Here is a 61,049-nt window from a genome sequence, read left to right as displayed (position 1 = left end):
CGCGCATGGAAAAAAGACTGGCTCTACTCACAACCAAGTTTGCATTGTGTAGCTGACAGAGGAAATAAATCACAATTAACAGATCAGTGCCGAGCCCAAGCAACGGGGCAGATGTCTGTGTAGCTGTGCTCAGGGAGGCATTGCTATCCTCCTGCAACCCAGGCCCATAAGCCGAGAAACCTTCCTTAAATGTATTGCTTGTTAATTTACCTATCCCTGGCCCGGGCATGCTCACTGTGGTTGATGGGAGTTGTAGTCCAATACATAGAAGGGCACTTGGCTAGGGACAGTTGCTTTTAAAAAGGGTTGGTTTATAACTCTCATCAGTCAGAGTAACCAGTGGTGAAGGATGATGGGCGGTGGCGGGGGGGGGAAATGCCAGCTAGCTTATTGGTTTAGGTCTCTGGCTGCAGAACCAGAGGTTAGGAGTTCGATTCCCCCACTGGGGCTCCTTGACAGGGGCCGGACTAGATGATCCCACAGGGTCCCTTCCATCTCAGCCGGTTGCAATCCTGGAACATCTGCAACACGGCAAGTTGTTTGCCATTGTTTGGGAGGATTATGAATCCGCTGCCTTTCGCTGGAAAGCCTTCCCAAGGAGATTTGAGACCGTAACAGCTTACGCAGTTTTCCAAGAAGCACCTCCGACTGTCAAAGCGAATCAGGAGCCTCATAAAACAACGTTAAACCAAACCCCCAACTTAGCCCAATGCGGAACAGTAGCAGGAATGTAAAACATTTTAAGATCCATTTGAACACTCGTAAAGCTGGGGGCCATGCGTGTCTTATTAGCATTCGTGTTCGCTTTAAGATGTAACAACAGTGAACGTAACCTCATCATGCTGTGTTCTTGTTTCGGGGGGGGGGGGATAGTAAGAAGCAAGAAGCCAGCTCCCTGCCCTCGTGATATAAAAGCGAAACATCTCCTGACCAAAAGGAACACATTTTCGATGTTGTTATGTGCCACCAATTATCTCTGACTTATGGGGACCCGGTGGATGTGTGACCTCCAGAATGTCTCCCCAACAGCCCCGCTCAGCTCCTGCAAACCCAAGCTTGTGGTTTCCTTTAGGGAGTTTGTTCATCTCGTATTGGGTCTTCCTCTTTTCCCGGCGGCTTCCCCACCATTCCCAATATCGTCGTCCTTTTCTGGAGAATCCTGACTTCCCACGATGTGCCCAAAGTAGGACCGGCTGAGTATCGACACTTTTCCCTCCAGAGAGAGAGAGTTCAGGCTTGCTTTGCTTTGGGACCCACAAATGTTCCTCCAGGGTAACCCTAAAGCTGTCCTCCACCACCACATTTCAAAAAAAAGCCTACGCGTGAAGGCCCTTGCTCTTCAAGGAGGGCCACAATGTGCCCCACAGGAAAAAAACAAACAAGCACGATCAATATGGTCCATCCAGAAATTGCCTCTGAGAAGAAAGACAGATGCTTCCGGTCAATTTGATTTCCAAGAGACAAGCATTTGCTTGAATCGTTTTTTCACTATAATAGAACGGACTTTATTTCTGGCTAGATTGTGTGTCAGGAGCTGTCAATCCAGGCACCCTTGGATCCTTCCATTAGCAAACAGGATGAAAAAAGCCAATGCACAGAACTATTTCCGGAAGTTCTCAACAGTTTTCCTTTTATTTGATGTTTCATGGGAGGGCCAGAGGAGGGTCCCACACTGGGTTTAATTATCAAACAAACAGTCCTGGATGTTTTGCAGGAGTAAAAAAATGACATGGGGGGGGTTGTTCTTTTTTTAAAAGGGGATCTCGGACGACCATAAGATCAGCTTCAATGGGATGCGTTTTGCAACACAGGCGTCGTACCGGGCTGAGAGTCTGCAAAATAAACTCTAGTTATCCTAACCCACTTTGTGGTACTGCAGAGGATGATGGGGAAGATCATGTGCTGCTTGGAGCCCCCCCCATCCCCAAATTATTCTGGTTGCCTGGGCTCTGCCTCTTGGGGAGACTTCCCTCCTTGCTGAGCATGAATGAATGGACTCTGTTCCGTCGTCAGCGATTATTCATTTAGATTTGGAAAGGCTGCTATTAACGAGACGTACTGCAGTTATTGTGATGATTGTTCTTTGAACAGTGGTGGTGCAGCGGCGATTGGCAGGTGCTCTCTTTTCCGGAGTGGGGTGTGTGTGAAAACACTGCATGGCCAAGCAGACCTTGGCCGATTGCTTTTAATCAGCCATTAGCGTCTAATTACCATGCATGCCGCACAATTAGACACGCGCAGTACCTCCAGCTCAGCAATCACCCAGATGTGTTTGCCAACTGCCTTTTCGAAGTCCTTTTTAGCACACACTCCTGCCAGGATCAGCTCAGAGCCCAGCCTTTGCCCCCCCATGGGACAAACGGTCACCTCTGCTGGCCACAGAGCATGACCATCAGGTCCGAGAAGCAGCCTCTGGCTTTTTTTCTCTGGCGTCCCTTCATCGTTGCCCAGCTGTTCCTGCCTGGCGCATGCTGGTGCAGTGGAGGTGACAGAGAAAAAGCCATTTTCTGTGTGCAAACCCTGGTGATGTGGGATTCCTCGGCATTTATTGGCAGAACTCATGGCATATTGCTCTTAGTGAGACTATTGACAAGAAAGATATGGAAGGGGAAGATAACAATTGCAAAGCACGACAATTAATTATGACAGTCCCTATAGCCAGCCCTCTTCCCATAAGGGGAGGCAGTCTGCTAGGTTGTTCTCTATTGACAAATGAGAGGCAGGTCTTTTATAAACTTAATGCCTCTTCATTACCTATTCAAGACTAAACTCCTCAAAAGATCTGGCTGGCTGTCACTGAAGCCCATGATTGTGTGTCCTGCACTCTGGGATGATCGAGGACCTGTTCTCCATCAACCCAGGGTGTAGGACAGGCAACAACGGGCTCACGTTACAGGAAAGCCCTTGGATGGGGTGGCCTCTGAGTTTGGCCTTCCAAAACAGACCCTCTTAGAGACCGCCCCTGCTCTCGTGGATGGGTTCTGAGCACCCCTTTGGGGCCTGGCATTTTCAAAAAGCAAGCTGCAGAGAGCGAGCCCTGAGGTTTTGCAAACCTCCCAACCAGCTCCTTTCCTCTCCGAGGTGGGAAAGGGGGGAAGCCATCCTTTAATAAATACTTGCTAGGATAGGAGTCCATGGTCTGGCTTCGGTGCGGGCACAGCCCTTTGCCTCAGGTGGTCGGCGAGCTTGGGAAACCTCCAGGCTTGAAGGCACAACCGTGTCTAAGCCGGTCATTCAGGGACACCATACGCCAGCTGCCTTTTTATCATCCAACTGGCTGTGCGCTGAGGCAATGTTGTTAAATGTGCTGGACGTGCAGCCTTTTTTTCGAAGAAGGACTGCCAGATCCACGGTGAGGTTCAACATTCCATTAAGCCCTTTCCTGTCTGTTTGTTTTGTTTTAGAAGGGACCGCAGGATGCTCGGCGATCACCCTGCGTTGCTCTCACTGTTGCAGGACAAAGTGAATTCACCCACGACCAAATGGGATCTGCAATAAAATGTTGCAGTGTAAGAGGGTTATCGCTTCCAGGCCTGGCCGCCTGCTCCCTCAGCCCTCTGCTTGCCGAACCCGCTGTGGTTAATTGCACTAATTGGCAGAGGTGCCAAGGCGCCTCCGAACAGCGTGCCTGGACGGCTTCCTCGGAGCAGCTGAGAGGTACCCCAGCGGCTGGGCAATTAGCCAGAATTAGCCAGAGTGCATTGGGAAATCTCATGCAAACATTGATGGGGCAGGAGCTGCGGTTTGTCGCAGGGAGGCCTCGGGAAGGGAGTGTGCGGTGAGTGCTTTTGGGTGTGCAGAGGGAGGAGAGGGGCCGGCAGTGGAACAGAGAAGCAGGAAACGGGAGAGAGAAGACCACCCGAGATCGTCGCCTCGATGTTTAGCAGAGAGTGGAAGATGGAGTTGAGCGCAGGTAGGACCATGGAGGGAGGAACAAGGAGTAGCAGAGGCAGGAGGCGAACCAGAAAGAAGTTCACCCATGGCCCCTTGCACATGCGGCCGTATAGACAGCTTGTTCATCGGCCCAACGTTGGCCACCCTCCTAATGTCTAATTTCAATCCCATTAACTTGCTTGTACTGCCTGATGCTCTGAGCCAGGCTCTCTAAGCCCCTCCACGCAGGGTTGGCCTTTCCATTAAGGCAGCGGAGTGTGTGGGGTTGTGGTGGTGGTAGAAAGCACTGATGACAAGCACACAGTGGCGAGGGCTCCGCAGCCCGCCCTGCGCATAGCAGGCTGGACTGTGGCAATTGGTGGCGGTGGTGGAGGAGGAGGAGTGTGGCCCATCGCCAGTGTGGCGGTAAGAGGCAACTCTTCGGCATGTTGAAAGTTGACCTCAGGCCGCAAAATATCTTGGGTCAGCTGTGCCTCCATCACAGTGACAACATGTCCACCTACCCAAAGCACTAGGGTGTCCGTCAAACGTTTGGGGATCTCCAAGTCCGTTGTAGCTGATGGGCGCCCTACAAGATCTTCTAGATCTAAAGTAGTGTCTCAGCCCCTCTTTCTGGGGGCACCCCAGGACCGCTGGGAAGCAGATCGAAGGCAGGCAAGGCACAAAAACCCATCAGCCACACAGGTGATCTCAGCCGGCTGGTCTTGGTGGGGATCTGAACCAACCCACTGAGCTGGAGACCTCAGATGTGGGCCCGGTGAGGGCAGCGGCTGAGCTCCTGGGGGGGAAGAAACTCCAGGCTGGCCCAGGTAGGGCAGAGACGCCAAGCATCTCTCTCTCTCTCTCTCTCTCTCTCTCTCTCTCTCTCTCTCTCTCTCTCTCACACACACACACACACACACACACACACACACACACACACACACACACACACACACACACACACACACACACACACACACACACACACACACACACACACACACACACACACACGGGGACCAGCTTTCCAAACCGCTCCCCGTTTAGCTCTCCTTTTCTTAAAACAAAAGCACTGAAACCTGGCGCGAAGACCTGGCACAGCCCCATGTTCGGTGTTTCTGTTTGAAGTGACCGTCCGTGGTGGGTGGGTGGTCTTTGGAAGAGAAAAAAAGAGTCTCTCTCCCTCTCTCTCTCTCTCTCTCTCTCTCTCTCTCTCTCTCTCTGTCTCTCTCTCTCTCTCTCTCTCTCTCTCTCTATCTATCTATCTATCTATCTATCTATCTGGTGACCTTCTCAGATGGTCGAAGAGGTCAACCACGCCGGGGCTTTCATTACTATTCCGAGTAGAGGGGCAGCTTTGCTATTCTTAATCAAGAGCTTTGCCATCTGAGAGCTGTGGAATCATCCTACTCCTTCTCCCCGAGGTGCGTCTCCCGGCCATGTCTCTGTGCCAGTTCTGCTCATGCCTAATTGGAAGGAAAGGCGAGCAGAGACTCGTCAAGAGAGGCAACAGGCGTACAACGGGCATCTAGGATTGATCTTGCTGAGCACCCGCCGGGGCCACACTCCCAGGCAGTGACTACCTGCCAACCCTGGTCACTTTCTGCCCGTTCTAGCTCTCCTGTCCTTGAGGTCTACTCTTTACTTTCTGGGAGGCCCCAGAAAGAAGGCAAGGCTGCTTCTTCTACCACCAAAACAGAGAGGTAGGTAGACAGGCAGAGGATTGTGGAACTTGTAGTCCAAAATATTTTTCTTTTCCAAGACCAGCTCTAATCACAGTGATACTAGGCAGAAAGGCATGTCCTTCCCCCCTTAATGGAGATTGTTCCGAAGGAGGAAAAGCTGACAGAAAAGCCCCATCCTCCTGGGGTACATTGGCCCAGAGTGCCCGGAGCTCACGACAGCCTTCAATTTTAAAAATTCATTTATTTCCTGGGCCAAACAACGGTGCCCTGGGGGGTGCATTAGAGCATTCCCCGAGCGCAGTTTGAGAATTACTGCAGCAGTAACTCGACTGTTTCCAAAGAAATAAAAATCTGGACAGGGAGTAGTATTTTCAAAAATTCTGTTGACGAACACAACACGCTGCGTTGCAAAGCTGAAGCGGCACAATGTGACGCCAGTGGAGCAAACGACAGCAATTAAATGTTCACAACAAATCTCAGCTTTCCTGGTGATTTACTGCATTTCCGGGTCTTTCTGGTGTACCAAAGGCAGACGATGCATGTTTCATAAAGAAAGTGTTCCTTATTCTTTTCTGCTGCTTCTCTCAGGCTTGGCACTGCATTATTAAAGTCCCAAGACTACTGATTAAGAGGGAATCGGTCTGCCTTCTGTACCTCCCTGGAAGGTATTTCTCAGTTGCCTCTATATGCCAAGCGAGCACTCTTGGGACACCAGTGCGTCTAGTCTTTGCATCATTTTCTATTGCTCGCTGATGGACCCTCCGTGGGGTTTTCTGGGGATTTTCTGGTGGTGGTGGGTCTCCCACTAAATGGCTTGTCTGCTTCAGTGCTGTAGATCTTCCATACTTGTGCTTCCCAGAATCCCACAGGCATGGACCATCCTGTGTTGAAATTCCAACTGAAATTACTCAAATTATGAAAATCCTTGCACTGCCAGTCTTATGAAGTGCCACAGCACTAAACGTTACCCCCTTCCTTCCTTCCTTCCTTCCTTCCTTCCTTCCTTCCTTCCTTCCTTCCTTCCTTCCTTCCTTCCTTCCTTCCTTCCTTCCTTCCTTCCTTCCTTCCTCCCATCATCAGCTCCTTCCTCCCATCATTAGCTCCTTCCTTCCTTCTTGTCACCCATCATCAGCTCCTTCCCTCCTTCCTTTTGATTTTTTTTTAACATTGTGCTCAGCTTCCTCTTGGAGCAAAACTCAGCAAATGACTAAAATCACAGATTTTGTGAATAAAACAAAATCAGCCAAACTGTGTCAAGTAGCAGATGGTAAAATACCACAATAAAGTTTTTTTTAAAAAAAAATGGGTGGGTGGGAATACAGAAGTACGTATACACCAGGGACCGGGACTAAGTCAACAGAAGAAGGAGGTCTTTGGCTGGCATCTAAATTTTTCCCTTTTGCTATTTCTCTGTTGTGACATTGTATGTGGGGGGTGGGAGGGTCCCCAAAGACAACTCTTTGAAGAAGACCTCAGGAATCATTGAGAACCTTTCCTCGGACACTCCTTTGAGAAGACTGGGTTTTAAAGTTTTGCACCAACCCTTTGAATGGGGCTTAAAAGCTGACTGTTGACAAGTAGAGCAGACAAGAGATGGGCATGAACCGGTTCGTCACAGTTCACCCTAGTTCGTCAAGGCAGGTGCTTCTGCTCTTCTCCCCGCCTCCTCAGCCGAACCAGCCACTCACCAGGCCCAGCTTGCTGGCTTTCGTCACCAACTGGGCTGATCTCCCAGTCCCGGGCAAGAGCTCAGACTTCTCAGCCCCGCCCTTTTTGTCTGAGTGGCAGATCAGCTGAGAGGGCGGGGCAGAGAAGCCTGTGCTCTTGCTTGGGGCTGGAAGATCTATCGAAGAGGTGGGAAAAACAAGCCAGCTGGGCCTGGCGAGGGGGCGGAGGGAGCCAAAGGAGGCGGGGAAGAAGAGTAGCAGCACCTGTGCTCCAGCACTGACGAACTGGGACGAACCAGTTCGTGCCCATCTCTTTAAAATGATTCAGCGCTTGGGCAATGTGTTCAAAACAATCAATTCCAGTGAGCAGACCTGCTACTCTACTCTGCTTTAATGGAACTTTCTACGATGAATATAGTGCATTTTAATGATTCATGCTGGGTAACCAGGTGATCTTGGTTCGGCTGAGGTCATCAAGCTGATAAAGGGCACCACATGCCGCTGACCCCCCCCCCCCCCATCAGGCCACCTGGAATGCTCATCTGATTTCAGAAGCTAAGCAGGGATCAACCTGGTTACTACTGGGATGGGAGACCAACCAAGAATAGCAGTGTACACCCAGCCATTACCAATGGCCTCTCTCAGAATGAGGCCATTTCCTATACAGTATTTCTTTCGTTTCCAGCCTCAGAACTGCAAACTTACTCCTTCCTGGAGGTTGCAGCTCCCTCTAAGGCAGTTGGAAGACTCAGAAGCTGAGCAGATGAATCCTATTTGCTGTAGCTATTAGGCACCTCTTCTCTCATCCATCCCCAGGCCTCTTTCACAGAATCATAGAAATGTGAAGTTCGAAGGGGCCTACAAGGGCATCAAGTCCAACCCCCTGCTCAATGCAGGAATACAATTCAAAGCATATCTGCCAGGTGCTTATCGAAGTTTCTCTTGAAAGCCTCCAGTGTTGGAGCGCTCATCACCTTTCGAGGAAACTGGTTCCATTGTCGTACTGCTCTAACAGTTAGGAAGTTTTTGATGACATTCAGCCGAAATCTGGCTTCCTTTAACTTCAGCCCACTGTTGCGTGTCCTGCACTCTGGAATGATCAAGAACAGATCCTGCCCCTCCTCTGGATGACAACCTTTCAAATACCCTGTTTCCCCAAAAATAAGACCTACATAAGCCCTAGTATGATTTTTCACGATGCTTGTTAATATAAGCCCTACCCCCAAAATAAGCCCCAGTTAAATGAAACCCTGCCCTCCACCCTTGTGCAGCAACAAAAGAAGATGACGTGACTGTATTTGAAGAAATATAGATGGTTGTACATACAAAAATTAAAACATCCCCTGGAAATAAGCCCTAATGCGTGTGTGGTTTTTTTTTTTTTTTTGAGCAAAAAAATAATTATTTTCAGGGAAACATGGTATTTGAACCCACCAAGAAGCCATCCAAGGTTCCACCATCCCTGAAATAAAAAATGGGTACCAATGCACTTCTGGTCCAAAAAAGGACAGGACACTGAAAGGAATAATGAGAGCTCCCAAATGCTTCTAGCGGTGAAGGTTTCCCTTCTGGGTTGTGTGATTTCTGAGATCACACAACCTGGACATTACACTCTGAGTGAGAACTCCCAAAAAGCCTCATCCACCATGTAATAGTAGGAGATGTGAACTTCTGAGCATACACAAAAGTTCTCTCAGCCCTAATCTAGGAGCAGGCTCACAGTCACCATATACCAGAAATACTGTATGTGATATAAACACATTGTTGTTGTTTAGTCGTTAAGTCGTGTCCAACTCTTTGTGACCCCATGGACCAGAGCACGCCAGGCCCTCCTGTCTTCCACTGCCTCCCGGAGTTGGATCAAAGTCATGTTGTTAGCTTCAAAGACACTGTCCATCCATCTCGTCCTCTGTCGTCCCCTTCTCCTCTCGCCTTCACACTTTCCCAGCATCAGGGTCTTTTCCAGGGAGTCTTCTCTTCTCATGAGATGGCCAAAGTACTGGAGCCTCAGCTTCAGGATCTGTCCTTCCAGTGAACACTCAGGGTTGATTTCCTTTAGAATTGATGGGTTTGTTCTCCTTGCAGTCCAGGGGACTCTCAAGAACCTCCTCCAGCACCACAATTCAAAAGCATCAATTCTCCGGCAGTCAGCCTTCTTTATGGTCCCGCTCTCACTTTTATGGCCCAGCTCTCTGAGTCAAAAGCAAAACCTGACCTTTTTCATGCAGCCCTTTACTAAGATGGGCTTGGGATTTTTAAAGTTGTTCCATTGGTTATTTTTTTTAAAATCTAAAGCCAAGTTAGCATGTGGCAGAGGTTTGACTGTGGTTATACGAATTGTAAGTTTGCTTGATATAATGTATTATTAGCTGCATTTTATTGTAAAAAATGCTAAAAAAATAATGATTTGTCTGAAATGTGTTGCTGCAGGAGAGCTTTAGGGATACCCTGGAGGAACACGTGGGTCCTGTCGGAAGTCAAGCCTGAACCATCTCTGGAGGTCAAAAATGTTGACACTGAGTTTGTCTTGTTTTGGGCACCTCCTGAGTGGTCAGGTTTCTCTGGAAAAGACAATAATGCTGGGAAAAGTGGAAGGAAGCAGGAAAAGAGGAAGACACAATACGAGAGGCTCTGATGCCCTAAAGGAAGCTACTGATCTGAGGTTTCAAGAGCTGAGCAGGGCAATCGATGACGGGACATTTTGGAGATCCACTTATTTGTAACCACAAGTCACGGGCGACTTGATGGCGCATAACGACAAGAACAATTTGATTGTTGCAAATTGCCCAGAGAGTGCTGTGCACTATAGGGTGAGATACAAACTGAATGAATGAATGAATGAATGAACAAACGAACGAATGAATGAATGAATGAATGAATGAATGAATGAATGAATGAATGAATGAATGAAAAGGTACCCCGGAATGTTTCTGAGACCTGGTTGCTTCTGGATCCCGACCTTTTCTCCCTTGATCTCTCACACATTCTCTTTTTTTAAAATCCATGTATTGTAGGGCTTATGGGGTGTACACCTCATTCTCATTTCTCACACAAGTTGCTCCCAGCTTCTGTTGCCCCCAAAGCCTTGTTAACAGCAAATCTCCCCAATATGTGTGTCCTCACCCCCTGAACAAAGTGTGCCTGGCAGGAAAATGGAAGCAGGAGAGAAACATTCCTTTATAAATGCTGGTATTTATGGGTCAGATAAGGGTAGCTGCAAAAATATAAAACAAAACGCCAGCCACAAAACCCTTAAGGCTGGGTGATCAGAGGAGCCCATGAAGTATGCCACTTAGAAGCATGTCTAGGCAGTAGTCCTGTCGTATGATGTTCACGTTTTCTAGCAGGGGCAGCCAAATCCCCTCCCCTCTCAATCATCATCATCATCATCACCATCATCATCATCATCATCATCATCATCATCATCATCATCATCATCATCATCATCATCATCATCATCATCATCATCATCATCATGATGTTGGAAGCTGCCCAGAGTAGTCAATTGACTAGATGGGTGGGGTATAAATGCAATAAAAAAATAAAATCATTATCGTCGCCATCATCATCTTGAGCTGGAAGGGACCCTCTGGATTGAGCTCCTATCAAGGAGGCACAGTGGGGGGAACCGAACTTCCAGCCCAAACCACTGACCTACCCAGCAGTTCATGGTCTGTGTTTTAAAAATACGAGGGTTCCACATTTTCAAGACTCCAAGGCAAATAGAAAAACAACAACCACAGAAATGGCCTCATGCAGTCGCAAGAGTAAAATCGCCACTCCTGGTGTCTTTTAGGAGCGATGGGTCACCAAGAACTGCAGGGCGGCTCAGCAGTTTACTAGGTCTCTGGCTGTAGAGCCAGAGGTTGGGAGTTTGATTCACCCCCGCCCTGAGCTTCCTCAACAGGGGCTGGACTAGATGATCCCATAGGGTCCCTTCTAACTCTGAAGTTCTAAGATGATGAAGATGATATCCAGCATTCTCTCCACGTTGTCTCAGTACCCACAAGCGAAGACGGAGTACAACATAAAAGTCAACTGAACGATGTAACGTTTTCCCTTTGCCATTTACCGACACAATGGCCTCGTTAACAGCAAAACGAAGGAAAAGCTGGTTATAACGCAAAAGGAATGAAATTTCCTCCTCATTAAGTTAACAATTTTAATATAAAGCCATGATACCTTTGCTATTAGGAAAAAAAAGGAACGAATTACGTAAATGCGGAACGTGTCGTTGATAACGGCCCTGAGACGTAACAGCCTTAGGTGGCTTTCTGTTTGGCCTCTGCGCAACAGGAAAAGGTATTGTAAGCAGCAGGCGAGTAGACAGCAGAAATGGAACCCACACATTACAGCAGATTAAGGGAGCAAAGCTGCTAGACTGAGATGTTCAGAACTGCAACCAAAAATAAATGAGAAATACAACTGAGATGGAGTAGTGACAAGTTAGGAAACACAGAAACACACACTGAAAGGAAAATGCGCAGGAAATGTGAAGCCAGCTCAGCATGTAAGGAATGCCAATGTCTGAGAAGCCAGAGCCCCCTCGGATGTTTGGTGATGTTTTGGCCCTGTTCCTGCAGCTAAATATGAGATTCTCAACAGAGAAGGCGTTAAGGTGACGAGCAGGTTATATCAGTCGTGATGATGCTCCCTGGTCACGGGAAGAAGTGAGCCGTGACCATCTCGAGCGCCTCAGTGGTGATGACACAAGATGTCACTATGAAACTACCAAACAGGATCTAATCACCCATCTCCAGGTGAAATGTTGTATCCTGCAGACCCTCGTCCCAAGAAGTACCTCTCAGCCATTCCCTTTCTCCTCCTCCTCCTCCTCCTCATCATCAAAAAAACATAGAAAAATAGAAAATCGTCTTAATGGCTTATGGTGAAGAAATTGGGGGAGATAGCCCCAAAAGAGGAATATTCTAAGTGGATTCTTTGTCACCGCTGTTATTCAACATTTCACTAATCCCCGTATAAATAACTTTAAATAAAACCGGATTGGGCTACCATATTTCAGAACAGGTAGGAAAAGTTATCTGTTATATATGGATGACCTAAAACTATATGCAAAAAGTTCCACGGCGATAGAATCACTGCTAAACACAACGCAAATATTTAGTGAAGGTATTCAAATTAAATTTGGAATTGACAAATGTCTATAGACCATTGCAAGATTTAAAAGAACTAGATGGAATAGAGTTTTTAAATGGTGATATAAAATCACTGTGAAGTTATGAAAATTATTGAAACTTTGGAATACTAGAAACAGATAACATCCTGCACAAAAAGTTAAAGAACTGACAGAAAGGGAATATATCAAAAAAAAAAAAAAAACCCTACAGAAAATCTTAAAATCAAAACTGAATGGTGGAAATACTGTACAATCCAAGCCATAAACACATGGACAGTTTCAGTAATTAGATACCCAGCTGGAATAATAGATAGGACCAAAAATGAATTAGAATTGGGTGGAAAAACACGGAAACTAATGAACATGCATCACACACTACATCCAAAAAGTGATGTGGACAGATTATATTTACCACAAAAAATTGGAAGCTGTGGATTTCTACAAATACAGCAGATAGTAGAGGAGGGGAAAAGAAGCCTAAATGATTATATCAGTACAAACAGAGAAAAATTACTGAAAGCAGTGAAAATGGAGAATATTTTGAAAACAATAGAAGCAAAGGCCCAATATAAGAAACAATACAGTGGTACCTCGCATAGCAATCGCTCCGTTTAGCGAAGAAATCGCTTTTCGACGATGTTTTTGCGATTGCAAAAGCGATTGCTTTGCGATGGTCCCTATGGGGAAATTTCGCTTTGCGATGATCGCAGGGAAGCGATCATCGCAAAGCCCCCATTTTCGGCCAGCTTCATGGACAACCCCTGAGAAATATTGATGGAAAGCGTGATCCTAATTCAACATGGGCATGTCTAAAACTAGAGACCCTTAAGAAAAAAACCAAAGGCTTGATTTTTGTTGCACAAGAACAAGCACTCCAAACCAACGTGATGAAAGCCAAGATACAAGGAGTTAGTGCTAACAGCCAATGTTGACTCTGCCAAGAAAAAGATGAAACTGTGGCACACCTCATCTTTGAATGTCCAAAGATGGCACAAACAGATTACAATGTTAGACATGATAGAATGGCAAAGGGAGTGCACTGTATGGAAAAATTATAACTTGCCATCCTCCAAAAACCCATAGGAACATCAGGTAGAAAAGGTGTCAGAAAATGACCATGTCAAGATCTTGTGGGATTTCTGGTTCCAAATGGACAGACACCTTGAACTTAACACATCAGACATAGTAGAAATAGAACGAAGAAAGGTCCAGATCATTGACATGGCCATTCCAGGGGATGCCAGAGTTGAAAACAAAGAATTGGAAAATACAGAGACTCAGCCATCAAAACATCTCACCTCTGGAAGAAACACACTTCAGTGGTCCCCGTAGTCATCGGGGCTTTGTGAACAATATCAAGAAGTTTCACACAGTACTATAAGCACTTGCAGATCTCAGAAATCACACCATCAGAGCTACACAAAAACAGCAATATGAGGAAAAGCATATCTATTGCTCCGATACTTAACAGATACTTAGATTTTTTGCTTAAAACTTGTGTCTGTTATATAATGCCAGTCAATGGCTTTATAGTTTTAATTGACTGTGCCTATTGTTTTTGGACAATAATAATAACAACCACCGCAGAACTACAGAGCCGGAAGGGACTCTATGATTTTTTTAAAGTAACTAAAAAGGGACACTTTTCATTACTTTTCGGAACAGTGAAAATAATGAGTGGGTTTTCAAAAATCATAACTATAATCAATTCCTTTTAATTAATAATGTCCTAGTGACTTTTTGTAAGTGATTGTAAGTGATTATCCAAGTAATTTTCCAAGCCCAGGTATGTCTTCAGGTTCTCTCCTCCAAAGTAGGATGTCCTAATTTTAAAAAAAGACACGAGGACACCCGACCCCACCTTTCCTGCCTCTCAAGGAACCACCACCAGGGCAGAGTTTCAGACAAGCCCAGGCATGGTTGAAGCTGCCGGAAATAATTGTTTATGCACATGGCATATATTTGGAAAGAAAACTAGGGTTTTGTAAGAGAAAGTTGAATCATCTTGAGCTCTATTTTCTGGCTGCATCTAAGGCAAGGCAGCTGCTCACTGTGTACAGCTGAAGGTCGAGGGACCCTTTTGGAACCCCTTGAAAGAGGAAATATGCCACCCAGAAAGAAGGGAGAGGAAGACATACCTTCACACATCTTTTGCGTGGACTAATTTATAGGCAGAAATACAAATTCAGAAATGATTCCCATTGTTCAAAGGTGAATGCTATATAACTACTTAAAATTTACATTTCCAACAACACTCAGACTATCTCAAGGTAGCCAGTGCTGCAGGCTCAGTCTAGTTCAAACACCTGACTCACCAACAAACAAACAAACAAATGAACCAACCAACCAACCAACCAACCAACCAGCCAGCCAGCCAGCCAGCCAGCCAGCCAGCCAGCCAGCCAGCCAGCCAGCCAGCCAGCCAGCCAGCCAGCCAGCCAGCCAGCCAGCCAGCCAGCCAGCCAATGGACGAACGAAGCAAGCAAGCAAGCAAGCAAGCAAGCAAGCAAGCAAGCAAGCAAGCAACCAACCAACCAACCAACCAACCAACCAACCAACCAACCAACCAACCAACCAACCAACCAACCAACCAACCAACCAACCAACCAACTCAAAGTTCTCAGGGTAGGACTTTGGACAAGACGTTCAGGGCTTCACCTCTGCAGAATGATCTCCAAATGCAGAAGGACCACCAGGGTGTAAAAACTAGCCTTTGGAAAAAGTGGCCGTGCTGGGTTTTGCTAGGTTCTGTCACTTTTTTAAAAAGGAATTTTAATTTATTTACAGTATCTTTGCTCCTCCTTTCTCCTTAATAAATTATTTGCCATCTTAGGACTGCAGAGCTGGAGGGGACCCTAAGTAGGTCATTACATCTAGCTGCTGTCAAGGAGGCCCCGTGCGGGAACTGAACTCCCGAACCTCTGGCTCTGCAGCCAGAGAGACCTAAACCACCGAGCTAGCCAGCAGTTCTCTTAGAAAGACCTAAGACGCTTTACATTATTAAAGGTCTTTGCCTGCTTGTGAAAGGACAGCAAGGATGGGGCCAGTGGGAGGGAGTTCCACAGTCTGGGAGGAAATACCGCAAACGTTTCCAGATTTTGCTCACCGCTTTCATGCTTGGTGGGGAAACAGGGAGGGAGAGGAAGAACTAGAAAGAGGAGTGGGCCTAAAGTGTTCAGTGGGATTGGCGTCGCCTCTTGAGGAATTGTGGGGCTCCACAGTTGCCCTTGGAGTGGCCCCGATCCTGGGGAAAAGAATGTTGAAAACCAGCTGCCTTTAGCTTGCACCAACCATTTCATCCTCTCTGTGACACTCAAATATGCTCCTTGGTGGAGGAAAAGACTCCGAAGGCGATTCAGAGCCAGGGAGGAGGCCGGCCGCCTACTTTCCTGCACTCGCTTCCCATTTTGTGACAGAGTGGTTTGGCCAGGTGCTTCCCCCCCCCTTGCTGGAAAAGCTCTGGGTTCAAAGCTGAGTCACCGGGCCCCATCTCCAAAGGCTTGGTGGCCAGGCAGGCAGCTGTGCCAAACAGCTGGGAGGATCAGAGGGAAAAACTTCTTCCTCCCCCCCTTTCTCTCTCTTCCTCACTAAGGACAAAAGCAAACAAACAGAGAGGGTGGGGGAAGCGGATTTTCTTCAAAAGAGGATTTCTGGCTCAGCAGGGGCCGAACTAAGAAGCAGGAGGTGGTGGTGGGGACCCCTTTCCCTTCACAGCTGCATCGAAGCTGCCAAATGGACCTTCTGGCGGCCAAAAGAACATTCCACAGAAGATGATACCGAGAAGCCGCTGGACAAAGTTGGAACATCTCCGTCAGAGGTCCTGAAAAAGGCAAATTCCCCTTTTCCTTGAACTACACCATAAAACGTTTTCATGCATCTGGATAAAAGCCTGGAGTTTGGAGAGAAAGAGTTCCTTTTCCGGACCACATACAAGTACATCAGCCACGTAAGCTGCAGGATCCTCGCTCCTGTGATTTTTCTAGGTTTTGTGGAAACTCCAGTCTGCTCCGTGGCTGGAGCGAGATCAAGAGTGGGATCCCAGGTCTGCCCAAGATTTTGGCTTCCGCGTACAGTCCGTGGTGGTGCAAGAGAGCCCTCTGGATGTTTCAGATGCCAGATAATCCCATACTGTTGGCCAAGCTGGGCTGGGATCATGGGAATAGGAGTCCAGAAACAGCTGGAGTCTCGTTTGTCACCTTGCACACTGTCTAGTTTGTGTTTGTGAGAGTGAAATTTCTACCTCCACCCCTTGTTCCTTCCAGCCTTTGGTTTCAAAGAGAGCCCACCTCGGCAGAGTGCTCTTTCCCTCTTTCATCTGTTGGAGGCAGTTGTTTGCTTGCTGTTGACCTGTTTGGTTGGTTGCTAATCATGAGGGCCATAACAAAAGCAGCATAACACAATACAATTTCAAGCAACTGCAAGTCAAGACATGTTTTTCATTTCTCCGACAAATGTCTGAGAATGAGTTACTGAGACTTTAAGTGCCAGTTAATGAGAAAGGGTTGGAGTCTGGGGAACTGGTAGCGATTCTCCTCGGTGGATCTCTGTACTTCTGCTGTCTAGGAAAGACAGAATTTTACCAGAAATTCAAAACACTGTGACAGAAATGCCAGAAGGACTTCTCATTGTATTTAACTGTGTTTAATATTTTAAATTTAAAACCCCTAAAAGACAGAAACAGCCATCTTCTCTGCACTTGCCTCGCCTTCTTTACTCGTTTTTAAGCCTTCCCTACCTTCAAATTGTTTCCCCAATGCTTTCTGATTTCAATAACAATAATAAAACTTTCCCACTTTTGTGCTATGGTGCATAAGTGGTAATACAGAAAGACTCCTGTGGATTATAGCAAATACAGTACTATTTTAATAGCGAATGCTGTGGTCTCTAGCTCCCTCTAGTGACCAGTTCTGGTAACCTCACCTTTAGAAATACTGTACATATTTCTAGAATTTTTCTTTTAATATTTTCAGGCCTTGGATAAGTAAATCAGCAGATACTGATCCTCCAGATAAGGGGGTCCAATTGTAGCTATTTTGTAAAAAATCAGGATGCAATGACTGCTGTTAATCTAAAAAAATCAGAAAGGCATGACAGTAAGAAATGGAGGGGGCATGGAGACACGCCAGCAGAAAAATGTCCATATCTCTCTTTCTCTCTCCCTCTTTCCCTTTTTCCTATCCATCCATCCATCCATCCATCTTTCTGTCTATCCATTCAGCCATATCTCCCCTCCCTCCATCCCTCTTTTCCTCCCTCCATCCATCCATTTGTCTATCTGTCCATCTCTCTCCCTCCCTCCTTCCCTCTCTCCTATCCATCCATCCATCCATCCATCCATCCATCCATCCATCCATCCATCCATCCATCTGTTTGTCTATCTGTCCATCTCTCTCTCTCTCCCTCCCTCCCTCCTTCCCTCTCTCCTATCCATCCATCCATCCATCCATCCATCCATCCATCCATCCATCCATCCATCCATCCATCCATCCATCCATCCATCCATCCATCCATCCATCTGTTTGTCTATCTGTCCATCTCTCTCTCTCTCTCTCCCTCCCTCCTTCCCTCTCTCCTATCCATCCATCCATCCATCCATCCATCCATCCATCCATCCATCCATCCATCCATCCATCCATCCATCCATCCATCCATCCATCCATCCATCCATCCATCTATCCGTTTATTCTGCTTTGTCTCTACTGACACCTGTTTCAGCCTCGTGTTGCACAGACCCCATGATGTGCTACCAGCAACACGGGTGTAAGGAAAGGTGAACAAATGCACAGTGCGCCCAAGCCCTGAGAAGTGTGCATCAAAGCTGTAGTCAACACAAACCTTTCTGTCCTTCCCCTTGGTTGGCAAAGAGCTGTCTGGGACTGCATGGAAAAGCAAAGGTGGACAGAAGAATTGCTGAGATACCATTCCGCCCAATTTCTCCCAGGTAGTTCCTAGGGTATAGGAGTCCTCATTAAGGGTGGGATTAGAATATCCCAAGTCTCCAACATAGCATGGATACGATTAGGGTAAGGGTGGGGATAAAATACAAGGTACGACCAAAGAAAGGGACGTGGTGGCGCTGCGAGCCAAACTGCAGAAGCCTGTGCTGCAGGGTCAGAAGACCAAGCAGTCGTAAGATCGAATCCACGCGACGGAGTGAGCTCCCGTTGCCTGTCCCAGCTCCCGCCAACCTAGCGGTTCGAAAGCATGCAAATGCAAGTAGATAAATAGGGACCACTTCGGTGGGAAGGTAACAGCGTTCCGTGTCTAAGTCGCACTGGCCATGTGACCACGGAAGATTGTCTTCAGACAAAACGCTGGCTCTACGGCTTGGAAACGGGGATGAGCACTGCCCCCTAGAGTCGAACATGACTGGACAAAAATTGTCAAGGGGAACCTTTACCTTTACCTTTTACGACCAAAGAAGTCAAAGGACATTCTGGAATGTGGGCCTCTTTTGTGATGTGTGCAGAAGACGGCAGCTTAAAAGGAAAGTCATAATTTTTTCTCAGAACAATGTCATGCGAGGAATGTCTCCTGAGCTCTTTCTCTTGCTGTGAAGGTATGTCTGGATGACTAACTCCAACTGTGTCCCTAAATGCCAGTTATTTTCCTTTGTTGGTCTCTAAGGCTTCCCCCAGTCTTTCTTTTCCCAAACCTCAGACACCTCAAACTGGAGAAATGTAGCTAAGATTCCAGTATGTTGAAACTGGGGGCTCAGTCTCTTGCGGGGCGGGGCGGGGACAGCTTTTCTCATCAGTTCACATAGTCCGTGTGTTTCCCCTGTGTCACAATCAAGTTCGGGATGCAAATAACATTTTGACATACAATAATTAAGATTTGGCCATGATCCAGTGCAGAGGCGGCCCATCCGAACCCTTATTAATATCTGCGGGCTTGGGCTTCGGTGTTTAAAAAAAAATAGCTGGACCGTAAAGAAGGCAGGCCGCCGAAGAATGGATGCTTTTGAATTGTGGTGCTGGAGGAGGCTCGTGAGAGTCCCCTGGACCACAAAAGAGAACAAACCTATCCATTCTGAAGGAAATCAACCCTGAGTGGTCACTGGAAGGACAGATCCTGAAGCTGAGGCTCCAATCCTTTGGCCATCTCATGAGAAGACTCCCTGGAAAAGACCCTAATGTTGGGAAAGAGTGAAGGCAAGAGGAGAAGGGGACGACAGAGGATGATATGGATGGACAGTGTCATCAAAGCGACCAACATGAATTTGACCCAACTCCGGGAGGCAGTGGAAGACAGGAGGGCCTGGCGTGCTCTGGTCCATGGGGTCACGAAGAGTCGGACATGACTTAACGACTAAACAACAACAACAACTTCAGAATGTCAGAACATTCCTGCTTTGAGACAGGAAAAATGGAGAGTTTGGGGAAGTTACTTCTTTGGTTGATAAGTTCCTGAGTTCCCCGAGCCAGCAAGGCCACTGGTGAATTCAGATTTGGTGTGAGGGGGTAAAGAACCTGGTCCATTCCAGGTTGAGTACCTTGGATAACTGCTTCAAAGTTCAAACCAAAACCCAGAGTGCCATCACCACCCCTCCCAGCGCTGGAGTTGCTCGTCTCCTCTACATTAAAATATGACTTTCAAAAAATCTCTCTGTGGCATTCAGATATAAAAGCCACCATCCTGTTCTGCATTTACACTTGCAACGGGTTCCAACTGCACCAAAGCTGCCATGGGGATCTGAGGACATGCCAGTCACCGGTGCCTGCGAGACACATAAAATGTCACCTTACAAAGTTGCTACAGCAGCTTCTAGAGCTGGAGTTCCATGTATTTAAATTCAGTTCTTCTCCCCAAAACCCAACATCCTCCAGTTATATTGTGTTCCTGTATCCACAACTCAGGAAGCCAGGAAATGGCCTCTAATACTCCTCTACCATATTGTGTCCATCTTGCCAGCAAGAAAAAAGGATGCCAAACCTTACATAGCCAAGGGCAGCCTGAATGTTGACCACTCAACAATTGACAACAATTGACTCCTCATTCATGGAGAGACTGCAAATTCTGAGAAGTCTACACCCCACCAGGCTGGGATCTGGCCGTGACAATGAGCAATCTCCCACCTTGCCTAGAAAACGAGGAATGTGCCCTGAGAGATGGGCAGAGTTAGATACTTTTGGGACAGACCCAAGGATCATAATGGAGGATATGGCTACTTGGGCTGGTCCCCAGAAGTCTACACCCTACAAAATGGCCTCCACATGCATGCTGAAGACCCCCAGCCCAACAAGCTGAGGAGACTCAAGTGTCACCCTCAAGACCATATCAGGTATCTTAGGAGAAGGAGATCTTGTGCAGCAGAGCCGTGATACACCCACACCATTCCCATTTCCCTCCTAGATTCCTGCATTCAATAGTTCAATAAACCTCCAGTTTATGAATGTAGGATATTGCATTTCTGTATTCATGATTCAAAATGCCAGGAAATGTACAACATCATACCCATGTTGCCAGCAGGAAAAAGGATGCCAAGCTTTCCATAGCCAAGGGGGATCCTGAATGTTGACGACACCCATGGCAGCAGTCAAGAGGGTCTACAGGATCCCCTCTTGTGCGCACAACCATTCACAATGGGACACCATGCAAGGCAAAGCCCCAGAATCTGAGTCCCTTTTCAGCTTCATTTCTCACCCAAAACACAAAGCAATGGTCAAGGCTGTTTTTCAAGTGTGAAAGCTTCAAAGTTATAATTTTTTGTTTGGGGCACCCCCCGTTTTTTTTACGGAATGTTGAATTTTGGTGTTGCACAATGTCTACAGATGCACTCCCGTGCACCAATAATGTTGATCAGGATACTGGCTAATAGAAGGGCCAACAAATAAATACATGGGAATTTGAGGACCGGTTTTCTCAGTCAGCCCTTTTGGTTTGGGTAAGGACTGAAAATACTCCAGAAGAATATAACTGCTTCAGTGACTAGCATTATCACTGTAAGTTTTGTGCTGTTCACTCTGTTCTCACCATGTATGTTTGCGTGCTTAGGTATCAGAAAACTAACAGAGGTTTCCTAGCGCTCTTCAGATCTAGGAAAAGTTCCATTTTTTTCCCAACTGCTCTTCTCAGAATGCCTTAGGTAGCATGGCCAGTGGCTGTCAGCCAAGAAGTTTGATTTTTTTTCTCATTTCTGCTCTCCTTAATGGAAATCAAGACCTCCCAGTGGCTTCTCTTGAAATGCCAAGAGACAGAGGTCCTCGTGAGAACCATGTCAGAGGTGTGGAGATTTGAAAGGGTGTGGAAGTGCTAGATTTAGGGACGCTTTCAGGCCTCCTTCAGAAGTCCTGACAAAAAAAGCTAGGTGTGGTAATTGTTAAGAGTGGAGTGTAAACGGGAGGTTAGCACTCTTTAATTTTTAAACAGAGAACAAATGGAAGATTTGGGTTGGGTGCAACCGACCTTGGTTGAGAGACCGGGAGCCAGACAAGATCTTACAATAACTCATCACTGAAACGGAGATGAGAACGGGGTTTCAGAATCGATTCTCCTTTTGCCTGAGATGTCGGACTTCCACACAAATCCCACATTTATCTCCCGAAGACCGATCCAAAATCACAACGTGAGCTAAACGGCAGACTATGGTAAATGTGAAAAAACACCTGTTGTGACCATCAGACACACTTAACACCTTACCTTGAGGTATTTGGTCCCCCTCTACTCAACACTGGTTAGGCCTCATCTGGAATCCTGTGTCCATTTCTGGACACCCCATTTCAAGAAGGATGCCGACACATTGGAACAAGTTCAAAGAAGAGCAACAGGGGGGTGGAAACCAAGCTATGTAAGAACAGGTTGAAAGAACTGGGAAAACATTTGATCATCCCACAATGCAGGGCACGCAATAATAGGCTCAAGCCACAGGTAGCCAGATTTTGGCAGAATATCAGGAAAAACTTCTTTACTGTAAGAGCAATACGATGATGGAACAAATAACCTCGGGAGGTGGTGAGCGCTCCAACGCTGGAGGCTTTCAAGAGAAATTCAGACACACACACACACCTGGCAGATATCCTTTGATTTGTATTCCTGAATTGAGCAGGAGGGTGGACGTGATGGCCTTAGGGGCCCCCTTCCAACTCCATTATTCTAATGATGTTCCCTCTGTAACAGGTAGCTCGATCCAAGATACAAATGTGGGTGAGTCTCTGTCTCTTGGGATGCTGACCGAAAAAGCCTCAGCCCACGAGGACATCTATGAATCGAAACCTGTTAGCCTATGAAATAAAATCTGCCAGAAAAAAACTTTTTTCTTCTTTTTGCTGCAAGAGATTAACCAACACCGCCACACCTTTGAAAATGAGACCACCAAAGCTATTTGTTCACAACAAGTCCACTTCTGTCTTTCTGAAAGTTGCCCATGCTGATTGGCTGGGACCAAGTTTAAATGGGATCCAGTCAACTTCCAGTTCGCATTCTGCTCCCTTGGCTATTTCGATGGAGGACATCTTTATTTACCACTGACAACGAGGGACACGGGGTATTCACAAGGCTCCCCCATGCTGTGAAATTTAGGGTAGCCCCAAAACACCCTTGGAAACCAGATTCCTGGATTTCATTTACTTTCCTGCCCTCAAAACCATGCATGGCCAGCCTCTGTTTGAGAAGGAGCATCATTCAAGGTCCTGGTGGTGGAACAGCCGGGCCTCTCCCAGCTGAGATCTCCTCCTACTCTAGGGTGGTGCCAAAATGCACATTTCCAAGGCAAATATGGGATAAGGCCAAGTGGTTGGGGCTTCCTCCTTAAGCTCCTGCTTCGGATTGGAATCCCGTTGCTTCCTTCCTGCTTCTCTGCTCACCAACTGGAGATGAAGAGGCACCACGTTCTCCACCTCTTTCCAGCTCCGAGGCTCTGCCACCAGAGGCAGCATCCTGTGGCTTGGGCTGGGTGCACTTCTGAGGCCCACCCTTCCTTCTTAATAAGGTGGAGCCGCTCCATGCCATATTAAGATAAAAGAAACTGAACTTGTTTCCTCTCCAACCAACATGGCAGGTTATGAAAACGCAAGTCCAGAAGAAAAGTACTTCTGGATGGAGTCTGGAGCTGGGAATGAATGCCAGAAAGACAGGCTGGGAGAGGCCCTCCGAGGCGGTCTGGCTATTTCAGATTCTGACACCTAGAGTGTTTCTCTCAAGGGGATCTGTGTCGGCCGGCTCTTACCCTCCTGTTCTTTCTTCTCAGCCTTCTAAATCTTCGTTTTCGGATTTTTTCTTTTTTCTTTTCATCCAATGACTTCGACTCAACTCATGACTCTGAATCCACCCATCCCTCCTTTTTTTCTGGGGAAAAGAGCTTGTTTGAAATCAGGATTCAGACTTGGGGCTTGGGACCAAAGACTCAGCTTCGAACTCGGACCCAAAGATTGGCTGACGTCCCTGAAAAATGCAGAGTGGTTGCCCCAATTCAGTAGTGAGGTTGACTGCTAAATCTTAGTATGGTACACATTTTAACTTAATTCATCATGCTCTAGTCGATTCCACGTTGGGGTGGTCCTTCCCTACTCCCTGAGGTTTCAGACCCTAAGACTTGAGGAGAAGTGCTTGTCATGCCTTCGGGGCCAGACTTTTGCAGAATCCCTAGGACAGACCTTTTAACTGCAATTCCATAAAGCTAGGTGCCTCTGAACATGTCCTGATGCTGTGCAAATGAGTCCCTGAATCGAGGCTGCCCAGCTTGGCAAGAATGGAGTTTGGATGCAAAGCCTGGTTGCTGGAGCCAGGGTGCCAAAACGTGAGTCTCAGAACCAAAATGTGAGACATGACAACGTTTCTCTGTCTTGTATTCTCAAAGGCTTTCACAGCCGGGATCCGATGGTGGCTGTAGGTTTTTCGGGCTCTTTGGCCATGTTTCGAAGAGGTCGTTCTTCCGAACGTTTTGCCAGTCTCTGTGGCTGGCATCTTCAGAGGATAGGAGTTAGTGTTCTGGTTTAGTGTGTGGGGCAGTTGAGTATTTGTAGCTGTGGGATCCGCTTTTTGTCCTTTTCAGGAGATTGGGTGATTACGGTGATCAGCGTGTTTTGTGGGTGCATTGTTGCGATAAGGGGGAGAGATGATCTGTCACTGTGATTGATGGGTGTCATTAGCTGGTCTTTTGTGTGCAGCGATAACTGATCCTTGTGTCTGACGATGCCGGCCACAGAGACCAGTGAAACTTTAGGAAGAAAAACCTCAAGGACACGGCCAGACAGCCCGAAAAACCTACAACAACCATATTTCTCTGTCTTCTTCTTCATCATCAAAAAGCATGCCTTTTATCATCATCTTAGAACTGCAGAGTTGGAAGGGGCCCTATGGATCACCAAGTCCGGTCCCTGTCAAAGAGGCACCATGGGGGAATTGAACTCCAGATGCCTAAGTGACTGAGCTGTCTCGCCAGCTTTGTTTTGCTCCACCTCAGGACAGGCAAAGGGGTGGTGGCCTTCGCTGATGACAGCTCTGCCTCTGTTTTCAGATTGTGGGACCTGATCCTCCCCATCAAGCAGGAGCTCCCTCCCTTGTTGTCTTCCGCCGGGTGGTTAAGCAGGCGTAAGGCGAGGCACCGGCCCATTCTTGAGACACCTGTGGGCTGGGTAGGACTTCCGTCTCAATGCCTGCCCTGCAAGCAAAGTGTGCTTCGGGAGGCACCCAGCCTCCTACCTTACAAAAGCAGGAAAGCGTACTGATATGAATGTAGAAATCCGTTTAGGAACAGAGCAGAGGAGTTGAGATGTCTAAACTTGGTTACAGAAGCCCCTACAGTCCGCTTCTCCGTGTGCAGATAGCCCCCCCCCCAGTCTTATTCCAGGAAGCACGGACCCCCATTTGAAGGAGGGGGAGAAAGCCTTTCCTTTGAACCCTCCTTTTGAAGGATGGGGAAGCGGCTTCCTTCTTGTCCTGAAACCATGGAGAGTGGCTGCTCAGAGTCACCAGCAATGGGATGCCCAGGAATTGGCCAGAATCCCAAGGCTGGTCTGAGCAGGACAACAGATGGGAAGCCGCTCGGGGGGGGGGCTGCATTCCCTGGGCCCGCCCTACTGTTTGATTGACGCTTCTGAGCCCTCCTGTCTGCCCTGTGACCTCCAAAAGGACCCCTTTGGTGCAGTGGTTAAACTGCAGCGCTGCAGTCGAGACTGTGCTCACAACCTGAGTTTGATCCCGACAAGTTCAGGTCGCCAGATAGAGGCTGACTCAGCCTTCCATCCTTCTGAGATTGGTAAATTGAGGACCCAGTTGGCTGGGAGGGGGGCAGTGCGTAGCCTGTATAATTAAATTGTAAACCATCCAGAGAGTGGTTTAAGCACTATGAGCAGTATATAAGTGGAATGCTTTGCTTTTGCTTTGAACTAGCCTACCATCCTTGCATACCTCAGTCTGGGCTTCACCAAATGAGCAGCTTCCCATTCCCGGTCATTTGAGGGTCAAAAAACCTCCGGCCGGGTGAGGGGGAGGGAGTGTCCTTGTGCAGCAAGTGCAAGAGACACCGAGACAGAAAAATGGAGACAGTACTCATTTCCTAACCACATATCAGGGGCATGGCATGCGCACACAAACCTTTGCAATGACTCTATTGCCCAGACTGCAACTGGGAGTCGGGGGGGGGGAGAGGGGGTTCCAAGCCTTAAAGAGAGAGAGAGAGAGAGAGAGAGAGAGAGAGAGAGAGAGAATTCACAGCCACCATGACCAAAAGGAAAGCTAGACCTGTGGAAATGATGCCTTCTCTGACATTCCCTTGAAGCCGGGGAACACAGATCCTGGCCCTATAGGCTTGAGGTGTCCTCTGGGGCCACCAACGTGGCAATCAGCACCCTTTCAACACTTCCGCAGAAAAAGTGCTCTCTGCCCTTACCCCTAAGTCGCTTTTAGGGGGACTTTCCCCAAAAATATGGAAATAACCCCTGATTTACCACCAGCCTTTTCCTGTCCACACACAGGTAGCCACCATCCAGAATCTGAGAAGCTCATTGACTGCCTGAGACCCCCCCCCCCACCGAAACCCCGAACCCAGGCCTGCCAGATAGATTCTGGCTTTTGCCCACTCTCTCTGCCTAGGAAAGGAAACTTATTTTTATCTGATTTCCCCCCCCCCCCGCTGCCCCATAATTGTCTTCATTAGAACAATCTGCAAGGAATTAAACTTCACCGCTGTCCTCCGGGAAAGGCTGCTTAGTGAGTTGCAAATGATCCGGCCGGCCCCCTTGGCTGAGAACAACTGGATGATTCCTCTTGCGAGGCACTCCTTCCGGCTGAAGAAGCCAGATTAACCTACTTATTAGAGAAGGATGATGACACAGCTCTTTGAACAGCCCACTCACAACTCGTGGGAGGAAGAGTTGCCGCCCATCCCAAGGAGGGCTCCTAACAGAGCATCATTCCTGACGGGAATGTCCCAGAAATCATAGTCAACAACGACATCGGGCAACACAGCGGCTACCACGGCAGTAACAGACCCTGCAGTTGCAGAGTAACAAAGTTAGCCCGCCTTGCTCTTTTTGAAAGCAATCCTCTGTCTGCAGAGGCCCCACATCTGAACCCAGATCAGCCCTCCACATTCAGTGAGAGGTATCATAGTTCAACTTGCACGGTTGGAATGACTTGAAAATTTGCATCGCTCTATTTAAATTACAGTGGCGCCTCGCATAGCGATCGCTCCACATAGCGATGAAATCGCTTTGCGATGGACCTTTTTGCCATCGCAAAAGCGATTGCTTTGTGATGGTCCCTATGGGGAAATTTCGCTGCGATCATCGCAAAGTGCCCATTTTCGCACAGCTGATTGGCGGTTTCAAAATGGCCACTGGGTAAACAAAATGGCCACCCGCTGTTTTCAGGGACGGATTCCTCACTTAACAGGCACCAAAAATGGCGGCGCTATGGAGGATCTTCGCTTAAAGGTGAGTTTTCAGCCCATAGGAACGCATTAATCAGATTTTAATGCATTTTCTGGGCTTTTTAATATCGCTTAGCGATGTTATCGCTTAGCAGCGATTTTTTGTGCACGGATTAACATTGCTAAGCGAGGCACCACTGTATCAGGAATTTGTGTTCTCTTCTGAGGAACGTGCAAATATACTTGGCTCAGGAATACTACGAGTGAGAAGGATCTTGGAATCATTGTAGACCAAAAGCTCAATGTGAGCCGACAGATCTAAGCTAAACATCAGGAAAAGCTTCTTGACTGTTAGAGCAGTACGACAATGGAACGCATGACCTCAGGGGGAGGTCCAACGCTGGAGACCTTCAAGAGAAACTTGGACAACCCTCTCTCAGATCTGCTTTGATTTGGATTCCTGCCTTGAGCAGGAGGTTGGACTTGAGGGCTTTATAGACCCCTTTCCAACTCCATTATTCTATGAAACGGATCAAATTAAATATATTGATGGGGCAGCCATGCAGAAAGGCTGGAGCCTTTAATGGGGCAAAGTATCATCCTCTCCCTCCTCCGCAGCCTTATTCTCAAGGCCTGGAACCCAAGTCTTACGCAGGAGTAGGGTACGATTAGCCTAGAGAGGATGGGAAAAGGGGATATGATAGCTATCTCCAGCCGCTACTTCCTGAAATGCTGTGCTCAAAATACAAGAAGGGACATTATGGCAAGACTTTAGGAAGGCATTTGTGGCAGTAAGAGCTCTTTGGCAGTGGAATGGACCCTTTCAGAAGGTGGTGGACTCTCCTCTCCTAAACTTTAAAAGACCAGCTGGGTTGCCTTCTGTCAAGGATGCTTTACCCACCGGCTGGATGAGATAATTCATGAGATCCTTTTCGACTCTCACCTTTGACGCTTAGATGAATTAATACTTTTTTGGGAGCTGATGGATATAAAGCATCACTTGACTATGGAGGAAATTCCTTGGCCGCTCTCCTAATCCACCACCAGCAGTTTGGGTGGAGGACATAACCTGCTGCCTCCCCCCAATATAACGCTCCCCCGTTTTCTCCATTGGCAGTCGAGAGCCTGGAACTCGAAGGAAGGAAGGAAGGAAGGAAAGAAGGAAGGAAGGAAGGAAGGAAGGAAGGAAGGAAGGAAGGAAGGAAGGAAGGAAGGAAGAAAAAATGAAGCAAAGAAAGAAGGAAAGAAAGAAAGAAGGAAGGAAAGAAAGAAGGAAAGAAAGAAAGAAAGAAAGAAAGAAAGAAAGAAAGAAAGAAAGAAAGAAAGAAAGAAAGAAAGAGATAGAAATGATGGAAGGAAGGAAGGAAGGAAGGAAGGAAGGAAGGAAGGAAGGAAGGAAGGAAGGAAGGAAGGAAGAAAAAATGAAGCAAAGAAAGAAGGAAAGAAAGAAAGAAAGAAGGAAGGAAGGAAAGAAAGAAAGAAAGAAAGAAAGAAAGAAAGAAAGAAAGAAAGAAAGAAAGAAAGAAAGAAAGAAAGAAAGAAAGAAAGAAAGAAAGAAAGAAAGAAAGAAAGAAAGAGATAGAAATGATGGAAGGAAGGAAGGAGGGATTGAAGGAAGGAAGGAAGGAAGGAAGGAAGGAAGGAAGGAAGGAAGGAAGGAAGGAAGGAAGGAAGGAAGGAAGGAAGGAAGGAAGGAAGGAAGAAAGAAAGAAAGAAAGAAAGAAAGAAAGAAAGAAAGAAAGAAAGAAAGAAAGAAAGAAAGAATGAATGAATGATATGATGGAAGGAAGGAAGGAAGGAAATAAGAAAAGGAAAGAAATAAAGAAAAAAAGAAAAGAAAAGAAAAGAAAAGAAAAAGAAAAAAATAGCTTTTCTTAGCTTTGGTCTTTGTCCTTTTCCCACCAGGGCCACCGACCGTTGGACTTGATGGCTCCTTCCAACTTCCGTATTCTATGGAGACCCGGGTTCCAGTTGGGGCCCAGCCATGACACTCACCGACTGATATGGCCCAGATTTTTCCATACCATGCCTCTTTGGAAAACCTCACAGGGCCAAACACTGCATTACAGATAACTTGTCATTAAAAGAGGGTTCATTCTTTAACTGCTGGAAATGTCTGATCATCACGGCAGGAGCGTTTTATATCTCTGGCCATTTTCCAGTTCAGTTTGCTTTTTGTTTAACTGGCCACTGAAATGGACATTTACTCTATTGCAAATTGGAGCACCAGGATGACGTTTCTGAAACAAGAACAATTCCCACCCCAATTGTTTAATTCACCTGCACGCCACTGTGGCTCCATTTTGCAAAGAACCAGCAGACACTTGGATGAATAATAAAATAAAATAAAATAAAAATCCGGGTCTCTTGCTGTTAACGATGGAAGGAAAGGTTGCCGGTCTAGTTGGCAGGCGGAACGGAAAATATATCTTCTCCTCCAGGGAATGAGGAACCAGGTGAGAGCACAGCCAGGTGACTTTGCAGGAAGGAAGGTGAAAACTCCCGCATGCACCGTAAGATCCTGGCATTGCTGGGGGCTGAGTAATGCCATTTGTGTTTCTCATCTCACTCTTGGGCCTTGCAAGGATTTTTTTTTCTTTCCTGTGCCACGCACTGGGGTTGACTCAAAGGGGACGGGTAAAAGCCAGAGGATCCACTTTCACCCCGAAGTTGGCTGCGGGTGCGTTTCTGGTTGGGAAATTCCCCTCTGCTGCAGCCAACCCTCTGAGTCATTCCAGAATGGGATGCAAACATGGAAACGTTCCACACAACAAGGCTACAGCCAGGAAACAGTGTCTGGCGTGAAATAATGCCTGCTTTTCTGTACCGGTGTCTATATACGATTCATCATGTGTCATCAAGTTAATTCCAACTTCTTGGTGATTGGGGACCCTTTCCTGGGTGCTCCAGGTAGGGAATACTCTGAAGTGCTTTACCCTTTGTTTCCTATAGGGGGTGCTGTGGGACTGTGCAGCTGGCCCAAGGCTACCCAGGCTGGCTCTTCTCCCAGGAGGCCCCGTGGGCGAATCGAACTCCCAACTTCTGGCACCACAGCCAGATAATCTCAACCACTGAGCTATCTGGCCAGCTTTTGGGTGGCCCTACAGCATCCTTGAGTACAGTGCTGCCTTGCATAGCGATGATAATCGGTGCAGCAAAAATCGCTGCAAAGCGATTTTGTCGCTATGTGATATTAAAAAGCCCACAGGAATGCATTGAAACCCCTTCAATGTGTTCCTATGGGCTTCAGACTCACCTTTAAATGAAAATCCTCCATACGGCGGCCATTTTCGCTGCCCGGTGTGACAAACCCAGACCTACTGGGATCTGTCACACGTTACACTAAGCTGCCACCAACCATTCCCTGTAAGAAGTCACACAGACCAGGGATGGATTTTTAACCAATAAAAGAATAAGGTTTATTTAAAACAACACACAGGGAAAATAAAATGATCAGGTGAATAAGATTTAGTAACGTGGCTTAGTTTCACTCATACATACACACAGTTTGGTTCACACAGAACCCTTAACTTGAAGCACAGACCCTGAACCTATCAGTTCTGGCTAACCAACAGACACCTGAACCTATCAGGTTGGTACTCTGACACACAGTAGTACCCTGTCTGACACACAGACTCCCACACCAGCTTCTTCTTCCCAGCTGCTGCTTCGTCACATCCCAGCGTCTCCTAACTCTCCACACACGCTTCACATATATATACAGTACAGCCCCTCCTCCTGATGTCCCGCCTTCCACTCCCCATAGGATGGAACTTTCCCTCCAAACCCATGACAGACAGGTAACATCAGTGCTGTATGTAACACCCGGTAAGCGAGGAATCCGTCCCAGAAAACAGCGGGCGGACATTTTTTTTACCCGGTGGCCATTTTGGAACCACCGATCAGCTGTTAAAAAATCATCGCTTTGCGATGATCGGTAAGCGAAACAGGGTACCGATCATCGCAAAGCGATTTTTCCCTATTTAAAACTTTGCAATGCGATTTCATCATTAAACAGGGCACCCGTTAAGCGAGGCACCACTGTATTTCTTTTGCTGGGAGCCCCCCCCCCCCCAAGCCAGCTAACCTGGTCCTTTTCCTGCATCACCCAGGCTGGCCACTTTTGCATTGCCACCTCAAAAAAAGGAAACACATCTCCGAAAACATAAAAAGGACAAAAGAGAATCCTATTTTCATCTGCTAATTTATGCAGACAGGTGCAAAATTTGGGAATAAGTACTATAATTAAAATGGAAATGCAACTTCATAGCTCACTGTAATGAGGAAGACAGTGACCGGGGGACCTGCACACCTTATACTCAGCTTGGAGTGTAAATGGCAGCTCTTAATGGGAACATCAAGGTCTGTTCTATCTTTTTTTGTTGTTGTTCCTTAAATTGCAAGGTTTCAAACAGGCGGCCCTAAAACAGAGGACTGTTCTCTTCCAATGGAGAGCGGTCTTTGGTATAAGAGGAGACACTGCCTCCCCTTGCATAACATGAACCACTAAATCCTCCTAATTGCCAGGGTGGCACCAAGTGAGCAAACCAGTTGGTGTGCTGTCTATTGTGTGGCTAGGCGTGCAACTGTTTACATGTCTAGTGGATGCCAAGGAGCATTTCAGTCTGCTGGCTTCAGAGGGAGAAACCCCTGAGTGGCTGAAAAAGGCAGGCAGATTCTGGCCGGACCTGATTTTTTTTCCCCCGCCTACAAAAATTAAAATAAAACAAGCAGGTTTCTAGTCCTCAGGTCTGAAGAGATGAGCTGGAAAATCTGTAGACAAAAGGATGGATTCTGTAAAAGCAGGCGAGTGTGGAACAAGGGCCAGCCCAACGAGAAAGTTATGGCTTACATGCCAATGTTAAGAAAAGGAATATAATTTTTCCCTTCAAGTAATGCTGTGCTTATCTATTCAGCAGCAAAAGCCTCACTCTCCCTTAGAAAGGGAGCAATCGTCATATTTAAGGGACTTGCCCCCTGCCAAAATTCTTATGGATTTGTAAACTGAAAATGAACTTAAAAAATGGAAAACCCCAACAAAGCCATATGCTCAGGAATTCCCAGGACGTAAAGGTAAGACGGGAGGCTACCTGCTTAAGCCCTCAGCATCTGACACTATGGTGTCAAGGGGCAGATACAAATGTCATAATTGTTGAAAGCAAATCAGTAACGAGAGCTAGGATTCAGGTAGCCTTTCATACTTGAGAAATCAAACTTCAGAGGAATTGTGTGCTCCCGAACCCCTGAAGACCAATCAACAAACAAACTCCTCCTGGCTTGCAAATTACATGAAGTGGGGAAAAAAAACTTCTGCTGTGCACTCAAATGCTCTCAGCAGTTAAGGAATTCTCTCTTCTGATCACTGGATATCTATAATGTTCTGTTCTGTTTCTTTCCAAGAGCAAAGATGTGCTGTAATCTTAACAAAACTATGATCTCATGTCGTATCCATGGGGTGGCTAGGAAAAAAGGGGGAGAACCCAGGGGTTTGGAATACTATGACTCCCAGAACCCTTTAGCTAGGTTGACCAGTGGCCATGCTTACCAGGAAATTCTGGAAATCACAGTCCCCCCAACTCCCCCACCTTTTCCAGCCTCTTGATTGCCAATGGAGAAAATATAGACTTCCCCAACAGAACGCCTTCATTGCATAGTTCTCGGGTTTGGGAGCGGCTGCTTCGCTGGAGAAATATTCTGATTTTTTAAAATATTCTGATTTTTTAAATACCCTAACATGAGGAGTCCCAGATTCCCATGGATGTCCTATGGGTTGTCCGAAAACCAGAATCGGCTGCCAGTTACAGTAGGCAGCACTGGTGGATCAAGGATCTGAGCCAGCAGAAGAATCTACTGCAATCTTAGATACCATGGGTTCCTCTGTCTCTTGAAAAGAAGCCACAGGGATCTATGCTTTTTCTAATTTATTTCTGAATGCAAGCCTTCCCCTGCAGTTAGCTGAGATGATTCAAGGTCTTTCCAAAGAAGACAGCAGAAAACATCTAGTCCGTTCTGACTTAACAGAAAAGACAAGCTAGGAAAAGAGGAAGGGAGGAGGAGAAGAGGAAGACCAAACCTAAGATAGATTTACTCGATAAAGGAAGCCACGACCTTGAGATTGCATGACCCGAGCAGAGTTTTTCATGCCTCTGGGCCTTTTGGCATCGCTTAGCGTCGTCATACCTTGGAACTGCCTTGAGGGCACAGGAGGAGAATCAATTCTGCTTGGTTCACATGAAGGAATGGAAAGTTGTTCGTTATGTTGGCAAGGAAATCCTTAACCAGGAGGGAGGTTTTGGGGGGATGTGGTGGGGGTGACGGTGGGGCAATGAGGTAAGGCATGAGACTCCGAAACAGCAGCCGGATGAAAAGGTAAGTGGCAGAGTTCTGTGAGACAGGTAAGACTTAAGAGAGGTGTCAAGTTTGATCAGTTCACGGCACGGCTGATGTGTCACATCTGGCAGCTCTAGAACTCAGCCAAGATGGGCAGCCTGAGGGCATCCAGGTACAGATTTGGCCCCGCTCGTCAAAAACTCTCCGTTGGCTTTGGTTGCATGCTTAATTCAGAAATGAGCTTCCCCCGGGTGTAAAATCTGATGGTTGCAAGAGATGGTTTTGTCGGAGTGTACCTGCTCTGCGTCTGGAGTTGCCTCACGAAGGAACTTTTTAAGATTCAGGTGGCCGATCGAACTGCGCCAGGAGATGACTTTCAGACTGCAAGGATGTGTAAATGGGGTGCTGTGGCCATTGGGATGAGCATGAACTAAAAAGTCACTCCTTTAAAATAACCCTTGGAATGAGATCCTACGGCCTCTGTAGAAGCAACAGCAGGCCCACCGTAGCTCAAAAACAAAGCCTGGACAAGTTCTGATTTGGGATCAAAACGGCCAGAATCTCCATGCCAGAAACCCACCAGCCTCGATCTCTTTGGTTGTTTTTTTTTTTTTAATGGATAGTTGTGCCTTAGGGCATTGAAGATGTTTTGGTATTGCTAATGCTTTCTGGAATTAGAATCATAGAATCATGAAGTTGGAAGGGGCTTCTAAGGCCATCCAGTCCAACCTCCCTGCTCATCGCCAGGTGGTCGTCTAAATTTCTCTCGAACGCCTCCAGTGTTGGAGCACTCCTCACCTCTCGAGGTCATGGGTTCCATTGTCATACCGCTCTAACAGTTAGGAAGATCTTCCTGATGTTCCACCAAAACTGGATATTAGCTTATAAACAGATTTTTCATTGTTGTAAACTGCTTCGGGTCCTTTTCAAGCAGAAAAGTAGGATAAAAATATTTTAAATGAATTAAATGCAAACAGTGGATGAATTACTGTATTTTTCCATGTATAAGACAATACTTTTGTCTAAAATCTTTAGACTAAAAATTGAGGGTCGTCTTATACACGGAAGTAAGCTGATGAGAGAACAAAAACAAGTGTGTGGGGGGGAAGCAGGGATCAAAGCGATCCTGCAGCACTTTGATCCCTTTCCCCCTACACTTGCTAACCCCCACTTAGATTTCTTAATTTTGGATTAGAAAAGTGGGTGCATCTTATACATGAAAAATATAGTACTTTTGTGATCTTCATTCCCATCATCCTGCCCTGCACCTAGGCTTGCTGAGAGATTCTGGGTTGCTGCAATCTAAAAAAAAAAGTAACTTGTCCACATTCTGGTGTTCTGATCTCAAAATGTGGGAAATGCAAGAATCACTGTATGATGTGGCAGAAAGTCTTGGCCCATCCCGATGCTAGACTACAACTCCCATAATCCCCAGACACCATGGCCCACAGACTATGGGTACTGCTGTCCAGAGAAACCTGGAGTGCCAAAAATTCTTTGGCCACACGATCTAAGGATGGCCATCTGAACCCTCCTCTTGAGCACAGAATCACAGAAGATCTGAAGGGACCTTGGAGATCATCTAATCCAACCCCCTGACAACGAAGGATCAACCCAAGAAGCTACAAGAACGTGCTGGAGATGAGACACTGTAAATATTGGGCATGGGCTGCTGAGGAATGCGCGTCAGACAAGCTCTCTGCATCCTGACCCACCCAACTTTGAAGCATGCTGTTAAAAAAAAAACCCCTAAAAAACCTGACTCTCTAGGCTTGTAGTCATTAAAATGGACAAGTTTGTTTTTGTTTTGAAAGGCTCGGGTGAGGCAAGGCAGCACTCTTACACCATTAGCTGCTTGGCAGGAATTTTAACAGGCATGGGAGCAAGTCCACACAGGCTGGAAGAGGTGGGGTGGCTCCCTCGGGCCCCCTCCTCTTTGGGAGTTCTTGACGCCTTTGCTACCCCATCAAGATGGGTGGGTTGAGATGTTCTTTGGGCGGCCAAAGGGCTCAGAAATGGGACTGTGTTGGACTACGACACCCAAAATCCTCTAGCCAGCCAGCCAGCAGCCATGTTAGTCAGGGATTCTGAGCCTTGTAGTCTGAAGTCTGAACGTAATTTGTAATCCCAACTGGAGAAGCTTCCATGACTAATGGAGGTTTACTTCTTCATTCAGCAAGTACTTCAAGGGGTCTAATTAGGTTAGCAACTGGATTTAAGTGCCCCGAAGTAACCTTTTCAAGCAGCGGCCAGAAAGGTTCAAACGAGGGCTGTTCCTAAATCTTCCAATTACATTTTAATTTTTTTTATAAAAAGGATTCCCTTTGCAATATGCATATTTCTCTCTCTTTTTCCAACATCCTCAAACATTATTAGGAATGGCAGCCCCCTGCTGACATCATCCTAGAGATGATGGCTGTGTTGAACATAAACAAGATTTGACCAATAAGCCTTTCGTGTCACATTAAAATGCCATTTTACTTCCGGTTGCTACATTTTAGCCGGAATCCTCTTGGTGTTCGCATAAGGTCTCCTTAAGAGGGCTAATTGCAGCTAACTGATGAAGTGCTTTGGCATATCTTGCTTGCAAAACCCTGACACCTTATCAATTAGCCACGATAAGCTGTAGCAGGTTGCCCGGACCTCAGACGAACACTAATAGGATTCTGGCTGATAATGTGACCATCAAGAGCATGGGCCCCTATCTGCCCATTCAAAGACACCATCACTGAAAAGAGAAAAGCCACACTGAGAGATTGACCCCACTTTGGAAGAGGCAAACCTGACGTTCTACATAACTTGGGCATCCTCAAGCCGAGCGCCTATTGATGTGAACGCTGCAACCTGTAAGCATTTGGCGCCATGAAAACGGTGCCCTGTCCAGGATTTTGGCACCCGCAATGCAGGCAGAGTTATGCCAGTCGGGCATTCTGAGGGCAAACATCTACACTTCCAGTCCTGTGGGCGAAAAACTCGTGTTCCTTCTGAAAAGCATTGTTATTGGCTTGAAAGTGAAAAGTCGCTCGGAACTCTCCCGTAAAGATTTCGCAGTTATTTTAAAAATAGTTCCTAGTTATTTTAAAAAATGTCTTCTTGCCTGCCTGCCAATTTTCCTGGCGTCATAAGCGCTCTACTTGATGGTACGTCCCCTGTCAATGGTGGTCCAGCTTCATGCCATCAAATGCTTTCTCCTTTCATCATTGGGAAGGCAGTATGAAGATCTTTTATGGCCTCAGTTGTAAAAAAAATCAAACCTGGGTGTGGGTGGGGATTTCCCCACATCCTGGGGGTGCTTAAGGGCCCTTATGTGCACGGAGAGGAGAGACAGGTAAATGTTTACATCCGTATGGAGAATAACTGGAACAGAGCTGGAAATGGATGCTATGACGGAAACACACAGGTCTCTATATAATGCCCCTCATGTGCCCTCTGCAGTCATTGTATCAGCAGAAGAGGACACCCTGTTGTTTAGTCGTTAAGTCGTGTCCGACTCTTTGTGACCCCATGGACCAGAGCACACCAGGCCCTCCTGTCCTCCACTGCCTCCCGGAGCTGGGTGAAAGTCATGTTGGTCACTTCGATGACACTGTCCAACCATCTTGTCCTCTGTCGTCCCCTTCTCCTCCTCTTGCCTTCACACTTTGCCAACATTAGGGGCTTTTCCAGGGAGTCTTCTCTTCTCATGAGATGGCCAAAGGATTGGAGCCTCAGCTTCAGGATCTGTCCTTCCAGTGAGCACTCAGGGTTGATTTCCTTTAGAATGGATAGGTTTGTTCTCTTTGCAATCCAGGGGACTCTCAAGAGTCTCCTCCAGCACCACAATTCAAAAGCATCCATTCTTCGGCGGTCAGCCTTCTTTACGGTCCAGCTCTCACTTCCATACATCGCTACTGGAAAAACGATAGCTTTGACTATGCGGACCTTTGTTGGCAAGGTGAGGTCTCTGCTTTTTAAGATGCTGTTGAGGTTTGTCATCGCTTTCCTCCCAAGAAGCAGGTGTCTTTTAATTTTGTGGCTGCTGTCACCCTCTGCAGTGATCATGGAGTCCAGGAAAATAAGTTCTGCCACTGCCTCCACATCTTCCCCTCCTCTCATGCGGCTCATCCTGAGATTTCCTCCCTGCCTGTCAACATGGGGATGCAGAGCACTTCCCTGAGACATCACCAAGAGCCCTGAGACAGGGCCACCCACTCGAGCAGCAGGTGCTGAAAGCAGGCTGGTGATCCTTGTGGAAGGGAGCCAGATCTTGCCACATGAAAGCAGGAGAGGAGTTCCGTGTTGTCAGCAGTGTTGAAATAAGATTCAGCAGCTGCCACTCTGCTTAATTTGTATACCTTCCATGGTGTGTGTATGTGCTACCTGTCATTTGCTTCACACAGCAATGTGTCTTGGGCTGGTTAAGAGGTAGCATGATGTCTCTGGAAAGGCACACACACAAGAACTCTGTCCAGCTATACACTTGCCCATGGTTGAACAAAAAAACCATTGGTTTCACATCAGGAATCTTGTAAGGATGGATTAGGCCTTCTTCAGTCTCGAGAGACAATGGAAATGTGTTCTGAATAGAGGACTTGGAACAGTGTCTCATGGGGCTGAGAATGCCAATTCAAGAGTGACCATCCCTTCCACCCTGAAGACAAATCCAATCTGTCCCGTCCAGCTCCTTGGTTTTGCTGGTTTCGGGACTGCCTCTTGGCCTCGGCCTGCTGGACAAGGGTCTCTTCAAATTGGGAGAGGCCATGCTGCACCGCCTGCCTCCAGACTGAACGCTCAGAGGTCAAGGTTTCCCATCTGTTGAGGTCCATTCCTAAGTCCTTCAGATCCCGCTTGCAGATCTCCTTGTATCGCACCTTTGGTCTCCCTCTGGGGAGATTTCCCTATACTCGTTCTCCATCCAGGAGATCTTTTGGTATCCAACCATCAGCTGTTCTCACGACATGCCCGAGCCAATGTAGACGTCACTGTTTCAGTCATGTATACATACTAAAAATTCCAGCTCATTCTAGGACTACTCTATGTGGAACTTTGTCCTGCCATGTGATCCCAAAAATGCATCGGAGACAATGCATCTGGAACATGTGAGGATCGCCATGGGACAAAACTCTTCTCACATTTCTGCACATTTCCGATACTCGTGATGACCTTTTGCAAGGAAAGAAAATGACTCACAAAGCATGTCTACCTTTCAAAAAATGCACCCCACTAATTCTAAGAAACAGTTTTTCACATCTTCAGTCAGTTTTATCTGGACAGCAGAATGTCACCTTCTCTCAGCTTTGCTTCAGTCTGGAGGCTGGCAGTTGGAAACAATATATTGCAAGTAACAATAGCCCAAACCCTATAAGTTATGCCCACTGCTGTAATGCAACTGATGTAAATCATTAAGTTAGTACAGGCACTAGCTGTTCCGTGCTGCAGCACACAACAGTAAATGCCTATGCTGACTTTTTAACTTGTGGCAAAACTCTGAGCCAACAGTGTGATGCAGTTGCAAAAAAAAAAAAAAAGCCAATTAGATTTTAGAATGTAAAGCATGGCAATAAACTAGAGCAAGGGACGTGGTGGCACTGCGGGCGAAACCGCAGAAGCCTCTGTGCTGCAGGGTCAGAAAACCAGCAGTTGTAAGATCGAATCCATGTGACGGAGACAGTTTCCGTTGCTTGTCCCAGCTCCTGCCAACCTAGCCGTTCGAAAGCAGGCAAATGCACGTAGATAAATAGGTACCACCTTGGTGGGAAGGTCATGGCATTCCTTGTCTAGTCGCGCTGGCCACGTGACTACGGAAACTGTCTACGGACAAAATGCTGGCTGTATGGCTTTGAAACGGGGATGAGCACTGCCCCCTAGAGTTGGACATGACTGGGCTAAATGTCAAGGGGAACTTTTATGTTTATTTTAAACTGGAGCAAGTTCAGAGGAGGGCAACAAGGAGGATCAGGGGGCTGGAAACCGAGCCCTATGAAGAGAAACAGAAAAAACTAGGCATGTTTAGTCTTGAGAAAAGAAGCCTGAGGGGAGATAGAAGAAGACTTTCAAATACTTGAAAGGTAGTCATGCAGAAGAGGGTCAAGATCTGTTCTCGATCATCCCAAAGTGCAGGACGTATAAAAATGGGCTCAAGCTACAGGAAGCCAGATTTTGGCTGAAAATCAGGAAAAAACTCCTAAGTGTTAGAGCAGTACGACAACGGAATCCATGACCTCAGGAGGTGGGGAAGAGAAAACTGGACAATCATCTCTCAAATATTCTTTGGCTTGGATTCCTGCCTTGAGCAGTGGGTTGGACTGGATGACCTCACAGGCCCCTTCCGACTCTATTATTCTGGGATTCTCTGCCAGGGTTTGTACCAATTGTGTTATGCCCTCCACATAAACTGAGGAGGATTTTGGCCGGCGTCGGTGTGATCTCAGTAAGGAGAACTGTACAGTTTCTTTTCTATACAACTCTACGACTGGCATCACTCCCTCTCTCACACACACACATCTAATGTTTACTTCCTGTTTTCACTCTGGAGAAATGAATTAGGGGATGTTTAAACGCCAACCTGAGAAGCAGTTATTTCGAGAACTTTAAAACAACAACAACACCCCAGATAGAGGTTTCCTCACCCCCAAAATTAAAAAAAGGCCTGGAATGGAAAAACGTGTTTCTCTCGCTTCCAGTGGCTTTCTCCGCAGAGCGCCGCGATTGCATCACACACAGGGAGGAAACAACACAAGTGGATTTCCCAGCCTTCTTATAAACAGACAAGACGGGGGGGAAATGTAATTTACAGGGCGGATTGCCATGCTCACAGACTGCTGTGCTGGCTTTTGTGGCTTTTGGTTTTTCTCCATTTCATATTCTGTGTCAGAGCGCCGATGTCTTCAAGACCACATTTGGGGTGGGAAAAGCATCAGGATGTAAACAAGCCGCTTATCTGTATAAATTAAGGGAGACACGGACTGGCACAATCATGGGTCTGATCAGAAAAAAACGCCACGTCAAAGGAGATGAAGAGGTTTCCAAACAGACCGCCTGCAACGCACACCTTCCCCTTGTGTGTGAATCTAATGTGCAGTGAAAACAAGAGCCCACGACGGCTGTCAGAATGAACAAGAAAAGGAAAAAGACTGAAACAGCCAGCGTTTTAACCCCAAAATGGTGGGGAAGGATGATCTTGCGTGAAAAAGCGGAAGCAGTGGTGGGATGGGATACAATGGAATTGAGTGATGTAAATCCATGTGCGGAAAACTGCGAGATACAATACTGCTGAGCTAAGCGGTTCACATCGGCTGGTCCTACAAAACCGAGGGCCTCCCAAATGCAGGGCATGAACACCCCCCATGTTTATTGTGTGGGCCACTTGAACTGTCAGCGCTGGTGTGGACAGGGAGAGGCAGGCTGTTCACCTGTGCAGGTGAACGGTAGGGAGCAAAAAGGTACACAACTGTTCCACGCCTGCTCCTTATCATTCCCAGCCAATGTCCTGAACGTGGGTCCTGTTCTCACTGCATCTGCTGTGTTCTGGATTTTCACTGCTCTGAGGACTGCTTGAGGAGGGTCTTACTTACTTCTCCCCATGCTGCTTTGATCCATTGACCTGCTTCTTTTTTTTTTAAAGTCTGTCTTTACTCTGATTATGAATTCTCCTGAGAATCAGGCTACAGGATGGGGTAAACATGCCTAGAATGAACGAACGAACGAACGAACGAACGAACGAACGAACGAACGAATGAATGAATGAAAAAGCAAAGCATGCTGCTTATCCCCATGGTGTTTAAAGCACTCTTTGGATGGTTTACAATTTCGGACATGACTAAACGACTAAACAACAACAACAGATCTATAGCCAGTATGCTGTGACTCAAGACATCTGGAGGGCAGCAGGTAGGGAAAACAGGTAGAGGGGAGCCTGAGACATAAGATACGGAACAGACTTGCACTAAAGAGACCAAAGGGTAGAAAACAGAAACGAGACAAAATCACAGGAGTACAGGGGGGGAAAAGTTTTCTATTGGCCGAATATGTTTCAAAGTACATGCCGTATTTTGCAATCATGATTCTCGGAAATGTAGTCAAGAAGATTAACTTCCCCAAGCTCTGTTAAAGACCTCTCGCGGTGTTCTCCTGGGAATGGCAACAGACGGAGCGCATTTCCCAGGGAACCGGTACATTCCCAAGGGTTGCCATGTATTGTGGAGGGGATCATGCGCCACCAGACACATGTGCATTTGGAAAATGTCCACAAACACATGTTCTGTGGAGCACAAAAAGCCGACGCCTTAGAAAATCGGTAACAAGGATGTGTCCCTTTTGGAGAAAAACTATGCATGCGTTATGTGCCAAATTTTCTAGAAAACGGAGGGGTGGGGGAAGTAAAATGTCACAACTTCACAGAGAACTGGAGGGAATGAGAGGAAGAGTTGTGCTGTGAGAAAGAGGCTCATAGATTTTTCCCAATCTTGTCCTTCCAACATCCTGGGAGGTAGATTGAATGAGAGTGACTGAGATGATAAGAGAGAAGGAAAATGATTCATCGTGCACCACCTAATGAAAAACGTGGGTGGGCCAAGTTGGGGATTCTCAACATTCAGAACCGGTGTTTTAAGCCAGGAACTATGCCGTGTTGGGGTAGACCAACCATCGATTCACACAACCACTCTATGGCTAGAGGTGGCAAGCTGATGATGGGTGCAGTCACACTGGTCATAAGAATCACAGTTATATCAATTCAAGCATCCTTTAAATCAATGTATACATTTCTGGCCACACAACGCAAAGAGGAAATTGATTTATTTTGGCTGCAAAAGGGAGTTTTTCTCTCTTTTTTTTCAGCTGGCCGACAAGGATTTTTAAAAAAATACTTTGCTTCTAAATCGATTCAATTCAACGCCGTTGTGTGGGTGTGAATGCAGCTGCCATTTTAATTTGTGCCTATGTGGAATGGACCTCAGCAGAAGGGAAACCTTGACCTCTGAGCGTTCAGCCTGGAGGCAGGCAGTGCATCACGGCCTCTCCCAATTTGAAGAGACCCTTGTACAGCAGGCCGAGGCAAAGAGGCAGTTACGAAAGCAGCAAAATCCGGGATCTGGACAGGGGACAGATTGGATTTGTCTTCAGTGTGGAAGGGACGGTCCCTCTCGAATTGGCCTTCTCAGCCACACTAAACACTGTTCCAAGCCCTCCATATAGAGCATGTTACCATAGTCTCTTGAGATTGAAGGATGCCTAATCTGAAATCTGATGGGGATTTTGGGTTGACTGGGGACTGCCTTTTTCCCTTTCATTTTTCAAAGATCCTTTCTGGAAATGTTTATCACTACATCACTTCATTAATACGTTTGGCATCACAACCACCTACTCCATTTTCTACATGCTGCTGATGAAGGAGCCAGTGGATCAGCAGAAGACTAGCAGGTGAAGAGTGAGCACAGAGTGGCCACAGAACATCCTCCGTGTCATGGCGTGCCCTCTCTGCACACCACAGCGTGCCAGGACTTGGAGGATGGTGGACATGACAGGAACAGCACTAGGAGACACTCAATTTAGCGATGTATCACTTATGCTTTTCTTTCAAAAAAAATTCAACCAAAGTGCGCGCTCTAAACCAAGGAATGACAGAATCACAAAGTAAGTTGGAAATATAAACATGCCCATCAAGTTATATACCACAAGACTTTGCAGTGATTTCCAGCAAAGTTGGAACTGGAATTAATGTAAATGGACTGTGTGACCAACCCCTATACTAAACCAACACCACATGTGGAGTTCGGTTTGCTGTGAGCTTTGATAAACAGAGCCGGCAGGGCAGGGGAGTTAGATGGGCAAAGCATCACAATTCCCAGAATCCAACATGAGCAGCTGGAGGAGGATAGGCTCAAAACGTAACTTTTCAAAGCCCTCCTCTAGAGGAGGCCCACTGGTTCTCCAACTGTGGGGCCTTAGGAAGTGATCTTCCCGTGGACAAGGGTACCCACACACCAGGGTGACACTCATAGTCTGTGTTTCCGTTTTGAAGCAGCACCATGGCTACGAATCTCAGCAGCATGGTTTCAGAGGAATTTAATTTATTCATGGTGACACGGAGGCGGATGCCTCGAGCTGAAAAACCCTCCTTCCTGCATCAAGCCGTTCCAGGAACACCAGTTTGGCTGGTTCCTCTTGCCAAAATACGCAACAGACACACACGTTGGGAGGAAAGATGGAGACAGCCATCCACACACACACTTTTCATCATTTTATTGGTCCCCCCAACAGTCTTCCTACAAGGAACAGCATCCTCAGATCGTCCACCTAGATCAGTTTTTTTCTAACAAGATGCCATGTGGATATTTTGGACTACACGTCCCCAGCCAGGGGTGGCCATTGAGACATGCCCCAAATTGAAGAAGGCTGGACTAAGCCGTCTCTCAAATTTGGATCGTGTCAGAACAACTTAGGCAGGCTGGAGATGATGGCGGCTGAGCGCTAAGACTTCTGGAGGATGAGGGGGGGAAAGGCTGGTGTCAGCCGCTCCTTTATAGCAAAGCATGAGGGAATATATGGATTCAGACAACTCAAATTCTACACCAGGAAAGCTTAAGACTGCACAAGTGACATCAGTTGCACGCAAATTAACCATTGATCCACCTTCATCACTTTCCCCACATCATTTATAGTGGCTTTGCTGGTTGCACAGAAGGGCCAGATGTGCTGACCCTTCCTTCTGAGGATTAGCCACCTTGACTTGTTGAGGCAGAAAGAAAGATTAACCAGTCTTACTTAGCATAAATAAATCCATGGATGGGTCAGCTGCACTGAGCTGTAGTCTAGGAACCCTTCTGCCATTTGAACTTGTTGGTTTTTAAAGAGCCACAAGAGTCTTTGTTCTTTGGACAAACTGTTCCTCTTCCTGAGATGTTAGCAGACGTTACTGCTGGATAGCTCAGCATTGAGATCACCAGAGATGGGAAGTTCGATTCCCCATGGGGCCTCCTTGACCTGGGCTCCTTGACTGGATGATCCAGAGAGTCCCTTCCAGTTCTGCAGTTGTAAGATTATTCTTACACCCCCGCCCCACTTCTAAACACACGCCCATTGTCATGAGGACTAGAAACTTGCATACTGTACAAGCGAAAAGACTGCAAAGTGAATTTATCTTCTGAGAGCTGACTTCTCTTTTGCAGTGGCACATGGTGCTGAATCCTGAAGCCAGTTCCATCTTTCCCCCAATTGGTCCCATGTGTCTCCTGCCACCTCCTCTACCACTACGTCTGCTGGATGCTTATTCCCTTGGGTCCTTTTTTGAACAAGGTAAAGATAAAGGTTCCCCTTGACAATTTTTGTCCAGTCGTGTCCGACTCTAGGGGGCGGTGCTCATTCCCGTTTCCAAGCCATAGAGTCAGCGTTTGTCCGAAGACAGTTTCCGTGGTCACGTGGCCAGCACGACTAGACACAGAACGCTGTGACCTCTCCACCAAGGTGGTCCCTATTTATTGACTCGCTTTTCCCCCTTGCTTTCAAACAGCTAGGTTGGCGGGAGATGGGACAAGCAACGGCAGCTCCCTTCGTCACATGGATTTGATCGTACGATGGCTGGTCTTCCGACCTTGCAGCCCAGAGGCTTCTGCGGTTTAACCCGCAGCGCCATCCCTGTCCCTTTTTAACAAGGAAGGCAGGGTAAAAACATTTAAAATAAATAATTAAACTAAATGAAATACTACAACCTGCAAACATTTCTTTCTTTAGCTTCAGGCTAGAGATGTAAAGACTAATAACTTTTATTGGACATGAGCCTTCATGGACTGCAGCCCACTTCGTCAGGTTACAGGTTAAGACAGAGTTATACCAGCCCAACTGGAAAAGGCACACTTCTACAGGATGAGGCAGAATCTTGTGCAAATTTGATAGATGATTTCCAAGGTGTGTGTGTGGAACCATCACATCAGGCACTGACCAGACCAGATGCATCAGGGATAGGGACCCCGGTGCGTTCTAAAACTACAACTCCCATAAATCCCAGCTATCAATGGTAATGGATTTATGAGAGTTTCCATCTACAACATTGGGAGGACAGCAGGAGGAATCCCCCCAAAATGCACAGCTTGGAAAAGTTACCTTTTCCGGGTTATATCTAGAATATCACATCCAATTTCCAAGCCCTGCCCCCTAGACTTGCCTGCCTCCAGTTGGCTTGATTGTGCCGCTCTGTAAGTGGCTTTCAGCTCTAAATTAAAGACATTTGCTGGAGCCAGACTCTACATTATAGAGTCATTTGCACATAATGACAAGCCCAGTTCTGGTCAGACAGCCTAGGGGACCTATGCTGTTGATGTCTCCCCATCCTTCCTAGCAGGGCCCTGACAAGAGAGGTTAATCTGGACTGCAGATGCTTTTATCAAGGGTGTTGACAAACTGGAGGTGGTTGTAGACCAGAAGGGAATCAGAGATGATTAAGGGGTTGGGATGTTTTCCTGCTACCGAGGCTTCTCCCAAGCTGGTAATTAGGGGGTTGCTCCAGCATGCCACTTATACCGTGATGTACGGCAGTCACTGGCACCAGATATTTGGCAAGCCCCAAGCGTTCCTCCAGATCCTTCCCCAGGAGAAGTTTAAATGGGAGATGGTGGATTTGCATGAGGAAAGACTGTACTAAGAATGCACCGCCAGCAAGATTTTTTGAGTAGGGTGCCTACAAGACAGTAGAACTTCCCTTCCTTCCTTTCTTTGTAAGTGGACTTGCAATGAAGAATGTTCTGGTGGATAGGGCCCTTTGTGATTCAACCCTGGGCTGTCTGACAGTGACAAAACCCCATCCGTGTCAATCGCCAGGCTGTCCTCCATCTATGGGGGAAATTAAATTTTTTTTGGACTACATTTCCCAGATGCTTTCAACCAGCCAGGCCAGTGACCATGTAGGCTAGGTGATTCTTGAAGGTGTGATCCAGAAATGTAACGTTTTCCCATTTCCACCATTCCGTAGCTTGGAGGTTCATTGTCTCCAACAACAGCGCAATTTGAGCTGGTAAAACATCTGTTTTGTGTCTCATAAACAGATGAACGGGATCCAGTCCCATTTGTGATTCTAAGATCCTGTCCCAAAGTGATGCCTCAGCAGCTCCATGGATCAGGCCTGATTCTAGATTCTCTCCACCGTCACCAGCTGCCAACGTGGAGCCAAAACTGCTGTCTAGATCACATGAAGGCCACATGATGTATGGAAGATACACCACAGGGAACATGAGTCCCTCCAAAGCATTACCTCCACCCTTCCTCCATGAGACCCTCCTATGCATCCTATTTCCACAGTAAAGGTTAGCAGTCTGCAAAGTTCTCATACAATGGAACGTCCTTAAAAAATGTAATCAAATGATGCAGCACTCAATTTTTTTAAAGAAAATTAAAAACAAAAAAACCAAAGTTTATAGACCTCAGTGCCACCACCATCCCAAATCACGAAACCTTGCACAGAGGCACAATTTTCGCCAACAACGGCATCCACATTGGCCAAACGGATGGGAAGAGCATTGATTTAAACAACAGTGTATTTTCAAAACCTCTTGCCTGCCTCTCTGAAAAAACCCCCCAACAAAAAACAAAAACAAACCTCACATTAAGGGAGAGGGAACCCAAAAAAGCCTAGGCTTCTTTGTGCGTCGTGTTGCTAGGACTTTAAAAACTGATTTTATTTAGGCAAAACCCAATTCAACAGTGAGTGGTTCTTCATGTCGGTGTAGCCGCGCCCTAGGCTGAGCAATGCTAACATCCTGAGCCAGAGAGATGCGCAGGACGGCTACTATGTCACTTCCAAAACTAAGGCCGGCTTGCGTTGAGTGGTGCGGGTGTTTATTTCCATTTTCTTCCCACTTATTTCCTTTCTCGCCTCCTATGCTTAATTCCCACACTGGCACATTTTTCTCCCTGTTGATTCTAAACTTTGTTGTTCTGTTTATGTATCCTTGGAATAAATACTCCACTCGTGGCCTGTTTAGAAGCCAGGGGTATTGGAAGCTGTCTTCTCCTGACCTTTTCTCCATCGAGCCCCACATGGCCAACTTTGATTGACAGCCGTGGCTTTCCAGGGATTCAGGCAGGCTGTCCCTCTGAGCCTTACCAGGCCTTAACTAGATCGAGTGATAGGCGATGAGAACCAAACATCCATGTTTGACCTCTCCATCATCATAGCATGGAGTTTTCCAGCCTCATGGCTTCCTGGCCTGGGCCCTACAGAGTAAACCAACAGCATCTTCTGGACTTTCAGCTACACTTTGTGGGAGTTTACGACTGACTTAGGAAAGTGTCTAATTATTTAAAACACCACTTGATACAGGACAGAATCCAATGGGATAATTAAATGTTGGTGTAAGCACATCAGTGAAATCTCAGCAGTGAATTGCTAGTATAGTTTCCTGTCACACACCCAGGTATGTGGCTACTGCACAACAGGAAATACAGCCACAACTACCTGACTGGTAGCAATGGGCTGCTCATATTTACACGAGTGGATGGACACCCATATATTGTGTTGACAGCAGGATTCACCATTCCATAAGCCAACTCAAAAAACCGTGCCCCAAACAAAAAACCGTGCCCCAAACAAAAAAATTATAACTATAAAACTGGACCTCAGATCAGCACCAAGGTCTGATCTTGAGTAGAAGAGGGTGTCCTGTAGATTAGCGGTCCCCAACCTTTTTGGACTGTGGAATGGTTGGGGGGTGTGGGGTCCATGCACGGGGGAGGTGGAGGGGGCACCCCTGCACTTGTGGGGTGGGCGTGTTGTGCTCATGGAGGGTCGTGTTGACTTGTGGAGGGGTGTGTCATGCTTGCATACATGTGCGTGAGCACAACACGCCCTCTGCAAGCATGACACACCCCTCCGCAAGTGTGCAGGCGTGCGGGGGAGGGGGGCAGAGATCCGTATCCGTGGCCCAGTTCCAGGAAGCCCACGGACCCCTGCTGTAGACCCTCTTGACTGCTGCCATCGGTGTTATCAACATTCAGGCTGTCCTCTACTATGTAAAGCTTGGCCGCAATATTGGGCCACTTCCTGGCTTCTGGAATAGTGGGCACAGAGGCACAGTATCTCAAGTTAATAAACCAGAGGGGTTTTTTTTGGGGGAAGAATTTAATTTCATTTTGGCTGCAGGGTGCAATCTCAAAGTGTCCCCTCAAGAATTCTGAAGCAAGGGTCTTTTTATTTCAACAAGAGGCAAGTTGAACATCTAAAAGCTAGAAAGGGAGTGAGAAATAATGACTTGTTGAAAGAGACACAGATCAGAGAGACCGTGCGGGGTGGTAGCTAGAAAGACTGGACTGGGTCAAAGGACATCCAAGTTCCAGTCTTCTCTGAACTATGAAACTCATTGGGGGGCCTTGGGATTTGTCCCACAGTCCCTCAGTTTGACCTGCCCCCCCCCCCAGGGTTTATCTATTTTAAGAGAAATGTCACAGCCAGCGTGGCTTCAGGATAACAGCAATAATTTGGATTCAGCACTGCCATCTTTGCTCCCCGTGTGTGTGTGTGTGTGTGTGTGTGTGTGTGTGAGCGAGAGAGAGAGAGAGAGAGAGAGTTGGAGCAAATTGTATTTTGAGTTGTGAGCTCCCACCTTTTCCACCAAGAGTGGCCTCAGTAGCCAAATGGGCAGTATAGAAGTTGAATGAATCAATGAATGTCTGTATGAATGGATGGATGGACAAATAAATAAATAATGAATGGCTGGATGGCTGGATGGCTGGATGGAGGGACGGATGGACGGACGGACAAATAAATAATAGTGAATGAATGAATGAATGAATGAATGAATGTATGTATGTATGTATGTATGTATGTATGTATGTATGTATGTATGTATGTATGTATGTATGTATGTATGAATGAATGAATGAATGAATGAATGAATGAATGAATGAATGAATGAATGAATGGTTTTGTGTGCCATCTGGTCACTCCTGACTTATGTTGGCCAGTAGGGTTTTTGAGGCATGTCTGATGTTCAAGAAATGGTTCGCCATTTCAACCCCTCCCTCCTTGCTGTGTATTTCCATGAGCAGGCAGCCATTTGAAGCAGGTCTCCTGAGTTCTAGTCTGACACTCTAATCCCTGCATCATGCTGGATGATCCCCTGTTCTAAGTGCTCGGAAAAACAGTACTTAGATATCATGAGTTCTGTCCAGAAGGTTGGACGAGACAGAGGGTGGAGAATCTGCTCCTCTGGAGGAAGTGGAGGGCATCCGGATGGAGTACAGAGTTGAATATTCACCTCCAAATATAAAACAATCATTGGGAAACAATGGCAACATGGCCTTCTGACGCATGTCCCTATTTAAAAACCTACAGTTCAGGACCCAGTGAACGATCCGTGTCCCCAGCCTCTTGGCTGGATTGGAGCCCTCATCAAATAAATTGCACATCTAATTAAACCAAAGCTCACTTCTCCAATAGCAGTTCCAACAATCGCAAAGCCTGTCTTTTTTCCAGGAACTATCACTGCATCCAGTGGAGTTTGTACCTAATCAACCATGCACAATTGCCTTATTAAATACATTTACATTTCTAGAACAAAAACACCATGTGTGCTGGCTTTGTGCAGCTCTCCACGGTCTCGCTCCGTTCGGCTTCGCGGGCCATGCCCTCTTCACATCTCATTTACCATAAATGAATATCTCTCCATATTTTTTAATGGGAAGCAAATAAACCACACAATCTCAGCATAGCTCGGACATGAAGGCCACCGTGTTTCGGTTGCCCTACCAAAAGGAGACACGCTTCTCAAAATGGGCGAAATGTTTCCTACCTGCTGCCAGAGACGTTTAGGTTGCTGATCCTCGCCCCATGCTTAACTTCCCGATCAACTGCACTGGAAGACAGCGGCCACGGAAAGATCATACAATCTCTTGCCTTCTTGACTGGTCACATTCCTTTACAGGAGATGGAGCAGGAATGGCTGGAACAGAGAGGAGGGAAGTGATGAGAACCACCTCTTCTCACCTGTCCTGCAAACAAAGCATCACAAGCAGGGTGTTACTCGCTGGAAATTACTGTACTGTACTATTAAGAGAAGACCTACCCTTTCTGGTTGGCTTCCAGGTTCTCACCGGGCACGTCCATACCTGCTGGCGCAGAAGCAATTTGTGCTGAAAGAGAAGATGGTAAGAAACGTTCAGATAGAGTTGATACCAGCAGAGCTTGTTTTCCAAAGGAGAATACCCCGATCCGTCTGGAAGTCTTCCATTTTCCTGAGAGTGTAAAATATAAATATATATATACAGTATGTTGCCAAGGGTTGCATGCTTGATCAAGACTTGTAGAGCAGAGTGATACCAGAGGTTCGTTAAGGATTTCGCTTCTTGGCAAAGACAACCAGCATTAGAATAAGCAGCCTGCCATCAAGTTACAACTCGTTTCCTCCAAAGAAAGAAAGGAGCAGCTGAGATTATGGCATGGGGCAGGAATGTGGTTTGCTCAGTTGTGAACACTGTACACGGAAAAGCTGCAGGATGACAGATGCGTATAATCTGGCTTCCTTCATGTCTAATACCCAAGGATCGCATGTTCAAGGCAAAACATCTTCTTCCCCTGAAATCAAGAGCTGAAGAAGTCACCTTAAGCAGTCATTTGTTTGCTAATTTCTCCGGCATTAAGCAATTAGATTCCAGAGCCGCTGAATTAACATCTCCTTCTGAAGTGCTTCTGTTCCATGTACGGCTTTACAGGACGGGGAAGAGAGCTTTGGAGAAATGGATTTGGGAAGAGTCTTCCCCCCATCCCCGTCTGTTGGTTCATTGCAGCTAGCTGGGCTTCCTTGCACAAACCTGGGGGAAGTTACTCTCCAAGAATCCTCCAATCATACTACAACTCGACAGGGGATTCTAGGAGCTGTAGTTCAAGCAAGGAACTTTTCCTGAGAAGAAGCCAAATGACTTTTGTGTGAACAGAATTTTGAACAATAGAACAACTTGGGTTTGAGTTCTAGCTCCTGTCCTCTGAAGATGCCGGCCACAGAGACGGGCAAAATGTAGGAAGAAAAGCTTCCAGAACATGGCCAGACAGGCCGAAAATCCTACAACCGCCATCGAAGACCAAAATAGGTTTACACATCTTTGCTGACAAGTTGGGTGTCACCATGAGAGGAATCAAGCCCTTTCCATCTTTCCACGATCGCCGCCGACTCTTCTCTCCAGCCGCGAACGAATGAAAAAGGTCCAGGCGAACCACCGAACAACCTTTTCCTGGTGTTGCACGGAAGGCCGTAATCGCTGGAAAGGTCCTTTGCCTCTCCCAACATATGGCCTCAATTACTCCTTCCTCGTCGTAATTAGGACTGTTGAATTTGTGCTTTGTTTGGGGAATTGAGTTCCACCGCAGAGCGCCACAGAGGCACGAGGGCACGCTCTGTTCATGTGTCGAGTGGCAGAGCCCCCCACCCCCCAATTTGGTTGCACAGGCTTCCCTTCACCAAGAAGCCAAAATTAACCAGCAGAAGGAAAACAAGATTGCTTCCAGCTTTTCCATCCATTAAGCGTCCTTTTAATTCAGTGGGTGTCCTTAATTCCCAATTACTTAAATTATTAGGTACGGAGTATGCATTGTTCCAGTGAATGCGTGCTCCCAATGTTTGCTGAGAACACGGTGAGGTGTCACATCTGCCCTGCCAGTGTTGGCTGAGCTGAAGTTCAGAGGGTGAAAAAAAACGGAAGAAGATTATAACTCGTGCACAACAAAGCCGAGACATTTTGATGTATTCTCAAAGGCTTTCACGGCTGGGATCTGATGATTGTTGTGGGTTTTTCGGGCTCTTTGGCCGTGTTCTGAAGGTTGTTCTTCCTGACGTTTCACCAGTTTCTGTGGCCGACATCTTCAGAGGACTAGAATAGGAACAGAGCATGGACAGAGTTCCTACTCCAGTCCTCTGAAGGTGCCAGCCACAGAGACTGGCGAAACGTCAGGAAGAACCACCTTCAGAACATGGCCAAAGAGCCTGAAAAACCCACAACAACCACAAGACATTTTACTTCCACTCAAGCAGTGATGCTCAATCTTGGGGCTCCAGGTCTTCTTGGACTAAAACTCCCAGAAGCCTTTCCACCCCTAGGTGTGCTGGCCAGGATTTCTGGGAGTTGTAGTCCAAGAACAGCTGGGGACCCAAGTTGATGGTGAACCTTTTTGAGCTCAAGTGCCCAAACTGAAAAGACAAGAACAACCCACCCATCGGGCGGAGGGCGGCAGTGGAAGTGGAAGAGTTGGCAGCAGAAGCAGGAATCCCGGCCATGGAGGTGCCTCCAGACCCCACTCCGGATCTGCCTCCAGTTGTGCCCAACCCCACCACTGCCTATAGCTTGGCCGGCCCACCACAGCCAGCTGCTCCGGATCCTGGCCCGCTGCCTGTCAGGGTGCTAGCATTGCGGTTGCAGCCGCTTCATCAAGTCTTGCTGCCAGAGGTAGCGATCCGGCAACTTATAGCTTGTGTGCCCACCGAGAGGGCTCTGCATGCCAGCTGTTGCACGCATGCCATAGGTTCGCCCTTGCTGATCTAGCAGATCATTGTTGCTCACTGTGGTGTAAAATAAATACACATACACTGCAATTCTACTATGAGGTTCATAGCAGTATGCCAGCGATTTCAGAACAACTGTAGCTCCTCAGCAAGGGAGTAACAGAGCAGTTAGGTAGGAAACATGTGCCTACAGAGAGGGCTCTGCATGCCAGTTGTGACCCATGTGCCATAGGTTTGCCATTGCTGCTCTAGAGTCACATTTTGTTCTGGAAACTGTATTGAATTACAGTGGTGCCTCGCTTAATGACGATAATCCATTCCAGGAAAATCGCTGTTAAGCGAAAACATCGTAAAGCGAAATTAAAAAGCCAATTGAAATGCATTGAAAACCCTTCACTTCGTTCCAATGGGCTAAAAACTCACCATCCAGTGAAGATCCTCCATACGGCGGCCATTTTCGGTGCCTGTATAGTGAGGAATCTGTCCCTAAGCACAGCGGGAAGCCACTTTAAGCACCCGGCAGCCATTTTGAAAACCCGACGATCAGCTGTTTTTGATCGTCGTAAAGCGAAAATCGGTTCCCGAAGCAGGGAACTGATCATCGCTAAGCGAAATTCCCTCATTTAGACCATCGTTTTGCAATCGCAATTGCGATCACAAAACATCATCGTAAAGCGGATTTGTTGTAATGCAGGGCAATCGTTAAGCGGGGCATGACTGTACAGTTAAATCCAGCTCCTAAGCCTGAGTAGAACAGACCCTCCAGTCAGTTGACACAAAAGGTCATTGGCCAAATCACAGAGGCCCATATCTTGCTATGTGATTCCAGATTTGTAAGAGGAATCACATAGGTTGCTGTGACTAATGGTCACAACGCTGGGCACAAGCCAGCCCTATGCATGTCACTCACGAGACAGCTTCTGGATTAGCCTGTATATAAAATCCGAACATGATTCTGGCCAGTGAATCAATGAGTCTATTTTAAGAACATGAAGACTAATTGCATCTTTTCTCATCTTTGATGAAAAAGGTATATCTTGACTAGAGAGGGACACGAACCACTGGTTCGGTGGTTCGCGCCAGTTCGTTTATTGGCTGAGCAAGTGTTTGGTGCTTCCCACGTGGTGGCGCTGCGGGTTAAACCGCAGAACCCTCTGTGCTGCAAGGTCGGAAGACCAGCCATCCTAAGATCGAATCCACGCGACAGAGGGAGTTCCCGTCACTTGGCCCAGCTCCTGCCAACCTAGCACTTCGAAAGCATGTAAAAATGCGAGTAGATAAATAGGTACCACCTCGGTGGGAAGGTAACGGCATTCCGTGTCTAGTCGTGCTGGCCACGTGATCATGGAAACTGTCTTCGGACAAACGCTGACTCTACGGCTTGGAGACTGGGATGAGCACCGTGCCCCTGAGTCGGACACGACTGGCCTCAATGTCAAGGGGAACCTTTACCTTTACCTTAGTCCCGGCTTCCGTGCCCTACCTTCTCCTGGCACTGCCTCTGAGTGGGTGCCCACTGGACAAGGTGGCCCTGGGAAGTGTGGAACAACCGCTCAGCCAACAAACGAACCGCCCAATAAGTGATTAGTGTGGATCTCTAGTCTTGACCTCCTCTCAAAAAAGGCCATAATCACCAATCTTTTTTTGTTCCAATACAAGAACAAAAACATGAGCTTTTCTTTTTTCATTAGCAAAAAAATTCACAAATCAAAAATCCATGTTTCGGGTTTCTTTGCATGGCCCATCTCATTTCATATTTAAAAAAACCTTGCAATTTACGCCAAACACAAGGTTTTGTGAACACAATTCAAGGTGTTCTGTGTGCATGTAGTTTTTGTACAGAAATGTAAATCCTTCCCCCCCAAATTAAAAAGTGCTCAAATGCAAAAATGGCACAGAACCTCTTGCATTCTTAACCAGCTGGAAGACGCTTCTGGAAGTCTTCGTTCCTATGAAAGCAAAGGAAGCAAAATCTACATCTTGATTCTATTTGGGACAGAATAATTGCATTGCCGTCCTAGATCTTGTTACCCAAACAAATGTGTATAGTGACACCAATTTCCATCCTTTTGCCTCTTTATTTCTTTTTAAATGAACATATAAAAGAAATGTCTGGGGTCACCTTAGGTACTTTTGGGGAGAAAGCTGATAGATAGATAGATAGATAGATAGATAGATAGATAGATAGATAGATAGATAGATAGATAGATAGATAGATAGATAGATAGATAGATAGATAGATAGATAGATAGATAGATAGATAGATAGATAGACAGGCAGGCAGGCAGGCAGGCAGGCAGGCAGGCAGGCAGGCAGGCAGACAGACAGACAGAGAGATAGAGAGATAGAGAGAGAGAGAGAGGGAGAGAGAGACAGAGACAGACAGACAGACAGACAGACAGACAGACAGACAGACAGACAGATCAGACCAGACCAGACCAGACCAGACCAGACCAGACCAGACCAGATCAGATCAGATCAGACCAGACTCTCTTACTTCTTCGATTGAACGTTGGTCATAATTGTGGCTCTTCTGACTTCGGAGATCCGGCAGCTTTAAACCGTGATGCATCGATGCCAGCCTGCCAGGTTCTTCACCCAAGACTTTTCCTCTTTCCCTCCTCTCTTTCTATCTGCACTTTCTGTTTCTTATTACAGAAGTATGGTTGCTTTCAAGGTTTTCTGTGTTTTATGATTCCTCCCTCTTTGATCAGTCACCTTACTCCTTCTTCGCTGGGCTCCCCCTTGATCCAAAAAATTTTCCTCCTGTTCTGAAATACATAATTTCTTATTTCAATTTTTTTTTTATCATAGTCTGAGTTATGCTATGACTCCTAATAACTGTGTGGCGTTAAGTTAATTCAAACTTATGACAACCCCCTCCAGGGCTTTCCAGGTAGAAGTGGTTTTCCCCTTCCCAGCTTGCCCAAGGCCACCCAGGCTGGATCTTCTCTCAGGAGGCCCAGTGGGGGAATCGAACCCCCTACCTCTGGCTCTGTAGCCAGATACCTAGATCTCTGCACTGTAGACTGCAGCCGGTGCTGCAGTCAAATGCTGTGGCTACCTGATCAAATACCACAGTATTTGCTGCGGTTACGGTATGGGTTGATTCGAAGTAATTTTCTTCTGGTCACATGATACAAAGTGAGCTGGCGGTTCTATTTAATCTCAGTAAACACCTGTAAGACTGGGCTATTGGGGAATGGCAAAAATATCCTTGAGAAAAGGAGGCTGAGGGGAGATAGGATAGCACTCTTCAAAGACTTGAAAGGCGGTCATAAAGAAGAGGGGCAGGATCTGTTCTGGATCCCTCCAGAGTGCAGGACACGTCATAATGGGCCAAGCAAGCTACAGGAAGCCAAATTTAGGCAGAATATCAGGAAAAGTAACTAAACTGTTATGGGATGTGGTGGCGCTGCAGGTTAAACTGCAGAAGCCTCTGTGCTGCAAGGTCAGAGGACCAGCCGTCGTAAGATCAAATCCATGTGACCGAGTGAGCTCCCGTCGCTTGTCCCAGCTCCTGCCAACCTAGCCCTTCAAAAGCATATAAAAATGTGAGTCGATAAATAGGTACCACCACGGTGGGAAGGTAACGGCGTTCTGTGTCTAGTCACGCTGGCCACGTGACTGCGGGAACGGTCTTCGGACAAACGCTGGCTCTACGGCTTGGAGACAGGGATGAGCACTGTGCCCTAGAGTCAAACACGACTGGACTCAATGTCAAGGGGAACCTTTACCTTTATCTAAACTGGATTCTATACGGTCCCTTTTCTCTCTGCCTCTGCGAAGTCTTTGCTTTGTACTTTGAGAGAAGACCGCCTTGCTTACTCTCCAGATGCAGATGCAAAATATCTCATGTTGGGTAATTCAAGCCATTTGGTTTCTGGCCGAGGCCAAGCCAGAGCAGCCAAAACACACACAAGATTTGAGGCAATGAAAAATTTATGTTTCGGAGAGTTCAGCAGGCGTTTTGCTCTTTTTCGCTGACACAGGCCGTTTCCATGGTTTGGAAAGGAATCAGATGTGGCGAGAAGGGCCTTATGTAACAGCCTCCGGAGTAGCCCCCTCGCCCAGCCTGCCCATGCCAAATGCCTGGAAATGCCTGGGAAAGTCATCAAGACCCATGGGGGAAGACTTGAGCTCTGATTTGGGAGACTCGTCTCTGCCACAAGAGCCTCTCCGGGTGGCACTGGACAAGTGGGCCTGAGGGATGATGAGCACTGTAGTCCAACACTCTTGGAGCAGATCGGTTTGGAGAAGGCTGCTCTGAAGTTGCTACCTAAAAGCTACCCACCTCTCTTAGGGCAAGCCTAACCAGAGATTCAAGGAAAAGAGAGTGCTCGGCAGGAGTACCAGATCCGCCGGGATCCAGGCAACGGACTGGATGTGTTGTGTGTGGGTTGGAAATGGTGCTCTCCTCCTGGGTTCATTGCCAATTGCCTGGAGAGGCAGCATCTTCTACAACTTACGACTGATGTTGGAGGAAACAGATGCAAAGTATGGAGCTCATGCCAAACAATTCCCCCTTCCCTTCCTTCATCTGCTCAGTGATTGCCAACCCAGAGGTTGGGAGTTCGATTCCCCACTGTGCCTCCTTGACAGGCCACACTTGATGATCCATAGGTGCCCTTCCAGCTCTGCTGTTTTAAGATGATGGTGATCATATAATCATAGAATAATTACACCAACACTGGCCAAAATCGTATTCAGAGCATAACACAATTGGTGCAAATCCTGACAGAGAACAATAGAGCTGGAAGGGACCTATAAGGCCATTGAGTTCAACCCCCTGCTCAGCACAGAAATCCAGATGGAAGCACATCTGGCAGATGGCTTTCCAATTTTCTCTTGAAGGGCTCCAATGCTGGAGTGCTCACTGCTCCAGAGGCCGTTGGTTCCATCTTCGTACTGCTCTAACAGTTAAGAATTTTTTTCCTGATATTCAGCCTAAATCTGGCTTCCTGTAGCTTGAGCCCATTATGACGTGCCCTGCACTCTGGGATGATCCAGAACAGATCCTGTCCCTCCTCTGGATGACAGCCTTTCAAATATTTGAAAAGTGCTATCATATTATCTCCCCTCCGTCTTCTTTTCTCATGGCTAAACAGGCCCAATTCTTCCACTCTTTCCTCCTCCTAGGGCTTGGTTTCCATTCCCTTGATTATCCTTGTTGCCCTCCTCTAAGCTTACTCCAGTTTGTCAACATCCTTCTTAAAGTGTGGTACTAGGTGATGCCTAACCAGTGCTGAATTGCCAGGAACTCGTACCCCACACTATTCGGAGACGATGTTCAAGTCAAAGACTAACAACATGGTCAAGAACTAATTCACAGCAGATCAGGACAAAATAAACCCTGCTCCGTGCTGAATAAATGCAAAAGTCTATGAATGATCTATCCTCAGCCTTCCTGTAACCATGCTGGATGCCAACCTTCCCCTCAACGTTTCACCTTCCCAACTTAATGGCCTGTAACCCAACCCCGCCACACACAAACATCCCCAGATACCATGACTGATGGGAGTTGTAATCCAGTACAGCTGGAAGGGTGACTTGTGAAAGGATATCTTAGATCAATGGCTCCCAAAGCTGCATCCCTTAAAACTCCCAGAATTCTTCCCCGCTAGCGATGCTGGCCAGGATTTCTGGGAGTTGTAGTCCAAGAACTTCTGGGGACCCCTGTTTTAGGCCATGAATGAAAAGCGTTCTTCCTCTGTCTTCATATTCTGCTCCTGAGAAAGAGGCAGAGCACCTATCCAGTGTCTACAGAGGCTCCAAGCCAGTGCGGTTCTACTTGGCTTGGGAAAGAGGCATCGTGGTCCAGTTGAGCTTGGACGTCATCATCCCACTGCTGGCCGTTTCACCCCACTGGTTCCTCCTCCCATCCCATCAAGCAAACGTCAGCAGTTCTTGTGCCGAACAGCAGGAGCGTTGAAGGAAAACATCCCCAAACTGCTGCCTTAAGCAAAATCATCTTTCGTTGATGCACTCATGGTGCCGAGGCAAATCAGTCTCCTTCTGAGCATCCCTTTTCTCCCCTGACTTCCCCCGAATAGCTCCTTCTTTGAGCATCAGATGCCTATAGCACTTAAGGAATCCCCTGTTCAAAGAATGGGCTCTCTGTGATATACAGTTGGGCCATCCCCGGGCTGGCGTAGCTCGATCCCTGGGAACCGAATCTGTAAAGCCCAGTTGTCCTCTTTATGAGGTATTGCTTGGCCAGACCATTCATGCATGTGTCAGAATGGGCCCATAACACAATCTGATACTCCCGTGGCCTGGTGTGTTACACCATCTGACTTAGAGCCATGGAGAAATCTGTTTTTAAATATGTTATTCCATGTATCCATCCCCTTCATGGATTGCTGCCTTGTCGTGGCGAAGGGGCTTGAGTAACTCAGAGAAGCTATGGGCTATGCCGTGCAGGGACACCCAAGACGGACAGGACATAGTGGAGAGTTCCGACTAAACGCAATCCACCTGGAGTAGGAAATGGCAAGCCACTCCAGTATCTTTGCCAAGAACGCCCCATGATCAGTAACAAAAGGCTAAAAGATATGACGCTGGAAGATGGGACCCTCAGGTCGGAAGGCGTCCAACATGCTACTGAGGAAGAGTGGAGGACAAGTACAAGTAGCTCCAGAGCTAATGAAGTGGTTGGGCCAAAGCCGACATCAGTGAACTAAAATGGACAGGAATGGGCGAATTCAGCTCAGATGATTATCAAATCTACTATTGTGGGCAAGAATCCCGTAGAAGGAATGGAGTAGCCCTCATAGTCAACAAAAGAGTGGGAAAAGCTGTAATGGGATACAATCTCAAAAATGATAGAATGATGTCAATACGAATCCAAGGCAGACCATTCAACATCACAATAATCCAAGTTTATGCACCAACCAGCATTGCTGAGGAGACTGAAATTGAACAATTCTATGAAGATTTACAACACCTTCTAGAACTGACACCAAAGAAAGATGTTCTTCTCATTCTAGGGGACTGGAATGCTAAAGTAGGGAGCCAAGAGATAAAAGGAACAACAGGGAAGTTTGGCCTTGGAGTTCAGAACGAAGCAGGACAAAGGCTAATAGAGTTTTGTCAAGAGAATAAGCTGGTCATCACAAACACTCTTTTCCAACAACACAAGAGGCGACTCTATACATGGAAATCACCAGATGGGCAATATCGAAATCAGATTGATTATATTCTCTGCAGCCAAAGATGGAGAAGCTCTATACAGTCAGCAAAAACAAGACCTGGAGCTGACTGCGGTTCTGATCATCAGCTTCTCATAGCAAAATTCAAGCTTAGACTGAAGAGATTAGGAAAAACCACTGGGCTACTCAGGTATAATCTAAACCAAATCCCTTATGAATACACAGTGGAAGTAAAGAACAGATTTAAGGAACTAGATTTGGTGGACAGAGTGCCTGAAGAACTTTGGATAGAGGCTCGTAACATTGTCCAGGAGGCAGCAACGAAAACCATCCCAAAGAAAAGGAAATGCAAGAAAGCAAAGTGGCTGTCCAACGAGGCCTTAGAAATAGCAGAGAGGAGAAGGGAAGCAAAATGCAAGGGAGATAGGGAAAGTTACAGAACCTTGAATGCAGACTTCCAAAGAATAGCAAGGAGAGACAAGAGGGCCTTCTTAAATGAACAATGCAAAGAAATAGAGGAAGATAACAGAAAAGGAAAGACCAGAGATCTGTTCAGGAAAATTGGACATATTAGAGGAACATTTTGTGCAAAGATGAACATGATAAAAGACAAAAATGGGAGGGACCTAACAGAAGCAGAAGACGTCAAGAAGAGGTGGCAAGAATACACAGAGGAATTATATCAGAAAGATTTGGATATCCCGGACAACCCAGACAATGTAGTTGCTGACCTTGAGCCAGACATCCTGGAGAGCGAAGTCAAGTGGGCCTTAGAAAGCCTGGCTAACAACAAGGCCAGTGGAGGTGATGGCATTCCAGTTGAACTATTTAAAATCTTGAAAGATGATGCTGTTAAGGTGCTACATTCAATATGCCAGCAAGTTTGGAAAACTCAACAGTGGCCAGAGGATTGGAAAAGATCAGTCTACATCCC

At 46.9% G+C, this 61,049-nt stretch overlaps 1 long non-coding RNA gene across 1 annotated transcript; it reads left to right on the top strand.

Annotated features, from left to right (window-relative positions):
- The first annotated feature begins 3,760 nt into the window (after positions 1 to 3,760).
- On the top strand, positions 3,761 to 29,534 carry LOC140703284 (uncharacterized). The gene is made up of 2 exons (XR_012082718.2): positions 3,761 to 3,913; positions 29,083 to 29,534. It is a non-coding gene; the product is annotated as an uncharacterized LOC140703284 (long non-coding RNA).
- Positions 29,535 to 61,049: the final 31,515 nt, after the last annotated feature.

The sequence above is a fragment of the Pogona vitticeps genome, chromosome 1 (assembly GCF_051106095.1).
Source record: "Pogona vitticeps strain Pit_001003342236 chromosome 1, PviZW2.1, whole genome shotgun sequence".
Classification (NCBI taxonomy): Eukaryota; Metazoa; Chordata; class Lepidosauria; order Squamata; family Agamidae; genus Pogona; species Pogona vitticeps.
This window is presented reverse-complemented; position numbering and strand designations above follow the sequence as displayed.